At 39.4% G+C, this 61,412-nt stretch overlaps 2 protein-coding genes, 1 long non-coding RNA gene and 1 pseudogene across 5 annotated transcripts; 2 read left to right on the forward strand and 2 right to left on the reverse strand.

Annotated features, from left to right (window-relative positions):
* Positions 1–5,672: 5,672 nt before the first annotated feature.
* Positions 5,673–10,877, reverse strand: LOC147856316 (beta-glucuronosyltransferase GlcAT14B-like). Its single transcript, XM_087329028.1, has 4 exons — positions 9,860–10,877; positions 6,882–6,957; positions 6,687–6,802; positions 5,673–6,524 (listed from the first exon to the last, which is right to left on the reverse strand). The coding sequence occupies exons 1-4, from the start codon at positions 10,542–10,544 to the stop codon at positions 6,010–6,012; spliced, it is 1,392 nt and encodes a 463-aa protein (XP_087185154.1). The 5' UTR covers positions 10,545–10,877; the 3' UTR covers positions 5,673–6,009.
* A 4,793-nt stretch (positions 10,878–15,670) lies between these two features.
* Positions 15,671–25,315, forward strand: LOC147856317 (uncharacterized; annotated as a pseudogene). Its single transcript, XR_015530672.1, has 4 exons — positions 15,671–15,795; positions 15,879–18,386; positions 21,654–21,815; positions 21,899–25,315. The product of XR_015530672.1 is annotated as an uncharacterized LOC147856317 (transcript).
* On the forward strand, positions 19,345–20,497 carry LOC147856318 (uncharacterized). Its single transcript, XR_015530749.1, has 2 exons — positions 19,345–19,395; positions 20,126–20,497. It is a non-coding gene; the product is annotated as an uncharacterized LOC147856318 (long non-coding RNA).
* A 3,211-nt stretch (positions 25,316–28,526) lies between the features above and the next one.
* LOC147856319 (putative anion transporter 4, chloroplastic) lies at positions 28,527–32,278 on the reverse strand. Of its 2 annotated transcripts, XM_087329487.1 has the most exons (8): positions 32,001–32,273; positions 31,401–31,627; positions 30,369–30,756; positions 29,996–30,040; positions 29,758–29,904; positions 29,390–29,527; positions 28,945–28,978; positions 28,527–28,872 (listed from the first exon to the last, which is right to left on the reverse strand). In XM_087329487.1, exons 1-8 carry the CDS (start codon positions 32,097–32,099, stop codon positions 28,700–28,702), a joined length of 1,251 nt encoding a protein of 416 aa, XP_087185613.1. In that variant the 5' UTR covers positions 32,100–32,273; the 3' UTR covers positions 28,527–28,699. The 2 variants fall into 2 exon arrangements, with proteins under 2 accessions (XP_087185613.1, XP_087185614.1); XM_087329488.1 differs by lacking the exons at positions 28,527–28,872; positions 28,945–28,978 and adding an exon at positions 29,029–29,287 and having other exon boundaries at positions 29,350–29,527; positions 32,001–32,278.
* Between the last annotated feature and the right edge of the window lie 29,134 nt (positions 32,279–61,412).

Genomic DNA, 61,412 nt, shown 5'->3' on the forward strand with positions numbered 1-61,412 from the left:
ATATATCGCAAACCATTTCTACTTACAGATTCTCATGTTGATTGAGTGATGGCTCTGCTAATCAATTAATTCATTAGTAGAGTCATCATATAAATATTAACCATTCCAGCTCTGCTCTGCTGAATTGATGATGATTCCTCATAGATTGTGTCTGATTTTGGGTGGAATCCACTCAGGTGGTCTCTGATCGCCGGGAGGCTGCCGGGGAGAACAGACAATGAGATCAAGAATTACTGGAATACGCACCTCAAGAAGAAGCTGAAAAGCATGGGAATCGATCCATCCACACACCAGCCCTTGCTGCTAATGCAGCAACCTAACCCTAATCCTCTTCATGCTAACACTGCTCCTCCTAATAATAATCATCACACCCATAACACCAACATTAACATTAGCCAATCATCATCTCTGATACCTTCCCAACCAATTACTCTGAAACAGCTAGGATCTGTGCTCCATCGCCATCATCATCATAACCATAACCATAATCATAATCATAATCATAATCATCAACATGATAATAATATGAGCACAAATGTTGGCCATGACCTGCAATTAGATGCAGTGAATCGTAGCAGCCTCAATGAGTGTTGCGATGGCACCACTAATCATCATCATCATCATCAGGTCATTAGTAATCGCAAACAGACTCGGCCATATATGAATAACCCAAATACATCCACCTCATGCATTAATGTAGTCAATCAGGTAATCATGCCCAGCGCCTCTACTGTTAATGATCATCATACTCAGTATAATGATGGTAATAATAGTAATAACAATAATAACAATGCATATGCTAGCTGCAGTACTGGTATGCATTACAGTAGTAGCAGCAGCAGCAGCCATATGAATAACAGCCTCCTTGAGGCAGAGTATAATCATAGTTATGACCTAATGCAAGTGCTGGCAGATCAAACCTCTCACACCACTAACCCTAATTTAGACACCCAGAAGGCTGGCATTAACGGTCGCCATGGCGGAGCTGCTGCTGCTGCTGCTGCTGCAGGCAGTACAACACTGCTGGCTGCAGAAACTCGCGGGCAGCTCATAACCCACAGCTTCATAAAACCTAATAACGCTGGCAGCGCCAGGTTCTACAGTGGTAATGAGAGCATGCAGCCTGTGGAATCGCAGGCTAATGGGGGCGCAGATGATTATAAGGCGAGGCCCATCTTCTTCTTGGATTCCTCCACGCTCCAGCGCCTCAGATCCTTGCAGGCCGCAGGCGGCGGCGGTAGTAGGGAGCAGGTTATGGATGCGAAGAAGAATGCCGCCATGGATTGCTCTGCTCCTCTGCCTCCTCCTCCTCCTCCTCCTACTGCTACTGCTACTGCTACTGCTACGACGACAGGAATCGCCATGGATTACCGTACAAATACGGCAGGAATCGCCCTAGATTGCCGTACGAATAGTACGGCAGCCATGGGGCGTCCTTATACTCCTATAGTGCAGAGCAATGGTGATCATTCGAATAGTAATGGCCCCATCATATCCGTCGCTCAGTACTATACCTCCTCCTCCGCCTGCTCCTCCTCCTCCTCCTGCAGCAGCTCCATCTCAGCCTCCTCATCGCCCCTTATGTCGAGCAGTAGCCGTATGAAGACGAAGAATAATAGCAGCTGCTACATGGATATCATGGATCCTGACCTAATCGGGAGTGCCATAGCTCCTATGATCAGAAGCTATAATTGTAGTAAGGATACCACTAATGATAGCAGCCCTCATCAGCTCTATGGCAGCCCACACAATCATCACCATCATAATCCTAATCCTAATCCTAATCCTAATCATAATCATAATCATAATCATAATCATAACCATTATAGTAGTACTGCTACTAATGACAGTAGCCCAATATCTAGCATCACTACTAATCATGTGAATCCGCTGCTTGATCAGCAGCATGACACGGCAATTAGGCTTAATCTCAACCCACCGTCGACTGAGGAGGATCAAGATCAGGACCATCAGTCTGCAGTGGCCCCATTAGTCAATTGCTGTGATAGGAGAAGTAGCCATGATCCGGCGGGCGATTTGAAGGAGCAGAGCATAATCACGACGACGATCAGTAGTAGCTCCCTAGCGGAGCAGGAGCAGCATCGGTTGCTGAACATGATCCGCGAACAAGACGATGGCGAGCAGCCTGCAGAAGAAGAAGAAGAAGAAGAAGTTCATCATGCGATAAGCTCTGCAACCTCAGCTATGGCGATGGCGATGGCGTCCACCACCACGAGTGTGCTGAGCTTGTTAGAGAATGACCTAATGCTGTGGGATCATTTGGATGCCATGGCAGCAGGAACCATGCAGAACCATCATCATCATCATCAACAACAACAAAATCTTCACCATCACCATCACCATCTCCAATACTACAATCCATGTAGCAGCAGTAACCTAAATCATGCCGCAGAAGCAGCAGATTACGGCATGGATCATCAGCGCCAGGCTCATGAGGCCATGCCACCAGATCATCAGAATCACCATAACCATCATCATCATCATCAACACCATAACCATAACCATCATCAACAGTATCAGAACGCGCCGCCCATTCACCCTGCTACACAAGAGATGCTTCACACGCTCTGGGGGCCGCCGCCATCGCCGCCCCTTACAGCTACCGCTACTACTACAGCTGCTAACAACAGTACCAGTCCCAACACTAGTACTACCAGTCCTCTGAATATACTGTGGCACACGGCCGCCACCTCCTCCGCCCCCTCCTTGCCTCTCCTCGAGCCCAGCCTACTGTATTAATCCCATAAATCTCTCTTAAGTGCTACTCTACCCCCCAATTAATTAATTAATTAACACACACCAGCGCGCTAATTATATCCACTAATTATCTCAGTCATGCATTCCATGCTCAATCCTTCTACGATCATATACGCTCCCGATAATGAGGATTCACCCATACATACATATGCATGCTAAATTTGTACAGTAAACGGTGTTTACACGCATATACCGTATATATGAACTAATCAGATCTTGAGCTCTCCATATGATATTTATACCGTTGCATATGAACTAATCAGATCATGAGCTCTCCCCCATGATATTTACGATAATTAGCCTCCCATCAACTTTAACACAAAACTATAATGACATTCATTGGAATCTATTATAGACATAATACACAGGGTTTTCTTCTCTCTTTATATCTGTATGTATGTGTATAAACAGAGCTTTGTCTGTTTATATGTATGCATCAGATAGTCCATTGAATACCCTGGTCTAATCCTCATTATTCAATAACCAACAAGAAGTATAGTTACATAATAATGCCATCGCTCTATCAGCATTATTATATATTACCCATATACTGATCCCAATAACAAACCCCTAATTTGCAATAGCTTCTTGCTGATCATCCTTACCTAGCTAGGATCTCACCCCCCCCCCAAACCAACCAACCAAATTACTACCAGCACTAATTCATTCATTTCATTATTTTAATTACTTGCACCTCGATTATTATTATTCTTCATTATGATTACATTAATTGACCTCCATAGTGTACTGTCAATCAATCTATCTAAGTGTATGTCTATTAAGAAGTTCTTGCGGACTTATATATGGATCCGCTGACCAATCTATGGATCAATCAATTGATCAGGCACGATATGTAACCAGCTAATTCCACAATTTGGTTCTGATTAAATTATATATTCATCAAAGTATCCATTTTCCTCCCTATACATACATGCATATTACACTAATTTATAAAGACCTCCCCCCTCTCCAAATTCAAATTGCTACCAATAAGTTGTCATCATCCTCATCATGAATCATAAACATAGTTTGGCATCAAGCAATTCCATCATTCATATGTTTCAGCTAAATTTCTTTATATGGATTTTGAAGACGCTCCTTCAAGGAGAATTGGGTTCATGAATTAATAATATTGCAAGTTATGTATGTGGGTAATGTGCAAATGATGGATGGTCTCCTTCTAGATGGAGGAAGTTCGTCTTGACCCTAATGAAATTGGTTTATTCAAAAGTCCGTTTCCTGTCACCGTCTGCAAGAGAAGGGGGGGGGGGGGGGGGGGGTTGACTATGATCACAAGTAAATGATGATTAGACTAAATAGGAACTAGGAATCTTAAGTTGGCATGGCCTCCAAAATTATGAGTACAAGCAATTATAACACACAACTCCACACCAAATTGGCTCCTAATTAACAGAAATAAGGAAGTAATTACGCTAGCTAATATATATATATTAGCTTGACTACCTCCTCAGGTAAACCATCTAAGGAAATATTTGTTCCTTTCAAATAAACGCAACCTGCATATCAGTCCACGCATTCTAGGCTATCAACTAGTTGTATATACGACAATGTAATTTGCCACAATATGAGTACATGACAGAAGTAGACTTCATTATCGTTGTATGTCAATGGGCAAAAGGGAACTCGGAGCAGAACAGATTCTCATGGCAAGGTTATGGTGTAGTGTACCCCTGTAGAAAAGAGTCGCTATGAGGATTGGGGGAATACTTAACAATAAATACACCATGTAATGACCCGAATTCTGCAGGATTATATAGTCCATGGTGCATGCAACATTCGATAAATCTAATGAAGTCTAGATGGCCTGCATGATATATGCAATTCTGCTACTAGCATTCGCTGTTGTGCATTAAAAAATTTAACATTAAACATGGGCTCAACACACATCATTGTTTGGGATATCCACATAGCATAATCTGATGAAATCCTTTTCCTGATTGAAGCGAGATAATTGTGGTTTTCAGCCCCATATTCTGATGCTTGACAGAATAATATGCCATTCATGGCACCATTATGCATCGATATATCGTTGTTGTTCAGGCTTTGACAAAAGAGAAAAAGCTAGCAAAACCCTGAGCGGCATACCATGATGGGTATGGTATGGTTTCATCTCACTCAACTTCGATAGACTGCTCGGGATGGTGCTTGGGCTGGAATTCTCTGCGGACGCAGAAGAGGCAACGCTGCCTTCAGCATGGGCCCATATCCTCAATTTTTTATGGCAAGTATTGGAAGGATACTTATTAGCATTCTAGCAATTGAAAGAAATATTGTCCTCATTAATAATCAGAGCTCACAATGAGGTTCAACTTAAATTAATCTCCTTTTTGTCTATCCCCCAAAAACCCCAAGAAAAGGATTTACATTATAACACCCTTCTGATCACGAGAAACAAATTGCTGTTGGCATATGCTAGGTTTTTCCTTGATCAAGAGAAACACATAGCTGTTGGCATATGAGATGTTTCAATGAAAATCATAACTTGAGTTACCTAAAATGGGCTGGTCTGGCCAGCAAACACAAAATGTTTCTTTAAACACTAGGAATCACACCTCTAGCTGGGATCCTGGATAATGTTTTAACCTTTAGTATGCAGAAGATGCCAAAAGTAATGAATGCTCAACATGGATCATATCTTTCAATCTCTTAGCAATGTGCCAGAGTGTCCACTTCAAATCAAACGATTTTCCTAGAGACACATATTCCTTGATAAGTAGTTTGTCTTTCCTACAGAAACTTTGAGGAGCAATTACTTTCTTCAAAGTCACCAAACTTATCAACCTAACATATGTAACAGCTTGCAGATGGCCTTCCTGTAAAGTTCCACAACCGACTCCCAAGCATTGTTCTGATTACAAAATTGCTTTCCACAAACTTCTAATCTTTTACATTATTTCATTAAAACTGATACAAGATAACATGGCAAGAGCACTGTTTAAAGGTATTTTGCTAGTAATGACTGAAGCAGAATCCAACGGCATTCTAACATTAGTTCCCAACTTCACTCTTTCAAGCAGACTCCAGTTATTGATACACGACAGCGAAGAATATATATACTCCTTCAGTATTATGTATGGGAGGAAAATATTAGTTACGAAAATATCTTGATACAAATCCCACATGACTAGCTTCATACAATGTGCATGGCTAGCTAGACATATAATCTGATCACGGGTTGAAATGACATATCAAAGAATGTGTGTTGCCTACTCATTTGCATTGATTTGCACGGAAGTTGTCAGCCGATAGCAGATTCAAGATCAAATGCTCAAGCCTCTTTGCACCTGGTCCTGGTCTTAACAAAGATGTATCTCCTATTACAGAGCAGGGATCTGTTTCATTTTCAGCCTTGCCGATGCACCATCCACCAGGTGTGAATGAATCATCCTTCCGACCCAACAGTTCAGAATCTATTTTATTTAGTACTGGATCATTCTTCGCAAACTTCCTCGCAAAAGGTGCAGAACTCTTATTCATAGCTTGAAAATCATTCATAGAAAGCAAAAGAGGGTGTTGCTTCGGTGGATTGTCCCATTTAAGGAAATGCATATCAGAATTAACAGTTGTGTTACTAAATTCTTTGCTATTGCAGATGATGGTGTGAAAATAACCCTCCGGCGATGACACAAAGTTAGTGTAGTACATCAGTAAAATGCGGGGGAGGTTGTCCCAACCCCATATACAATACTCTACGAAAGGTCTAGTCAAAATCACCCAAGCAGAACCTACAAAAACATTGAAGGAAATGATCAATTCACGCCAGAGTTACTATTGATGAGATAGAATCAGTGCAACAAAGTTAACAAATAAGTTTACACTAGTATGACATCTTCGAAGTCTTTAAGGAAGCCATAGAGCATTCAACTTTGTCCATTGACAGCTCTTACCAGTGAACAATTTAAATGCATTTGGTACACCTCGTCTTTGGGTAACCCAGAAAATATCAGATTTCTTTGACATGTATAAACCAGGATCTATTATGATGGGCCTTGCTCGTTGGTACCTGCCCAAAATGTATGCAGTTTATAATCAAGTAGTATAGTGAGACAACCACATGAATTGATTGGGAAGTGAACCCTTACTCTTTCCAACCAAGTTTACTTGTATGGTCGAGAAAATTCAAATCTCTTGGCAAATAGGAAAGAACATGTAGCAAATCTGTAAAGAAAGAAATTCCGAACCACATGAGAGCCAGATTCTAATAAAGGGCATTACAGAGTCTATTCTCATCTTATGAATAAAAACCTTTTACGCCAGCAAGAAAATATATATATACTGTTACAAGACCATGCTAATCTGACAAAATGATAATAAATGGAATATAGCTAAGACAACATGTGTATTTTAGGTAAATCCAAACCTATATAACAGGCAGAATTTATCCCTCCAAGTACAGATAGCATCAACGACTTCACACATAGCATGCATGTATTTTTATTGCATCACTACTCTTACAATATACAAACCGAAGGTGCAACTTTTCACATGTCACCATTCAAATAAAAAAATGCAGTTTTCTTGAATGCTGGCACCAATTCACTGTCACTTCTCCATATAGTCATACACATTGTATAGACAATCATATATAATGGCACAGATACTTGAATTGAGCAACGCTTCAAATTGGGTTACACTGTCTAATGTATCCAATGGACTATGCAGCTTCTCATTGTTGCAAAAATTCTAATGATTTCATATAATCTAGAATGTCCAACACTTGTGCCACTCAATTCTATCCCTTAATTGGGATGGATTTATTTGCTAATGACATAATCAGGTGTTAAGGAAATGATATAAAGAGGGGCATACCAATAGAAAAGTATGATTTACATTTCAATCAAATGGTACTATAATGAAAGCACTCCTTATATAAGCTCAAGAAAAGGAGGTGTAACCTCATCAGTAATGTACTGTGGACATTGAATTCTCCAACTGCTTGTGTTTGATGCTTCTCATAATCCACTAGGATGGTGAGATTATTTGTAACTCCTTTACTATGTATAATTGGGATGTCTAGGGATATCTTACATAGTATACGCAAGTGTAAGCTGAAAATGTTAACAAGTGGAAGGCCGAAAACATTGCATATTCATCCAATTACATAAAGTATAAACAAGAAAAACAATGATCAAACAATCATCCGTCTTAATATACACTTTCTGAAATGTTACATTATTCATTTGCATAAAGTATTACAATAACGTGACGAATACATCCATCTAGTGTTGTTCATCTATTCATGAATTCTAAGAAAGTCCAAATCAAATGACATTTTCCATGACTCTATTAGACCATTAGTCTGTCTAATATGTGCATTGTGTCAGTGGTGATATGAACAAGTAATTGTGATTTAGATAAATGCATATGTGCCTCCAACTGATGCTTTTTACACAAGATTACTTGAAAGTGTCTAAGTGACACTGACAACATCTTATAACCTCTTTAAATTTTTTATGTCACAACAAAATCTTTGCAATGAAAACTTTATGATCAATATTAATGTCTCAAGCTTCTATAACCTCCTTAAATTTTTTATGTCACAACAAAATCTTTGCAATGAAAACTTTATGATCGATATTAATGTCTCAAGCTTCTATAACCTCCTTAAATTTTTTATGTCACAACAAAATCTTTGCAATGAAAACTTTATAATCGATATTAATGTCTCAACCACCATAGAGATTTTGTTCATACTCAATTCATCATGCTTCTATTCTAAAACTATCCCCATTGAACCAGTGGTTAAGCTCTAAGCACCTGTATGCCTGCTGGCCCAAACAATAAAAACCCTAAATAAATTCAATGACTGCACTCGCTCTAAAAGATTCTATCATGTTAAATCTCAGGACAGCTCACGCATGTCCTATGGGAAAGACAGAATTGTTTCCAGTGATGCCACCACCTTATTGTTTTACGAAGAATAGCTAATAGAGCTTAAATCTGTGGTACTGACCTATCACTATCAGACAGTGAAAGTAGAAAAGAAGAAACTGCTCATGTATCCATACCAAAAACACATGCATAAAAAATTAAATGAAAACTTATACAAATATGATAATGGAGATATATCCAAAAACACAATTATGAAGACAAGATTAATCCATGAGAGGGACTTGGAAAAATAAGTATAAAAAACAGACACGAAAAAGAAATGATTCCTTATACAGCAAGATGAGGATGAAGATCTACCAAAAACCTAGATGAGATGCGAACGGAAATAAACATATGCAGATATATAAATCGATGAAGACATAAAACACAGGCATGAAAAAGAAACAACATTTATGCTGAGATACACGGATGAAGATATACCAAACATGAAAAGAAAAGAAAATGTATGCAAGAATGAACAAGTACTATAAATGAAACATGAAAAAGATTAATGTAGATGGATGAGAACGAACATTGTAAATATCCACATAGAATACCTGAAAAAGAAATGGATTTTTACACAAAGAGACAGTGATGGCAACTTACCAAAATCATGAACGCATAAGAAAGAAAAAAAAAATATGCAAAGAGACGGAGACATAAGCCAAGAACGTATTATAAAGAAACGGAATTTTAAGCAGACATAATGAAACATGCCATAAACTCAGAAAGCGTGCAAAAGAAACGAATTTGTGTGAATAGAGACAAGCATGCAGGCATATACCAAAAACACAGAAGGAATGGAATAGAAACGAACTTGTAAAAAGAGAGGCAAGGATGACGATAAATAACCAAAACACAGAAGACATGTACAAAGAACACATGAGGATACATGAAAAAGAAACGAGAGCTTATTATGCCTAGAGGCGAGGATGAAGACATGTACAAAGAACACATGAGATGACATGCTAAAGAAAGGTTAGCTGTATGCAGAAGGCTGACGATGAAGACATATACCAAGAAGACGTGGGAGGGAGAGGATGAAGATGGATATGATCAAGAAATGAAAATTGTATGCAAAGAGAGACAATATGTCAGAGACAGTTCAGGGAAACATGAACAAGAAACGAGGTTTTTATGCACACACACTCACAGAGAGAGAGAGAGAGAGAGAGAGAAAATCACTAACCATCTTGAGTTACGAGAGGATAATCAGAGCTGCTCAGATTGATGAACCAGTCCCAGTCTTTGCTTTTCTTCAACAAGATTGCAGCAGCGTGAAGAGTGGAAGCCACCATAGTCGGGCCTTTGTAAGTAACAAGATTGGATTTTGCGATAACATGGACATTATCGAACTGAGAGAAGGTCGGATGAAGCTTCACGAACCTGATGAGATCTACACGTTCACGGGGAGAAGCTTCTCTGTCGAGATGAAGAACATACTGGTTCCTCGGATGGTAGAGTGCAAGAAGAGTTCTTCGAGCCTGCAAGCCATCGCCTTTGGAGCCTGAGATAACGTAGGCCAAACGAGGAGTAGAAGGGAAGGGAGAAACAGAAGAAGAAGAAGAAGAAGAAGAAGAAGAAGATGATGATGATGATGATGATGATGATGACAAAGACGAAGAAGAAGATGATGATGATAATGATGATGATGATGATGATGATGGTGCAACAGATGACGATGATGAAGGAGGAGAGATTTTAGACTCTACAAATAGATCATCTGGCTCTCTTATGAAAGCCAAGACTGAGGACATGAAAGCTTCGTGTGGAACATTGGACGTTGAAGAGCTGAAGGCTATGGTGAGGAGGAGGAGGAGGATGAAGGAAAGAGACGAGGTGAAGATGAGCGGAAGCAACCACTTTCTGTCCATGGATTAAAGATGGATTAAGATGGAGAAGAAGGGGAAGTTACTCAGCAAAAAAAGCCTTAGGTTTTCCTATACGTTGCGAGAGAAGTGCAGGCAAGGAGGAGGAGGAGGAGGAGGAGGGGGAGGGAGCATTCTGGAAGTAGCTTCTAAACCCTAGAGAGTCGAGCAGAAAAGATACGGCTGCAGAAGGCGATTCTCTGCTATGGTTCTTCCTACTTCAGCTGGACATGAATTCCTTCTTCTTCCGTCTTCTTCTGGCGATGGATGATTCTGCTTCTTCTTCTTCGTCTTCTTCTTCTTCTTCTTCTTCTTCTACTTCTACTTCTGCTTCTTCTTCGACTGTTTTTGTGTGTGTGTGTGTGTGTGTGTGTGTGTGTAAGAAAGAGCAGGCAACAAACAGCTTTGATAGAGAGAAGAAGCTCAACAACAAGAAAAGGGGGGGGGGGGGGGGGGGAGTGGGAGTGAAAAGAAAAGAGAAAAAGAGAAAAAGGGGAAAATAAATAAAAGGGAAGAGAAAGAATTACTACACAATTTTCTTGTCCGGCTAACAGAAGAAGAAGAAAATATTCACGAGTACCACTACCAACCAATACACTAAATACATACTTCTATAATAAGAAAAGAAGGAAGAAAAGAGAGTTTTGGGTTGGGTTGGGGGGGGGGGGTTGCCCTTCTTCTAAATAGTGGTGGTATTGTTAGTAGTACATAGTAGTGTGGTGGTAATAGTAGTAGACGAAGAAGAAGCACATCATTTGTACTATTCATACCACCCATGTTTTTCATCCGCGGCCATTCAACCGTGATTCGCCATCTATATCCCAAAGTCGCTTTCCAGTTTATGGCTTGTGTTTGTGGCAATAAGTCAGACATTAGTGTTTGTAGCAATAAGTCAGACGTTACGTTCATTCGGATTTGCTACAAACACATGTACGTACGTACATATATATATTGGCCATACAACGCGTTATATTTTTCGCATGTCCGGGAAAGTGGTTGTTCATTATATCATGTATACATTTGTAGCATCATCACCCCGCCCTTGCTCCTCGTATTATTAGTAGCATGTGCGTTGCTCTACCAATGCTTAGACCATTGGAGTCGAGCAATATCTCACGGATACGATCTTTGAATTAGTTCGGGAGCTCTTTTGGTTTAAGATTTTATGTGTGGACTTTGGTTTGGATTGATCTTTAGTAATTAACTACCCAATATTTTACTTTGACAAAAAAAAAATGTGTTCTTCAAGTAACACTTTGAAAACATATACATATATTCTTTAGCATGTACGATTTCCCACAAGAAGAAGTTAAAACTATATTATTCTAAGAATCATAAGATGTATGTCAAACTCTTGAGCAATTCAATGAATATATATATATATACAATTTATGCGAGAATCGCTACAATTTCTTGGTTTGGGAATTCCTGAATTGTCCCATCAATGCAAAACATTTGATGAATCGATTCAATTCACGGGCGATGCTCCATATGGGTTTTTGTGCTCATGGTCTAACCAAATGCTAACGTTCGACCTCTTTTCTCGCGGTGAAAGGCAAACAGAAATTAAATAACTTTTGCTTTTTCCTCTTAACTTTTGCATTACAATGCTCCCACCTCACAAACTACATATCAACGCTTTGTGTTAGAAAAGCCGGAAGTGGCGTGCAAGCATGATTTATCCATTATTATAAATGATGAGGTAATGTTGTCATGCCCACCATTGGGACGTGAAAAGTGAACTTTTTTAACCATTATTCATGAAATATTAACAATGAAGTGTTTGGGTACAGTACAATACCGCAAACTAAAAACATGAATGCTTTTTACTAACCGATGTAATGTTAAGACCCTCAGCTTTCGATTTACCCCACAACCTCCAACTCTTATTAAGCTTAAAATTATCTACTTTGTCATCATTTTTATATGTTTGGCTTATGAATGTTATTTGTTGTGAACATATAAAGGCAATGTGTTTTATCACGTGGCATCTTGTTCATATCATAACCATTACTTCCTACTTGTTTCCACATCATTCGCATGAGCACTCGCTCTCAATCGCTTGCTTTATGTTGATATTGTGAAATCCAAAGGCAAGACGATCGCAATGTGTCCTTTCAAATAACTCCACTATCACCTAACTAGGCTAATGGTTTGTATGGATCAATAGCATTTTGAGTGCGGGGTACATTTTGAGGTTTCAAAAGCACCCTTCTCTCTATTCACATTGTTAAGAATGATTATTGCAACTCATTCCTCTAAAGGGTTGGGGCACTATGGCGTGAGATATGTAAAGGGTAGGGATGTAGGAAGTAAGTGTGTGGGATCGTAAGTAGATGCATGAATGGCTATTCATGATTGACAACATGTAACTCGAGGAATCCGACCAATGAATCAAGGGAGCAATCCAATTGGTATGAGGAGCAAGAAAATCTCATTGAACCCTCATTGTAGTCATTAGTCATGAGAGGAAAATGCTTGAGGGCAAGCAAGGCAACAAGAATGAGAGCTGCAAATGAGAGGAAAGTACACATAGCCTTTATTGCTTATGGACGAGTAAAAAGTTGCAATTATTGAAGGGCTTAGTCCCCTTGCTCCATACATCACTCGTGCAATATAAGCTTGATGTAACGATATCAATCGTCTCTCTAGAGAAAGTGAGCGGATAGGAATGAAGGAGACAACCTATCACAACCTCATAGTAGTGGATGATTGTAAGATTATGAGACTTGTGAGATTGCATCATAACATCTTGATTGCGATGTAAATTGCCTCGAAAATTGTATGATTTTTAAGTCTCCAAATGTTGTATGCATAGCTCATGCAACATGCACCTGCAATGTCTAAAAGAGGATTCTATGTTGATCTGAAGGTGGTTAACATCAAACTTGGGACATCAAGTTAAACACTCATCGTATGTGCTCACACCCAATGCCTTTCTAATGGCATTGAAACAATTCTAAATGGACACGATACCTGAGGTAGAGAATAATACCTAACACTTAGAAACTAAGGGAGAATGGTTTTGTGTCTACCCAGTGTGTTTGCAATAAACTGTAAAAGTGCCTATTGGACACTTCTCAAAAGTGCTTCATTTTTTATGCTTCAACTAGACCTATCTTATAAGCACTTTTTGCTCAAGTCTTATATGTTGCTTAATTCGATGTTCTAATGTTATTTCTCTCGTCTTTCTTAAGCATTTTTACCCCGTAAATCATGAAGTTGTGTGTATTAAGTTTTCTTACAGGTGAGGGCATTCCTAGTGCATCAATCATATTTTGAGGTACGAGAGAGTTTGTTTAGGACTAACTTGATTACTTGGGGCTATGCTTGTGTTCCATTAACATAACTCAATATAACATTTGGAAATGGTAGGCCTATACTTGAAAAAAACATTTTCATTTGAATGACACTGACAACTAGTAATATAGAAATCGTTTACAAGCTATGTTGGAATAACATTTGTTTTCGTACACTTATTGTTTTCTCGCATTGACATAACCACATCTTTTTGTTTCTTCACAACTATTTTCAAAGATTTAACTTTATTGCAAAGATGCATATCATTTTCCTCATTAATGTACAACAATATGCCCCTTTGAAATCTTGTGAGGTATTGCGGTAGGTTGTAATTCATACAATCATGTATATGTGGTTCAAACTTGATTTGCTTTACCTCATAAACTTCACACATAATATAATAAACTTGGACATCATTGACAATTTGATCTAGCAAATCAATGTTTCTAAACACATGTGATTGCTTTGATGATTTTATTAATTTTTATCATACATTCACAATTATTGTAATGCGACATTGATGTTTACAACTTCAGGGGAGTGGCCTCAACATTTGGGGCTCTATGTTTGCTGTTGTATTGATTAATTTTGATTCGAGATCATGCAGACAAGCAATTATTTTATTGTTTCCCAACAAACAATCAATGTATAGATTTAGGGGCCGAAAATGATAGATTTGATTATAAAGGGCAATTGATCAAATAATATATGTGGAGGAGGTTCCAACCATTTCTTAAGGGCTCAACATGTTGAGAGTGATCATTTCGTTCATGACATAATGAAATGACCACGATTTTAGATCAAGGGGTAGCTATGCATGTATCCATAAACATGTAGTGTAAATGCATTCGTTTACGTACTTATAAAAAAATGAGCGTGAATTGAATGAATAAGACTTTGATATGAGCACCGAAATCGTAAGGCAAAGGTTGGGTCGATATGTCTAACAATCGACAACGGTTCGGTTCGGTTTGAGAGGGTCCAAACCAAACTGTTTTAAAATTTTGAAACCTGAACCAAACCATGAAACCGTTAAACCGAACTGTTAAACAAGTTTCAAACCGTTAAACCATTAAACTGTAAAAACCACGGTTTCGGTTTTTAGCATAGGTCAAAGTTTTAAATTTTTTTAAATTTATAATATTTCATTTTTAAAAATTTGAACTTTTTTAAAGAAGTTCCTAAAATGTGAGAATAAGGTCTAAAAATGAAAAGATTGTTTAGAAACAATTTTTAATTTAAAAAAAATAAAAAATAAAATAAAAAACCATTAAACCATTTAAACCGCGGTTTTTGGCTGTTAAAACCGAACCGTTGAAACCGTTAAGATACGATTTTGCGGTTTGGTTCGGTTCAAACCATGTCTTTAGGACCTATTGATCCGAACCGCATCTAAAGACTTATTGATTGTGAAGGGTTTTACAGACAATAAGTAACTATAGAGAAGAACAAAATTAGAGTTAGGAGTGACGAGTTGACAACATCTTGGCTCAAGCGGGAATCAAACCATGAAACCATTTTTAAATGGTTTGGGCGTTCGGTTTGGCTTAGATTATTAGGCGTGAGATTCCTTAACCGATTTGTGCTGAGTTCAGTTCGTCTAGAGCCTTGCCAAACCAGTTAAGCCTTAATGGGTTTAGGGATCGATCGGTTGGGTTCGGCCTTGTCAAAGACATACCCGGTTAAGCCTTCTTTACCCGTTTAGCTTGAACAAGACAAACCGGTTAAGCCGAAATCAAACCGTTGCCGATTGCTAAAATTTATACATATCTTCGAAGAAGCAAGAGCTTCTTTGTTCATGTGTATGTTTTTTTATCCTTTCGTAAAAGGTTTTTACGTGACCGGAAACTTCCTCTCAGAACTTCGTCGGACCTCTCTCTCTCCTATGTGCTCCCGAGGAACAGAGCTGCTATGGGACAAGCTCTTCTTCATCGATCCCTCCAATCACACTCCTAAGGTAACGCTTTAACAGTGTCCTGTGTATTTTCTCTGATTTTGAAACCCTGAACCTACTCAACCATATGCCGAATTCCATCACAGAAAAGTCCTGTATCCCGCTGCTTCAGAAATAAACAGAGAGGGAAGCCACTGTGTATAAACGGAAATTCCCCATCACCTTGCTTCAACCACAAGTTAAAAGACATCAACTTGTATCCGCCAACAGGTACATCATTTGATGATGACAATTGGTCCCAAGTGCAGTTTCGCGATCGATATACACTTTTGAATCTGATAAAATTGTGTGGGAAAGAGAAGAACTTATGGAAAGCTCGGAAATTACATGCCGGTGTTGTCAAGCAGAACTTGATTGCAAAGGATGTTTATATTGCCACTGCCCTGATTACAACATATGGCAAATGTGGTGCTTTGCATGAAGCAAATGAAGTATTTGAACAGATTCCAGTGCGTGATGTGGTGTCTTGGAGTGCCTTGATTGGTGGGTATGCCCAAAATGGGCTTGGTCACGAAGCTCTGGAATGCTTTCGAGATATGCAAAACGTGGGAGTATGTCCAAATCCGGTGACTTATGTTCACGTTTTGAAAGCTTGTGGTATCGTGCGTTCTCTAGAGATTGGGAAAGATATAGATGCCGAAGTAAGAAAGCAAGGGTTACTGGAGAAAGATGTTGTACTTGGCACTGCATTGGTTGGAATGTATTCCAAGTGTGGTGCAATGGCAAAAGCACGAGAAGTTTTTGAGCAGCTTCCAAATAGGAATGCTGTGTCTTGGAGTGGCCTTATTGCTGGATATGCGCAGAATGGACTTGGTGATGAAGCATTGAAATGCTACGAGCAAATGAAAGATGCAGGTGTATCCCCTGATGCAGTTACTTATATTTGTACTTTAAAAGCTTGTGCGATTGTTGGATCACTAGAGATTGGGGAGCATATAGATGCTGAGGTTAGAAAGCAAGGATTACTGCAGAAAGATGTCGTTCTTGGAAATGCGTTGGTGGACATGTATTCCAAATGTGGTGCATTGGAGAAAGCTCGGGCATTGTTTGAACAGCTTCCAAAGCGTAATGTTGTGACTTGGAATGCTCTTATCACGGGATATGCTCAAAACGGTCTCGGCGACGAAGCATTGAAATGCTTCAAACAGATGCGAAATGTGGGAGTTTGTCCAGATAAGGTAACTTACATCTGCATTTTGAAAGCTTGTGGCATTGTGGGGTCTCTACAGATTGGGGAAGACATAGATGCGGAAATCAGAAAACAAGGGTTATTGGAGAAGGATGTTATGCTCGGCACTGCACTGGTGGACATGTATTTCAAATGTGGGGCATTAGAGAAAGCACGTGAAGTGTTTGAGCATCTTCCAGAGAAGAATATTGTAACTTGGAGTGCCTTAATTGCTGGATATGTGCAAAATGGGCTCGGTGATGAAGCATTAGAGTGCTTTAGACTAATGCAAAATGAAAGAGTTCGTCCAAATGGGGTGACTTATATCTGCATTTTGAAAGCTTGTGGGATTTTGGGATCTCTAGAACTTGGAAAAGATATAGATGCCAAATTGAGAAAAGAAGGGTTATTGCAACAAGATATTGCTCTTGGAAATGCATTGCTAGATATGTATTCCAAGTGTGGTGTACTAGATAAAGCAAGCGAACTATTTGAGAAGCTTCCAGTGCGAAATGTTGTTTCTTGGAGTTCCCTGATTGCTGGGTATGGCCAGTTAGGCCAAGCTAATATGGCTTTAGATGTGTACAGCAGAATGAGGTCTGAAGATGTGCTACCAAATTCAGTTACCTTCATTGTTTTGCTGAATTCATGTAGTCATGCTGGTCTCTTGAAGGAGGGAGAAAAGGTGTTTGATGAAATGTGTGATGTATATTGTCTCACTCCAACACTAGAACACTACACGTGTATGATTGATCTATTTGGCCGCGCTGGACACTTTGACAAGTTGAAAGCCTTGCTTAACTTGATTCCTTACCCTGGCCATCTCCCATTCTTCAAAAACATATTAGGTTCTTGCAGAAAATGGAGAAATGTGAAGCTTGGGAGGTGGGCATTTGAGCAATCAATTCAGTTGGATATGAAATGTGGCGCGGCTTATGTCTGCATGAGAAATATATATGCAACAGCCGGAATGCAAGTGGAGGCAGATAGAATTGAAGCATTGAGAGTAAAGAATAAAGCATGGAAGATAGAGAAATGTTGTTGGTGGATTGATGCCAATAGAAACATGCATTCATTTGTTGTCTCTGATAATAGGCATCCTAAAATTCTACGTATATATGCAAAGCTGGAAGAGATACATTCAAAACTATTAAACGAAGGATATGCACCAGGTAAGCACTTGGTATCACATTCTTTTTCACATGATAAAAGTGAGGATGTGGTGTGTGGCCATAGCGAGAAACTGGCTATTGCATATGCTCTGATTGATACGCTTGAAGGTGTGCCTATACATGTTACCAAGAACATGTTGATGTGTGGAGATTGCCATTTGGCTACCTCCCTTTTGTCAAAAATAGAAAAACGTAGGATTCAGGTGAATGATGCGAACCGTGTTCATATTTTTGTTGATGGAAAGTGTATTTGTAATGATTAATATTGATGCTACATTTTCATGTGCAGTAAGAGGGAACCACCCTTTTTTATTGGTTGGGGATCCAAGGACCAAATAATGATTTTGGGTGGTGTATGTATGGATGACACTAAAGAAAGCCTATGAGGACCTTTGCTTGGATGGATGTCCTAACTTATGTTGTTGCCTGATTTCTAGCAAGAATCAACCTAATCTGATGTTCATTCTAGCCCATTGGTGGTCCCATCCACAAATATATTTTTTTGTACAGTGTCCTCGTTTGGACTATTATATGTTTCATCATGCACGTGAGGAGCTGAACACCCATGCATGTATGTGGGCGAACAATAAACCTATCTTCATGAGTCATTGCTGAAAATGGGTGATACATTTGCTTATGAATGTGACAACCTGGAATAATGTCTTTAATAATATTGCCCATCTTAGCAGCTTATGATTTACTTCATATTTACCAACTCTATCTGGAATACATACAAATGGCTGCATTTCAGAACAAGTGGATTGATGTTTGTTTCAACTAGCAATGGGCGCGGTTCGGTTTCTTGGCCTTGAAACCAAACCAAACCAAACTGTTTAAATTTTATGAAGCCATTTAAACCGAATTGTTTAGAGTCGAACCGTTTAAACCAAACCGTTTATGAAAAATTTAGAACCAAACCAAATTGGTTTATCATAAATCAAAACCAAACCAAATTGATAAACCTATAAACCTTTAAACCTTCAAAACTTTTAAACCTTTAAACCAAACCACATAAAGCCGAAACTGTTAAACTGCTAAACCGAGAAATTCAAAACCGAACCGAATTGAAATCGATAAACCGATAAGCCACTAAACCACTAAACCACTAAACCATGAAATTCAAAACCGAACTGAACTGAAACCAAACCAAACGGTTTACTTATCTTTAAACCAATAAAGGTTTGGTTTGAGCCGAAACCGTGCCCATTGCCAGTTTCAACTTTGGTTCAAAATGATATTTTTAGATTTTGCCATATTGGATTTGCCAACACACGAGGCGAATTACCACGTTCCAATGGTTATTAATACATAAGTCACTACCGGTGGGAGCATGGCAACGTGGGAACCTTAGCTCTCCTAATTGTGTAGAGTGTCCAAATGTAGTAGAATCAATACGACACGCTCTATGGGACTGCCCAACGTCCCATCGAATATGGCGAGGGGGGGGGGGGGGGGGGGTTGGCCGTTTGTTGCAATTATGCCAGGTGTAAGGCTCAATAAAGTGGGGAAAAATATGTTGGCTATCATGGCAGACCCCAGTTGGCAGATATGAGCATCAAGAGGAGGGGATGACTTTGGTGATAAAAGCACAAGAGGTTTTTTTTTCCACCATCGGCAATGTCCACTCAACTCCTCTTAATGACAAATCTCAAGTTGTGTTGGAATTGGTCAGCTCAATAACTCTTTGGATTCTATGGAAACAACAGTGTAGATGGGTCTTCTCCAACCAAACCGCACATCCCACAATGTTACTGCAAGAGATATGGAGTGAAATTGTAGCCACTCTAAAGAGCCAATATGATGGCCTCAAGGGCAGCTCCGATGGAGTTGAAAGACAACGAATAGCCTTCATCCAACAATGGTTGTCCTCTCCCTTTCTTGAGTCAGTGGGCATCCACATAAGATGGAACTATCGCGTCCCTACAGGGATTTGTACATAATCATCTTGTTTGTAAAATTTTATAACCAATGGAAGGAGTTTTTTTTGGAAAAGAAAAAGCAAACCAAATTTGGACATTTTTGACATGGTGACTGTTTTTTGCCAAATCATGACATTTGGCAAGACAATCCGTAATTCTTAAATATGGTCTTTGGCTCCATTGATGTTTGCAACAAAGCCAACTTGTTACAAAGTGAACATACCTTTTGGCAAAAAACACTATTCTAGAATAAGGATACTTGGGAATAAATGAAGCCTTCTTTAGCCCAAACTTCCGAAAGCTCCTTGTCTTCAGATAAGAGTTCCTTTTTACATTTTTGGAACATATATTTGGGTATGTACGACAAAAAGAAAAACGATTTTATTTGGTCGATGCATAAACTGAATGTTTGTGTTTCCTTGATTCATAATGGGGTTTCACTACTATATGAATTTTGGAAATGATTTCAAACATGCCACATGGGTATCGTGACTAATAAGAAGCCTCAAAGATATCATGAAATTATTGATATCAAGGAAGCTTTGGTAGATCATATGAAGTCCTCCATTAAGAATGAAGAAAATGAGGCTAAGCATATTGATGTATTACCTAATTGAGAAAATGCCATGATGGGGTCCTTGGAATTTGCCAATACAAACAATTGTTTAGGATTGCACACTTATGTTTACACCATAATCAAATTTCTATGAGGGATTAATTTTAATAAGTAAATTAGCTAAACTTCATCTATAGGAATAAATAGGATAAATGTTAAGACCTATAACACTTTTCCAAACAATTACCCCAAACGTAGGAACCAACACACCAAAGCTAGTGCTCATCCCATCAAGCTCACATGAACTACTAGCACGAACCATGTGTATCATGAAATCAAAATATTCTAAGACATAGCAACTGCCATAAGGATTTATGATGAAGGCTACTCAACACTATTAACTACCCAAGACTATTGGTTCCCACATTATTGATTAGGCTTATCTTTAGCTTTAGTGCATAATTATGGAATTGTAATAGACTTCCCTACTTGCCACATGTACATTCTTAATGAACGGAGAAATAAGAACGAGCAATCTCAAGATTGTACAATTACTAATTGTGTGTATCTCAAACACCTTAATTCGACTCCCAATGCATAATTAATGTGAAGTTATATCTTCTGCTCCTAGAAATTTTTATTGCAATTAAATTCTCATAGGATTGGAAAGGGCGATGGACATATTGAAGCTTTAGTAAATAGTTAGAAAGTGGGTAATATATGTATCTTCGTATGTATGTGCTTGTGAGCGCATGAATTGTGTGAACTATCGTTAGAATTCTATAAAATTATCCTCTAGAATGCCCCTTGAAAGAGCTGTTCATGAGTGAAATCATGATCTAAAATAATACCCTTGACGTCTTTCTTTCTTTCATTATATCCTAAAACATCATTGAAGGGGCCATTTGGGAGATCAAATTCTCTCCCATATAGTTTTAGTAAAGATATGTGAATCAGAAACTCTCCTAAATGGTGTTGAGATGGCCACACATACATACATAGGTTGGTGTTGCATTACAAATTTTTACAATTTACATATGTAACAGTATAGTATATATGTACATATATGTCAGTTGGGTTCATTTTTTCTTACCTGGCAGGGAACTCTGTTCAAAACAGAGCTCTTCTATGCCCTCCCAATGACAAAGCTGATGCTTGAAGGTCTCATCAGAGACCCCTCCAAGGTCTCTGTCAATCCACACTCTCAGGTATGCGTGAAACCTCATCCTCTCCATATATTTTTCGGATTTTGAAACCCTAACATTTTCAGACTTTGCTAACCTTTTGACAGAGAAGCCTCAAATCCCATGATGTCAGACAAAAACGGAGAGGAGAGTCATCGTGGATTGACATTAAAGAGGAATCACAAAAGCCGGGATCCTCTGGTAAGCTTTTGAATCTCATAAAGTCATGTCGAAAAGAAAAGAATCTATTGAAAGCTCGAAGCATACATGCTGATGTCCTTAACAAAGGTCTGATTGCGAAGGATGTTTGTATTGCCACTGCCCTTATTACAACATATGCCAAATGTGGCGCTTTGCGTGAAGCACGTGAATTATTTGAACAGCTTCCAGTGCGTGATGTTGTATCTTGGAGTGCCCTGATTGGTGGGTACGCCCAAAACGGGCTTGGTCGTGAAGCTTTGAAATGCTTTCAAGAGATGCAAGATATGGGAGTACGTCCCAATGCAGTGACCTATGTTTGCATTTTGAAAGCTTGTGGCATTGTGGGGTGTCTTGAGATTGGGGAAGAAATTGATGCAGAGGTCAGGAAGCAAAGGCTACTGGAGAAAGATTTCGTACTTGGGACTGCATTGGTGGACATGTATTCCAAGTGCGGTGCACTGGAGAAAGCACGAGAAGTGTTTGAGCATCTTCCAGTGCAGGATATTGTTTCTTGGAATGTGTTGATCACTGGATATGCCCAACATGGACTTGGTGATGTAGCATTGAAGTGCTTCAGTCAAATGAAAGATGCGGGAGTCTGTCCAGATGCGGTAACTTACATTTGCCTCTTGAAAGCTTGTGCAACTGTGGGATCTCTAAAGATTGGTGAAGATATAGATGCAGAAGTCAGGAAGCAAGGGTTATTACAGAAAGATATCGTGCTCGGCAATGCGTTGATAGACATGTACTCTAAGTGTGGTGCATTAGAAAAAGCACGAGAAGTGTTTGAAAATCTGCCAATGCGAGATACTGTGTCTTGGAATTCCCTGATTGCTGGATATGTTCGAAATGGTTTTGGTGATCAAGTTTTGAAATGCTTTGAATCGATGCAAATTAAAGGAATTTATCCTGATGCAGTGACTTATGTTTACATTTTGAAAGCTTGTGGAATGGTGGGGTGTTTGGAGATTGGGGAAAGTATAGAAGCCAAGGTTAGAAAGCAAGGGTTATTGCAAAATGATATTGTGCTTGGCAATGCAGTGGTGGATATGTATTGCAAGTGTGGATCCCTGGAGAAAGCACAAGAAACATTTGAGCAGCTTACAGAGCGGAACATTGTATCTTGGAATGCTCTAATTGCAGGATATGCCCAAAATGGGCATGGTGATGAAGCGTTGAAATATTTCAAAAGAATGCAAAATGAGGGAATTCGTCCAGACAACATTACTTATGTTTGCAGTTTGAAAGCTTGTGGACTTGTGGGATCTCTAGAAATTGGGAAAGATATAGAGGCTAGTGTACGGAAGCAAGGGTTACTAAATAAAGATGTTGTGATTGGCACTGCATTGGTGGATATGTATTTCAAATGTGGTTCATTTGAGAAAGGGCGAGAAATATTTGAGCAGCTTTCAGAGCGTAATGTTGTGTCTTGGAGTGCCATTATTGCTGGATATGCTGAAAATGGATTCGGTGATGAAGCATTGAAATGCTTTAGACAGATGCACGATGAGGGAGTCTGTCCAAATACAGTAACTTATATCTCTGTTTTGAAAGCTTGTGGAATTGTGGGGTGTCTAGAGATCGGGGAGGATATAGGCACTGAGGTAAGAAAGCAGGGATTGTTGTCAAAAGACGTTGCAATCGGCAACGCGTTAGTGGACATGTATTCCAAGTGTGGCGTGTTTGAAAAAGCAAAAGAAGTGCTTGAGGAACATCCAAAGCGGAATGTTGCGACTTGGAATGCGTTGATGGTCGGATATGCCCAAAATGGACTTGGTGATGAAGTATTGAAATGCTTCAGACAAATGCAAAATGAGGGGTTCTATCCAGACGTAGTTACTTATGTTTGTGGTTTGAAAGCTTGTGGAACTGTGGGGTCTCTAGAGATTGGGGAACATATAGATGCCGAGATCAGAAAGTGGAAGTTATTGGAGAAAGACGCTGTGCTTGGAACTGCACTGTTGGACATGTATTCCAAGTGTGGTGCACTGGGGAAAGCACAAGAAGTGTTTGAGCAGCTTCCAGAGCGGAATATTTTGTCTTGGAGTGCCCTGATTGCTGGATATGGCCAGTTAGGCCAAGCTAGTGTTGCTTTCAATGTGTATACTAGAATGAGGACCGAAAATGTTTTGCCAAATCTGGTTACCTTCATTGTTTTGCTGAGTGCATGTAGTCATGCAGGTCTACTGGAGGAAGGAGAGCGGCTGTTTGGTGAGATGTGCGTTATCTATTGTCTCACTCCTACACTAGAACACTATACCTGTATGGTCGATCTATTTGGCCGCGCAGGATGCTTTGACACAGTGAATACATTGCTTGACAAGGTTCCCCATTCTGGCCATCTTCCACTATTACAGAGTATATTGAGCTCTTGTAACAAATGGAGGAATGTGAAGCTTGGGAAATGGGCATTTGAGCAATTAGTTCAGCTGGATGAAAAATATGCCGCTGCATATGTCTGCATGGGAAATATATATGCAGGAGCTGGAATACAAAGGCAGGTGGAATATCGAGACATTGAGAGTGGATGATAATGCAAGGATGAGACGAGGGGTTTATTGGTGGAGTGATGCCATTAAAACTGTGCACTCACTTGCTGTGGCTGATCAAATCCATTTGCAGAGTACTCATATATGCATGTGCATGGTGGTAAACTATGGATACGAAATTTTCCCGATAAACCAATCACCATGAGACCTGCTGAAACACGCATGGGATCAGGCAAAGGATCTCCAGAGTATGAGAATGTCTTGTGAACTATGGAGTATAGGAAGTTGACTGTTGCACATTAAAAAGAAGTCATACCTAGTTAAGAAAGTAGAGGGAAGATAAAGAAGAATGATTCATAGACAAATTTTCAAAGGCTTAACCTGATTTTGAGCTAGGTTGCTTGGACTTGGTTGATTTAGCTAAGTTAAACTGCTGAGCATGTGAACATGGATATTATTGTCATAGAGGCACAAGGGTAAAAATCTTCAATGCATGGCCAGTCATTTGACGTTTTATTAGGTGCTTTCTTGAGAAAAAGAATATATGGTGCTTAACAACTAAAGGTCAATACATGAATGAAAGCAGAATCCCAAATAGATGTGCAAGTTGCAGCAAGGTTTTCCTACACCTTAATTCAATTGTCACGAGGATGTGAAATTGGATTAACATTTTTCAACCCTATCCCTCAGAAAATGTTTGGACAATATTGGTTAAGATAAGATGGATTATATTATGCCGTACTAACGTTTCCAATGTTACTTTAATCTTTGATGATGTTCACAATTTTGTGCTGTTCACATGCTCATATGATGAAATCACCTGGACGTTACACATATTTTTGCTAAATAGACACAAAATATCAAACACAGATATTTGTATTTATAATGCTATATATATATGTGTACGGTTATGAAGTATACCTTTTCTACCTACGGCAAGACTGAGATAATGAAGACTTGTGAAATCAGTAATTCAGAAAAGAGTGGTTATTATGTGATAATTTATTTATACATGATAGTAATGATTTGTTATTTTGTTTGAGTTACAAGGCTAGTATAAAACATGTGGTGTTTAATAATCTTTGTAGAAGAATCTATCATCTGTCAAATTTGTTCAATGCTGGCATCCAAAATCAATTAACATTAAACATTGGGTAATACTAACATCATCATGACGAAATCATTTCTCCTACATTAGCCAAATGTATAAACATGATTCATAGAATGGTCCTTGCATGCACAGCTAACTGGAAGTTCCATGCATCTCATGGAAACCTTGATTATCTCTCTCATACTGTGATATAAGTTGTTTAATCACACGGATTGATTGCTAACTGAACTCCAAAATGTGGACATTAGTTTGGCATTAGGCTCAGTATAAACCTTTCCTCACTAACCTTACAATCTAACAAATCTACTGTTTGTACACAATTTAGATTTTTTGGGCCTTGTTATTTTTATCTTCCTACATTTCCTTTATTCTCACTTAATTCTGAACCTGTGGTCCTTGGATTTCTTTCGGCATTTGTTTATTGCCATGTACATTTTTTTTGTTTACCCTATAGCAATTCAGATAAAGATAAATATTAAAAAACATTAGGAATGAAGCGATGTGAAAGTAGAAGATATATAAATCCCCAATGGGACAATTCTTTCTATGTTCACTTTTTTGTTTTATTTGCAGCCAAGGTATTGGGCAACTTTAATGTGCACATGAGAGCTTGATAAAATGTCAAGGACCTCCAAAAGACTACAAAACAATATGTGGAATTGAGGTCTTGTTCTTTAAGTTAAGAATAAAAAAGAGCTTGAGAGCTTCACATTTTAACGACTTTTTGCATGCATGCACATAATATATAATTAGGTCTATATTTTCAGCCCTTTGATATGGGGCATCCCCTATGCAAAGGGCACCTACATGAAACCAGTCTTTCTCTAAATGTCATATGCAATCAAGAAATCCCATGAAGTTGGGGGTTATTTAAATCTAAAAACTTGTCTAAATTTAAGATGCACTAATACTATATGCATCAATTTACATTTCCGGCATTCTTGTCGAACCCTAAGGAGACATCACATTTGGAAAACACTCATTTCTATAAAGAAGTCTCATGAAGTTGAAACTAATCAAACATCCTCCACGCTAAAAGAGTTTAATATTGGCATAATGTTTTGTGATAATAATAAAAACAAGGATACGCTTTTAGATTGACACATTTGAAATGTAAGTTGGACATGTAAAAATGTCATTACATGATAAAGAAAAAATTAATCAATTCATTATTCAATTATGTATTTACATGTCCAAGTGAATAGAGTATCATGTATATTAATAAACTCAAAAGAGGAATTGAAACTCCATTTGTTTACCCCTTGTCCATGATTCCATGATTTTAAGCTTGGAGATAGATAATGAGAATGATTTGAGATTGAGGGATTAGGAGAGTAAAAATGGACATGTAAAAATAATGATTATCTTACAACATTAATAATTTAACCTCCATTTATTTACATATATCCATGGGAGTGGTGTGTTTGAGATGGAAAGACAATGATTTGAAAATTGAGACCCGCAAGATTTGATATGTCGTTGGATATGTAAGACAATTATTAATTTCATAAAAATAGGTCAATTACTTGTACATATCAATGAGTATGGATGATATATAAAAAGAAATTTGTTTGAGATGACAAGGTCAAAACATTGTTTTGTGAGGATGGGTTCAATTGAATATGGTATCCATATTTATAAATTATAATATACACATATCCAATGGCATCCCATAATTGGAGATAAGTGAAGAAAGTTGGTGAAGCCAAGTATGTCCTTTGAATGTGTAAAATAATGCTCGTATTTTAAAGACTAATGGTCTATTAAGCGGAAAGATAATTAAGAAACTATCTCTATGTTTTATGCAAGAAATAAGCGCTCTCATAAAATATATGTGCTCAAAAGGCAAGGCAATTTCCAAGGAATCTTTTGTGCTGCTGATTGACAATTTTGTGAAGGCAAAAACCAAAGGCTAATATGCCAAATAATCGGTGCCCTCTCAACATCGCCAAAACCTTGCATAATGCTTAAATGCCCTATTGAATGTTCTCTTATCTCCCTCTCAACATCGCCAAAACCTTGCATAATGCTTAATGCCCTATTGAATGTTCTCTTGTCTCCTACCAATTAGTCAACACTTTGATTCATTTGTCTTTGTCTTTGTCTCTTTCTCTCTCTTAAAGATTATTTCTAATGTTAAGCATAAAATAAGGAAATAGATAGAAGATAGTGAAGAGAATGAGTGAGAATGAAGGGATTGAGACGGATTCGAGCCTTGAATGATGTCCCATACCACCACCATGGCATCAACTACTTGCCACAAGATCACAAGCTCGACGTAGTCGAATAATTTGTTAAATGAGGATAGATAAGCCTCATATTTATAGCTAAACCTAAGGCCCCCAAGCAAGTTCACACTTGGCCCTTAAGAGTTGTCCCAAACCCTTAAAGTAATCCTCCATTCTTTACACTCAATCAATCCTCACATATTTTTCCTCGTGTGTAGAACACTATGGTACAAACTAACACAAGAGGTCATCACTCTACTAGAACACTCTCTTTGGTCGAAAAGGTCATATTTGATTTTGCCACATAAGTCAATATCTATTTAATCCCATAAGAGGACATTTAACGACAAAAATAAAATCCATCTGCCCCAAGGAGGTTAATATAGCTTAGCTTTCTTTCTCTCTTTCTCTTTCTAAACAAAAGTTTGAATGGTCATCACTCTCCTAGAACAAATATTTCATCTTTGGCAACTTCGCAAGATAGGGTCTTGAAAGCATTTATATTATATACCTGAAAACAGCTTTGATGTCTTTAGTGCCCAAAATTTACAGACAAATTTTGTTAAATCTTCAAGATATAAGCTTTGAAGCTTATTTTATATACTTGAAGACAGCTTTAATGTGTGTAGTACTTTGGTAGACTTCATATACACATGTATACTGCATACAACCCTCATAGTTGGAATATTTAACAATTGCAAGATACTGCCTGGAAAGCTTATTTTATATATCTCAAAACAGCTTTAATGTCTGAAGTACATTGGTAGAGTATACATATATAGTACATACAGCTCTGGCAACTTGATTTCCGCGACCTCTGTTGGGGGTTCTCAAAAACAATTTGATGATAAAAATATAGTTATTTGGTTGCGAGACTCTTCACTCAATCACTCTTTCACCCGTGGCATATAAATTCCAAAACAAGGTGCTCAAGATATACATGATCGAAGTGAGAGTTAAAAATGCTTGAAAGGAACCCAACCATTGTATGAAATATCCTATTCCAATCGTGCTGATGATAGCACCCATGGTGCCAACAGTGTTGGCCATTCCTGTAAATAGACACACACAGTCAAACCAAGCAAAAAATCGGCAGGTAAAAATTTCTTGACTTCCTTGCTTACCGTGGAGTAATCCAGCATACCTAGGAGCAACTTCCTGCCAAATCCAACAAGCACGCTTAATAATGTGATAGAAACAAATTTCAAACCTTCCATGCCCTCTAAGACAAACATAGTTCGGGCGTTCTCAAGTCCCACCCACAGAAAACACAATAAAACTATTTTCAATCTGTTTGGAAACCTTTGGCTGTACTTTACAGCAAAGGTTTTTGATGGATAGATTTACCCAAATTTACAACAAATATCAAATTTTACTGGTTACATTTAACAATCCAAATGTTTACGAAAAGAGGAAAGATTAGCCAAAGTTTTTCTACACTTTTATGGTTAAATTCATCCACTGTATCTCTTCATGAGTCTTTCTTATGTTTTATATCCCAGCAAAAGAGACTGAAAACGTGGGAATACTTAATCAACAAGAAAAATAAATAGAAGAAGAAGCATATACTTGAAAATTGACAAGAAAGCCTGCTTGGCTGAAGGCACTTGCACCAACTGCAACAGTAAGCCATGCGGCTGCAACGCTAGCACTTTTGCAAAAATTTAATGCAATAAGGGCAATGGCTGGCACCACAAACCCAATTGACTGCAATAAAAAATTCCTTGAACTTTTAATCCACAGTTAAATTTACAGAAGCAACGTTTAAACCATAGTTGAAATCTAGTTAACTTCTCAGCTTTTGAACCATAAATGGATCGTTTTTTCGTTCTATCAGTCAAGTCTTATACAAATTGCTTCCCTACTTTTTGCTCTATTATTTTAATATGCTCATATTTTTTATAATGGAGATGGTGTGATCTTTTGGCATGCCTTACCTGCATTATCTTCCTCACCACAGTAATGCTTAATCCATATTCAATGAGAAAATCAGAGCATGTCCCTGCAAAACATCCTACGGCTGCCATCATTGTCCATGGCACAGCACTATACCATGATGCTTGTGTTAAGTTCACGCCATACACCTATATTCAACATTTTATTGAACTCATCAACAATGAATCAAGGTATGCAACCTTATCTACTTATAAATATAGTCCTGGCAGTATAACTTACCGAGCTAAAATAAATCGGCATCCATGATAAGAGGACAAAATATCCCTGCAGAATAACATAAATTATAATCTCAGGTCTTTGTATAATGACTCCATGATGTTAACTATTGTCATTATAATACATCTTTTTTGGTTTAGTTAGGTCAAAAACAATTTTCCGCCTATTGATATAGGACTCATGAGCATGGCTAGTTTCCAATATCAGAAGATGGATGGCTATCCAACATATCAGCCCTATCCACACATATATACACATCTTCCTAAATTATGTGATAGGGAGACATGATCATCATGAAGGTATTGAAATCAGTAAAATGATACCAACATTTCATTAGATTTACATTTTGCCAAAGAAACTAGTATCAATAACTTACCCAATTATTCATGAAATTGGCTACAATTATAGCCCATGATGGTAGTTTGCTGAGCAATAACCCAAAAGGTAGAGATAATTGATCTCGTTCAGCAGAAGTCGAAGTGGGAGAAGGAACAATATTGCTCTTGGAAACAGTCTTGTTTTTTTGCTGTATATATTGAAGCTCCAACTTGTCGATATTCGGATGGGTTTGTGGATTATTTGTAACAAACGAGAGCCAGAAGAAGAGCCATACAGCTCCAATAAGCCCGAATGTAAGAAAAGGCATATCTACACCAAAGGCAGAAATAAGAATTGGTGAAGCTAACAATCCCATTACAATGCCAAGGTGAAATCCTGCCATTGACATGCCCACCGCTCTGGCTCTTTCTGTGCGGGGAAACCAGCTGCAAAGAATGTTGAAAAACTTTGATCTTAGCATCATTGTATAAGCGAGGCTTGCATGAACCAAGAGCATTTACAATCTAATCAAACAAGAAATTTTCTAGCATTTATAACTTCCCGCATGATGTTTGATTTGATGTTATGAGCTTATATAAGCCAGATATCACCATGAGCCTACTTTTCACAATAAAGTTCCTGACATTTTCCAATTTGGGAAAGGGCCCATTTTCACTCATGTTTCACTTTCAGTGACCAGCATTATGAGAGTCTGTGAGCCAGAGCACAACTAGACCCAGGGCCACTTTAACAACAGAACTTCCTGATATATTGCCATTTGGCAAGAACCCCCTTTCCCTCATATTTGCCTAAAGTGTTCAACAGATCGTCTGGAGGCTATGGTCCACATAAACTAGTGAAGTACGCTCCACCTCACCTGCCGAAGTTCATAAATGCTAGGTCCAAATCCACAATGTGGCCAGAAACTTAGTGTGGAAAAACCATTAAGAACTTTTTGCATTGGTCTATCACACCACTTATAAGGCATTACCAAGAAACCAATTGACTTTTTTCATGGGAAACAACAGGGTTTCTAGCAAGACTTATCATTACTAATAAACAAAGTTGAGTTTTTAATTGGGAGATTTACCTAGTTAGCATGTTGTTCATGGCAGGCATGGCGACACCTTCAGCGACACCCAGGAGGACACGCATTGTGATAAGGGCAAGGATCGATTGCTGGGCAGCCCAAGGTGTGAGCACGGTTGCGAGAGACCACACGGACAATCCACAAGCCATCACATTCTTGCCTCCATAACGGTCCACTAGAGCCCCTCCAACAATAGGAGAGAGCACATAACCCCACAGGAAAGACGACTACGCATGACGAGGGGACGAAAATGTTAAACGTCTCAAACTCAACCCTTCTAGAAGATTTTCTAACACAAAATTTACCCAAAATGTTATGGTCTCAAGGTTTCCAGAGGTCTCTGGAAGTTGCTTCAAGTTTCTCGGAAGATGTATTCCAAAAGAGATTTTCTTAGAACACAAAAAAGTAAAGATCTAGATTGAAGAAAATTTTGGAAGTCTCTACAAGTTTTGAGAAGTTTCGCAAAATGTCTAGTTAACCTCTGGGAGCTTTAAGAAGCCTTCGGAAATCATCTCAAGTTTGTAGGAGCTTTCAGAAGTTTTGGCACCGGAAGTTTCAAACGAAAATATAAGTTTCAAGAAGATTGAATTACTCTATTACCTGGACAATTCCAGAGAAGCTTGTGCTCCAATTGTAGAGAGAGGAGAGGCGAACGATGGCAACTGACATGATCACCCTGTCGGCATTACAGAGGGCCATCGCAAACGCGACAAGGGCCAACACTTTGATTCGTTGCGAAGAGAGAAATGAGACCGAATTATGGTGCTGATGAAGGCGAAGAGATGCGGGGCCGAGATCTACAGGGACATCGTACAGGTCTGACACCAAGGTATCGGAAGGAGAAGAAGAAGAAGAAGAAGAAGAAGAAAAAGATGATGAAAATGACGAAGACGATGATGATGGAGAAGAGGAAGGGATTGGAAGGAGAGATGATCGAGGGGGGCGGTCCCAAGGAAGCGAAGCAGAGAAAGAAGAAGACAGCGGTGATGGCGAGGAGGGAGGGAGAGAAGAAGAGTAGGAAGTAGAGGTAGAGAGAGATGCTTCTGTTGCTGAGAGAGAGGAAGGAGAGAGAAGGGAGGTGTGGCGATGGCGATGGCGATGGCGATGGCGATGGCGAAGAAGTGGCGGAGCAGAGAGGAGAGAGAGCTGCGCCGTGGCTGCCATAGTTAGTTAGTTAAGGTGGAGGAACAGGGGATTGATTCTCTTCTTCTTATTCTTCTTCTTCTTCTTCTTCTTCTTCTTCTTCGTCTGTTTCTTCTGTTTATTTAGCAAGCAGCAGCCTTTTTCTTTGTTTCTTCCTGAGGAGAGACGAGTTCGTCTTCTTCCTCTCTTCTTAATACAATGTTATGTTTTATGTTTTATGTATGTTTTTTTTATATACATATTCAGATGTATCGATTGCTTTAAACGTTTTGGGGGGTTTTCCTGTCCACGAGTCTTCTGTTGAACGTTCGCTCCTCCTCCTTTTCTCCATTCGCCTTCCAATTTATTAATAAACTCTCCCTCTCTCTCTCTCTCTCTCTCTCTCTCTCTCTCTCTCTCTCTCTCTCTCCATCAATCAATGCCAACGCACGTGAATCTTCTCATTCTTCCCTTCCTTCCTCCCCCTTTCCACGTGTCCAAACCTCATATAGGACGAGACATGCCGGCCGAGCCTCCCGCCTCCACGTGTCGCAATCTCACAGGATGAGACGTGCTCGACAGTCCTCGCACGTGGCGAAGGAGAGCGAACATGCTTTGTTTGGATGATGGCGCTCCCGCAAGCCGGCGGCGGTTCACTGAAGGAAGTGATACACATCTCATGTGTGTGCGCATGTGTTCAGGAAGTCGACACGTGCAAACGGGGGGGGGGGGGATTGGGGGGCTCGATTGATCACATTCCGTAGTCTGAATCTCATGTATCATCATTCCCTTCCATGAGAGATGAATGAGTTTCCCTTTTTTCTCTCCAGAGGTAAGGTGAATATAAAGCTTGTATGTACATCTTGAAAATTTTGAGGGTCGCACGATGCTTCATTAGAAAGTTCACCAACAGATTCCCGTTAGTAATGAGCTATCAGGTGCCTTAGTCAGGACGATTGCATACGAAACTTTACAGGATCTTGACGGCCCCACGAATCCGTCTACAACACACATCCCCTCTCCTTTTCACATGAGAAGGAACCCAGGACCTGGGCTCGTGCTCGTGCTCGTGCACTCAACAACTCGATGTGCTTGTTTGTCATGATTTTGAATATTCCTAAGAGTTATATCCCCCTTTCTAGAGTTTGTTGACAACATATGTTATTGTTCATTGTAAGGTTATAGAACATTTTTTGTGTCACATGTGCAATTTTTTTCTCTAGTCCTTGTTCATGTCTTTGCATGGTGGTTTGATGACATTTGTGAATGTCTCGCAACAAACAATTATCAAGGACGGTTGTGAATCCAAGATTTGAAATGTCAAACCCCATAAAAAAATGTATGGGTGGTTTGCTTAAATAATCAATTGATCCCATCCATTTTTACTTTCATTATATTGATCCCAATACCTAGTCGGAAACATTTAATTTGATAATGCATGATTACTTATGTATTGATAATATAATATATCACGTGATGAATATGTTGCATGTCACATGTGATGTGAATATTACACGACAATCCTAATTGTAATCGCCACACACCATGTACCAAGAAACACAACTCGAATAATAGTCTACAAGCCTCATGCATAAAAAAATAAGTGTGACTCTATTACATTCTATTGAATTCATTTGAAATAACAAAATAACTATAAATTGGATTTTAATTGGAGTTGTATTGTGGTGTCCCTTTTATGTGCATTTCACAGTATGTATATCTCATTACATCATGCAAAATACATTCAAAATAACACAATTATTAGAAATAGAATACCATTAAAATTGTGTGTGTGTGTGTCTCTCCAAGCTACGGTCATTAACCATACACTTTATTAAGTAAGCCCATGTTTTTCTTGACAATGCGATTGTGGTAACTCTTGCCAACCGTGGCTACTTTAATCATCAATTGGGTTTAATTGTATTAGCATCAATACAATAGATGTAGTAATGGTAAGCCATGTTTTTACTATGCAATTGGGTTAAGTGTCACCAATCTTGTTACTTTAGTCATGCGCTTGGTAAGTATCACTAACCTAATTACTTTAACCATGCACTTGTTTTAAGTTTCAGTAACACCAATACTCTACTGGATTTAACTCTTGATATACCATTACTTTATTGGGTTGCTTTAACGATACCATTTACAATATGTATAGTAAGGTAAGTTGTGTTTTTATTAATCATGCACTTGTGATTTGAACCAACAAAATTAACAACCTATAAGCCAATGCAAATATAAGGATTGAATGCATGACTTGTTGGCATATGTTTCACAATCTCACCAATGGAGGTATAGTGAGGATGATAGATCAACATCCAAGCTTCAAGCCACCTATGCCTTAGAGGACGAGACTAGGGATCACATTTATGCACAAACCCAAACAAACATTGGGGGGAATGGGGGGAGGGAAGGATATTAAGCTAAAGAGACATGTGACCAAAATTTCCTTTATGTACTAATAATAGATTAACCACATACCAATTTTCAATTCCTCATATATAAGGTTGTACAAGCTTTCAAGAACTCCTAATGAGGACAGAACAGTCAACGATGACATTTGGCATGCTCTTTGCTTTGATCATCTATTTTAATAAATGATAGACTCATCGAAGGTCAAAGTAGTCTATTGTGAAACCACCTCACACTAGTTTTCCATTTGAACTATCATATTTTCTTTTGTATGAGTAGTCTCCAAGCAATAGAGCAACAATCTTAATTGTGGTGCAATTGACGCATTTCTCCTTTTTGTCTTACACATGAAACTTCCATAGGTGTTTTTACAATGATGGCCTCTTGAGGCAATCTCCACGTAATTGAGAAGAAAGTATAGCAAATATTGGATGCATGAATACATATGTTTCATGCATTGTGATGCACAATTTGACAAATCCACTCTTCACTCTATCATTTTTTAAACAATGGAAGTTAGGTATGAATGTGCTCATCCGTAATAAGATCAAATTTGTTCAAAAGGTGATGACAATAGACCTAAAAAAAACATAGCCAACACCATGTACAAAGATATGGCTCATAACAGTGATTCATCTGGCTCACTCCAAACACTCTAGGATACACGATCTTCACATAGAAAATACGATGGCTACATTAAAGGGCCCAAAATGTCATTGGCCAAAATTGAGAAATATTCCTCACAATGCACTACTAAGAATATTGTTGTAATGGGTTGTAATGGACAATGTTGAATACAAGGAGTCTTGCTTTGACTGACTTTAGGACCATGCTTTGATAGTCGGTGAGAGCATATTCCAAAATAGTTAGCATTATTGATTTACAACCCCATAATAACAAAACTTTCCAATGGGGTGGTGTTTTGGATTTAGTCTTAGATCCTTTCTTATGCTTAGATGCTCCAAACATTGGTCTTAGCCCTTTGTGTATAAGATTGATTGCTCATGTTCTCTATAAAGCTTTAGGACTCGGTACTCAAACTTCCTCTCTATATATGATGACTTAGTTTCTCCCTTATTTTCCCAAGCATATTTCTTGCTTTTTGTGAGGGACGATGAAGCAAAGATTCACATGTACTTTGAGAGGGACTAACAAGTATGGGTGCTTGTTATGCACACATAACGTAGGTGAGGGTGGGTCACTAATATTTATATAAATGAAGCTCGGTATGTTCACTAATGTTAGAAATGGACTAATGTGCTTGGATAGAATGAATGATAGGTGCACTACCATGATCTTCACAATCAATGAATGGAGAGTCTTTTAGAAAAGCACATCCATTCAAGGGGCCTAGCAAAAGGTATAAATATGAGGTCTAGCTACCCTCATAAAACACATTACGTTGTCGTGGGGAATTCTGGCTATGGGAAGAAGGGGAGCCGGAGAGTGCAGGAACGGGGGTGTGAATGGATGCACACAAAGCTTGTCTCTATGTACAATATGTGTAAATAACATAGGACTGGTAAGTACTAGGGGATAGGGTTTTGATGGGTACTTTAATGACCCACACGTATAGAGAAGAATAAGAGTGATTGATAAGAGGAAATCGAGGAGATGATCAAGGATAGAAAGTGGTTGTAGTAAAAGCTTGATGTAATAGTCTTCCTCTCTCCTTGCGCTATAAAAGGACGGGGAGAAGACTAAGAAAAGTATCCTCGCTTTAGGAGAACGAAGTGTTGCCGGACCGAGCTATGCAAACTTCCGTTTCTCTCTTTCTCAGTTTCAATTTCTAGTTGTGCTGCAAGGCCTCCATTTCACACGGGTAGCCCGTGTGCTCTTGATCGGAGGCTTGCTGTCGTCTATGTGGGTGAGTGTGCGTGGAGCTCAAAGCTCTTTATACCGGCTGCGACCGGCCATAACATACATGGTTTCTTTGTTAATCTATGGTTTGTTGTGTTTATTCTTGTATAACCGGGTCATTTGAAACAGGTAATATGTCGTATTCTCTTTTGGCATAGTTGGCTAGATGTAGAAAAGTACCCTATTTTAGCCTGATATCGAAAATATACGATGCATGCGTACCCCTTTTGCGACTTGATGGTTAAATATAGAACAAAAAAAACCTAGCAATTACTAAATTGTATATGTGTCCACATTCGTGTCAATTTGCATATCATGGAGCACAATTGAAGACTTGGTTCAATATAAAGTTCTAAAATTGGTATCCATATTCAAATTGTAGAGTAAAACTACATAAACCGTAATTATAAATATGTGGTTTTGGGTTTAGGAATAAAGTAGTACCCCACTTGTTGGACGGGTATATCGATAGTTTCATTGTATAATGTCATATAGTTCATGACAATGTAATTGGTAAGAGTAACAATTACGTACGACATTCATTTATACTATGTGGAACTAGTAGACTTGAACCGTAGGTAACTAAAAACCTCTTATTATCAAAAACATTCGCCTTTTCATATACAGTCATGCTAACGGAAATGAGAAATTACGATATCATGTTAATATCTCAAACTGAAGAAGAGCATGGTGACCAATTATATGTAAATACAAACTACGGTTCCAATAATGATTAAAAAGGGAAATTATGAACAGGTGAATTTAATTAAACGATAAACAATTACAGATGTTCTCATATACAAATATAATATGAAGTGATGGTGAACATTATGCCTCAAAATCCTCAATTTTTACATTACGCCATCTACATCAATCTATAAGCAAATCAGGCAGAGCAGGCTCCTCTGGCGCTGATTGTTCTAGACTGTTTTCATTCATGTCATCTCCAAGCTCTCCCGAATCTGATGTATGGTCAAACTGTGCTACATCTTCCAGGTCCACCAGCTCCCCTGCTTCTTCATCAATTGGTTCCATTGGTTCTCGTGAAGTCATCTGGAACATCTCTGTCTCGTTGATGTGTTTTGCTCCGACTTCTTGATCCTGATCTGGACAATCCCAGATTCCTGTGATCCTCATTTTGATGAAGTTAACTTGAGCAGGGTCCTTCTCCAATGCAACACAGTTTCTAAACATCTTCAATGCACAAGCTGTCGTTGTACCTAATGGTTGCATGAACACAAACAAGTATATATAAGAAGTAACGTCTTAAACTTGATCGACAAGATTGAAATTAAATATATATATATTATACCTATGCCAGAGAACAAGTCTAGGACCCAATCATCTGGATTCGAGAAGAGCTCTATGAGGCGGTTGATCAATCTTTGAGGTTTTTGATAAGGGTTCACCATACTTTTATCCCCTGACACATGTCTTAATTTTTTGGTTACAGCTGGGCACATGATGTAGTTAACCACGTTATGCTCATTGACATGTGCTCTAGCCTTCTTCTTTGTAATTGAATCATAGTAGCCCACACAAAAATGTTCGACCGCACTAACCATTCGATCGCCAGGGCTACGTGTAATATTTGTTTTGATCCTATAGAGAAAGAAAATCAAGTATTAGAGGTGTAAATGTGTACATATAATAAGAAGTACTGTAATGAGTAAAAGCGAACTATAACGCACCAATGCATGTGTTCAGTGGCATGACAACGGGACTTCAAAGCTGTTGTGACTGACAGTGATTGCCCCATGCTATGAAATATGACTATCCTCCACAAGGGGGCCAATGTCAGTTCTGCGAAATCCTTTACCATTTTCTCGATCTGAGGGTACTTGAAAGGCACATCATCATATGTTGATCCCGCAATACGGAAACCATATGGTATGTCAGCTATCAGCAAAGTGTAGTGAACACGTTCACGTTCACAAGTGGAAGGATCGCGCATAAATGGAAGGAGAAGGGAAATTTTAGGGGTTTTTCAATGATTTTACAAAACACATTGATACCAGTATCATACAAGTTCAAACATACTATGAAAAAGGTTAAAAATCCACTATTTTCGTGATTTAGAAGTAACTAAAAAAAGACGAATTTCAAAAACATACATTCTCAATTTATATCACAAACTTTACAACCAATGTTATTTTATAAGAAACGATTTTTGGGAAATCATAAGAATTCAAAACACATGATTTTATATTACTCGATTTGTTACAAGCGGAATGTAGTTACACTTAATAGCCAAATATACATTCATGATCACTCCTTTACGGAGAATCACTACTATAACTAATATACAATGACGATTCCTCCTCATCATCCTCGGATATACCAATCAGTGCATTATCTTCGTCATAAACCAAATGGTTTGACTCTAGATTATATGTAGCAGATCTCGTTTGCCTTTGACTCGAGCCACCTTGTAGACCTGGTAATTTTTCTTTTATTATATCTATTGTTGACTTCCTTAATCGTCCGGCTTTTGTAAGTGTGAAGTCGTACACGATGATATCCACATCAGAGATATCAAGGGTCGAGGTGTTACGAATGTTTCGCTTCCTCTTCCTACCTCCCCTTCTTGTTTGGCATTCAATCATCTCCAATGTATACTTACCTGTAAAAGCATTTGCACTTCTAGTGTTGTACCAATGAACATTTATAGACTTGATCGTGCTATCTATTTCATGCATTAGCACTTCTAGAATTTTACCAACCCAAAATTGGTGGCCATGTGAGTTCTCATCAGCCGGCGTTGCAATCAACATCCCCGCGGTGAGCTCTTGCAAATTTCCTTGCCATCTAGCTTCGGCTGCTTTGGTCATCCTTGGTCCCACATAAATGTCTCTTTGTTGTGGATGGACCAAGCTGTCATTAATCGCATTTACTAGTCGCTCCGGACTTCTATTTACGCGATCATGTTGCAGCGACCATGTGAATGGCGTTTCCAAATTCCAATTATCAACAGATACACAATTGTCTATAATTTCTTTCTGATCACTATAAAATACATCCCACCATGACGTGTCTTGTTGTGCGGCATATTTCTTGGCGGCCTCAATATGTTTTCTTTTTTCTTCTAAGGCTTGGAGCCATGACCGTTTTTGTTCTAATACCAAGTCGCTCTGCAACTGTCCTTTCTTCTCAATTGGCATTTGCTTAGCTCCATGGACAATTGTACTCGGCATACAAAGTAATAACTGGCAACCACCTTCAGGTTCCCATGTTGTAGAAGATGAATATTGTTTAGCATACAAAAGTGTAGAACCACTTATTCCATTTTTCTTTATCAAAAAAATGTGATTGAAACTTATATTGTTTAACTGAGCAAGCACTTTAACATTCCCACCACCCCCATCTAATATATATCTCTTAAAGTCATATACCTCCTTCAAGTGTAACACTTTTGGGCGTGGTGTATATGCATCACAAATGACATCAAATAGTTTAGGTAAAGTGAAAGCATCATGCCGAGACAACTGTCTGGAGAATGTGCTAAACATCTGATCTATATGGTCATGTGTGTGGCCAACCAAAAGGAAATTGACTTTCACTTTCCTAAACAATTCTAGGTTGACCAACATACTTAGATAGCCAAATACAGTTGAATTTTTGTTCTCTCTAGCAGTATTGTCCAATTGAATGTATAGAACAGGGGGGAAAGGTTGTCCCCAAGACATCAAAACTCGGTGAATCACTGTAACTGTTAGGTTAGGGTCATTGTGAACATTGGGGTAAGTAATGAAGACGTGAGGTCGAACAGACCTATTATAAGCCAAGCATCCCACCAAGTGCATTTGAACAAGGCACTCATCATTGACATCTTTGGGGAGCCTCCGCATATGCGGCAAGCATGTCTTCTTCTGGTCCATGCCATCTATCATTAAGCACATGTATTGTTCAGGCCTCTTCAAACACTTCTCTCTATGATGCATCGCCTTCCTTCGTTCTAAGGATTGTGCCTCACGATGCTCTTGTAGTAACTTCTTACTCGTATCCTTTTCCATTGATGTCTTTGCACCTTTAGCCAAACTTTTAAGATTTGCACAAATGGAGCAATAACCCATACGTACTTTACGAGGAATAATAACATTTGAAAACCGAGCTCTCCATAATCTTGTGAATTGGCTATAGGTGATAGACTTATTACGTGAGCCCAGCATTTCAGATCGATAGACATCATAAACTTCCCGACGGGTATAATTATCAGAAAGATGCATCCTACCTGTAGTGGGCATTACTTCACAATTTAACTGAAAGTAAGTTTTCATCCAGCCAATAGCTAGTCTTCCAATTGCACCTTTCATACTTGGAACCTCTTTACAATTGAGCATCTGATCCCCGCTAAGTAGACGTTGTTGTACTCTATGTAGCCGCATGTTACTAACACATAACACAAATTTGAATGCAACTCTACATATCTGTTGCGCATGGAAGATATAATACTCGAATGATACTTTGATCCCCGTACATTTGTCAGATACTAGTTGCATATGTGATCCGAGGTAAGTGTCTTGCTCATCACCGGTCATCGAAAAATAGTATCGCCTTAATTCTCGCAACTTTGATTTTCCAATCATAGACATACAACCACGGGCACAACATATTTTGTTGACATCAAATCCAATCTGTTTATCTGATGTCACCAAGCTAAATCTAGCCAGACGAATTCTTCGTGGGATTCTTCTAATATGCATAGGGCTCCCAGATTTCTCTTCCTGCATAGAGGTTGGTGTAACCTTGTTACAGTCTAATTCTCTGTTCTGACCATCGCCAATGTTATTCAATGTTTCCTGGGCACTTCCTTCATTCCCGGTATCTTTATTAATATCGTATTCTTCAATAGAGAACTCTTCACATGTGTCATTATTTGCATTCCCTGTAGATGAGCTCAGACAATATTCTTCGATAGAATATGGTGAGTCGGTCGAAAGACAATATTCTTCAATCGAATATGGTGACTCTGTTGATAAACAATACTCTTCAGTAGAAAACGATGGGTCTGATGACAAACAATATTCTTCAATCGAGAACGGTGAATCTTCACTCATGGCTTAAGGTCTAGATAGGGCTCTCTAAGTTATACTCCTCTCTAACCATATACTCCTCCCTAAACATAAACTTCTCTCTAAACAAAAGCCAAATCAATAGAATGTCTATATTATGTAATATTCTATTAAAATACAATACATCTAAAAATTATTTTTAATAAAGTAATTTAACTTAAATTATCAATCATTATATAAACTAGATCTAAATGATGTTAAATCAAGTAAAATATAAAACTAATCATTAACAAGCCTTGAATATGTTGGATTAATGTTAAAATCATTGGCTAATTAATGACACCCATTTTGATATAGAACGTCTCACTCATTGATTCTTTAATGCTCACCATTTTAAATATTAGACTTATCAATCATTAGTTAATTCATGCCCACATCTTTAATACATAACTATTGAGAGTCATAAAAATTTTTGCTTTTAGTAATCAATCATTGGTACATTCATGAACCTCTATCATTGTCTCCTTCATAACCTTTGAAGTGATTGTAGGTTGTTATGACTATAAAAGATTCATCAATATGTTAGTTTGACTTTGTAATCATTAATACAATCATAAGTTACTATAGTTAATGTGACTATGGTTACAAACTAACTATCCTCAAAGTTACCAACATTGGTTAAGATGACTATGGTTACTTTAACCATGGGTTCAATCCCTATAAATAGGAAGACCTCATCATATTTCACTCACCAGAGTGTACAGAGCGTACAGAGCACACAGAGCACACAGAGCACACAGAGCACTCAAGGCACAAAGCACGAAAGCGCGATCTCCGCCTCCACACAACACGATCAACCATGTCTTCCAAGAGAGTCGAGCGCGAGGAGTCCAGGTAGGCCTCTGACACTGTGGACATTTTTGTAAATATGTTTCGTTTCCCAAGAACTCGATACGGCGTATCGAGTTCATGTATACAATACAAATATTTATACACGAACTCGATACGGCGTATCGAGTTCGTGTGTAAATATTTGTATTGTATACATGAACTCGATACGCCGTATCGAGTTCGTGTTTAAAGTATAGGTTTTAAACATGAACTCGATACGGCGTATCGAGTTCCTGTTCATAGTGTAGGTTTTAAACACGAACTCGATACGCCGTATCGAGTTCGTGTTCACTTTAAACACGAACTCGATACGCCTTAAACACGAACTCGATACACTTTAAACACGAACTCGATACGGCGTATCGAGTTCGTGTTTAAAGTATAGGTTTTAAACACGAACTCGATACGGCGTATCGAGTTCGTGTTTAAAACCTACACTTTAAACACGAACTCGATACGGCGTATCGAGTTCGAGTTTAAAACCTATGTTTTAAACACGAACTCGATACGCCGTATCGAGTTCGTGTTTAAACTGTAGCCTTTGAGAGAGAAAAATCGTTTACGGGGTGGAAATGTTATCAAATTGTCTGTCAAAATCAGTCTTTTTATTTTGAGTTTACTTACTTCTAAACAAATACATGCTCTAATTATAGGTGTTTTTTGACCTACTTTAGCTTAAAATAGTAGAAAATGATCTACAAATTGCATTCACTATGACAAATTCTCATCAATATAGGTTTAGAATCTATATAAGTCATACCTACTATTTAAAAGAATATATAACCCGTTTTACTTATTACGATATATATTTTCTAGGTTGAATAGCCCTGCCTAGAATAGATTTTTGAATATGTTACTGCTCCTAGAAACTGTTCTTCATTATAATAACAACTTCAATCTACGTAACTGTCTAACTTATGTTTTTGCATATACTTTCTTAAATAGGTCGTTTGAGAATCTGTCAGACCGACCCGTGAAGAAAATTAAGCTTCGCATACAAGGTTCTCCAATTGAAGCCCAGACCAAGGTAACTCCGGAGACCATGAAGAGAGGAAAAAAGCTTCTCTTTAACGAAGAGACAAAATCTCAGCCCCATAGTGATGTAAGCCAAAAGAAAATTGTCGCCGCTACTGGAGGCGAAGACCTTCCAGACCGAGATCTAACGGACAAGGAATGGTGTATGCAATATGTCGACTCAAAGAAAAAAGTCATATTGTATACAGCAAAGAAGAAGGGTGAGGGGCAGCTAGGAAAAGAAACTCCATTTATGTATGGCCGAATTCTACGATTTGACTACGAAGATGCAGATTTGGCCAACATACTGGTAATGATAGAGTGCTCCAAGGGGGTACGCAGGGTGTTCCTTTCAGAAGATCTTTTAGTAAAGGAATCTTGTGGGTCTGAAGTGTTCAAAAAAGCACTTGATAACTCACAAAACCTGATTGTTACATTGAGGCCTTATATACAAGGCCATGTAACTCTACGAGATGAAGAGCCCTCCCACTTGAAGGCCACTAAAAAGGTATCCAAAGTCCAGTCAAGACCAGCCAAGAAGAAGACAACGAAAATGTCGGATACGGATTCGACAAGTGAAAATGAAGAAGAGGATAATAAGGGGACGCCAGGAGCCGAGCTGGCCTCGGGTGTTTTGTCATCCGAGCATAATAAAATAAGAAGAGAGTTAATGCAACGGAAGCTGGTCAGGAAAGGGCAAGTATTTAATTTGCCTATAACACACATCCATCGGCCCCCTATTGATGAAAAAACAGGTCGAAGACCACTTGAGATTAGAGAGCCTCATCGCATGCATGTTCAAAATCTCAAGAAAAAAATGAAAATTAATCCTCATGCCACAGTGGTGCCTTTTATTGTTATGGTGGATCCTGAAGAATGTGAAACCATTGAAGATTTTGATATCAGAAAGCATGATCAATATAATTATTTTGTCATTGGTGGATCGCATTCAGCAGAGGCACGTCGACAACTTGTAAGAGAACATCCAACCACTTTCTTCTTCAAGTATGCCGAGTGCAAAATATATGTTGGGCTCACAACCGAAGAGGCTAAGCTGTTGGCATGGGACCATAATAATGATAATGACTATAGGCAGAAAATGTCGTCTATTGAGCGTATCCGGTTCTTCCACCACGAGTATTTAGATGTGAAACAAAAGTTTGGTGTGAAGTTACATCCAGGCCTTCGACGTCAATGTCTGCATGAAGTCGGCATTGTGGTAGATGATAATGTTAGGTCCGATGGTCTTCGAAAGTATGAATCTTGGTTTCAATTGGCGTTTAGAGATGGAGAAGTATGGGACCTCCAAGATCAAATCTTCTCAATGTGGGAGAATAAGGAGGTAAAGGGTCAACGACAAAAGAAATGTAGGGTTGACCCTCAACTAGAATTAAAGTCACAAGCCGCCAAGAAAATTGACTTGACAATTGAAGAAGCGGCAGACGACATGAAGCTGTCTCTATGGAGAGCGATGCAAGGTATTAAGGATGAGCAGCTTCTTGTGTCCGTTTTGTCAAGGGTTGTGGCGAAAGATTTAAGCCTTGAAGAAATGGTCACCGAGTTCAATAAGTAAGTCTTTCAAATACTGAAATTGTAGTCTATCTGGTGTAATTCAAAGTTCTAATCTTGATTTCTAATTTTACAGTCATAAGGTGTACATGAAGATCCAAGAAGTAATGATGAAACAACTTGGATGTATAACTTGGGAACAAGTGACCGAGGATTATCCTCTAACGTCTTCGTATAAGGCGTTATCAGAGTATTTTATTGCATTCAAGGATTGGGTTAGTATTGATATTTTTTCATTACCCTTTCATCATATGTAGAGGTTGTATAATAATACCTGATGTCCTATTGCTTCTATTAGAAACCGTGTCGAGGCAAGAAACAAGGAGAAGTTAAGGATATACACGATTTCCCTACATCCTTCCTTGCACATCTCGAGCGAGCCAGAAAAGAAAAGGATCGTCGCTTAGTCAAGGCGTACGAAATGGAGGAAGATGGCTCGTTTAAAAAATTTAGCCACAAGAAAGATATTACGAGAGATCTTTACTACAATGTGGTTTGCGGTGATGTCATCGACTTGATCCAGAAGGTGCCAAAGAAGGAATATACGCTAATGATTGCGGATATTCCTTACGGATTTCGAATGGCTGGGTCATCATACGACGATGAACCGTTTAGGTTTAAACAATTGGAGAAGATGGTCAAGGATTTCGCTGAGCTAACGACCGCATCCTTGTGGCGAATAGTTGTCTTTCATAGTATGGACCAAGGGTACTCGGTAGCTCAAGCTTTGAGATCTTGTTGCCATGGCATCGAGAACCTTGCATTGTAAGGATTATTTATAGGTGTCTTTCATTATATTGCAATTCTTAAGGTTGTTGAATCTATTTTTAACTCGATGAATTATTTTTTATAGGATCAAGACCAATGTAAATAGAGGGCCAACTTTTCGGTTCGTTAATGCCATTGAATACATAACGGTTGGCTACTTCGATGAAATTAAAAAACAGAGAATCAAAGAGCATTCTAATGAAGTGGGAGGTTCAAATCTGTTGGTATATCCAGCAGTGACTCGGAAATTGCGACATGTCACCACGACAGAACGGGGACTTGTCAACCCATACCAAAAACCTCAACGACTTATGATGCGCTTGATCGAGATGTTTTCTGTCGAAGGAGACTGGATATTAGATCTCTTTTCTGGCACAGGTATTCCTCGAACTAGGGTAACGATCTTGAGATAACCAATCACTTTTTTCGTTTGACAACTAAATCTTCTTGTTACTTACATCATAGGAACTACGTCAGCATGTGCATTGAAGCTGTTTAGGAATACAGTTGCATTGGAGAAGGACGAGGACCAAGTTATATTTATTAATATGCGGATTAAGGCTTTGTGGGAGTGCCCAGACCAGGATGAGGAGGTCGGTGCAAAGAACCTCGCCAATACAGAAAGGTTTCAACCCGCTTCGCGAGAGCCTATTCCTCCGTTAGCCGGCGAACCGGGAGAGCTAATAGAGCTTGATGATGAGCTTATAGAAGATATTTCGTTGGCCCGGCTAACAGGGGAAACCAATGCACGTATAGCCGAAGACAGTTCTACACAAGATGATGAAGAAAATGACGTAGATGAATTGATTGCTATGTAATAGACTCTATAAAGAATATGACACTAACGATTTGTTAAGATTTCACATTATTAATACAAATTTTGGGTTTTACCTAGTGGATTCTATTCTTTATAATCATCTATATGTTTCAATTTTATTTTTATATACCTCATTAGTAGATTTATGATATTGGTTTCACCGCGTGCATAGCTGACTACTGTCATGAACAGTACTGAGACAGAGAAGGAATTAGTACTAAACGAAGGATTAGTACTATGAGAGGTGTGGAACTTCTTCGAGAGAAGGAAGAAGTGAGCAAGACAGAGAGAAAGAGAGAGAGAGAGAGAGAGAGAGAGAGAGAGAGAGAGAGAGAGAGAGAGAGAGAGAGAGTGATGATAAGAAAGATATTTATTATATGAAGAGAATATACAACGGTGGCTAAAAGGCTTAAGACTGGCGTTGAACCAATTTGGTTCAACATAATGCCTAGTGCCCTCTTTTATAGTGTTTTCAGGAGTAATCCTGAAGCTTCTAGAATGTTCCAGAGAAATCTGGAATATACACTAAAATGTAAATGAAAATAATATCCTACGTATTACAATAGATGGTCTAATGGTCAAGAGCTCGACCCATATAACCTAAGGTCATGGGTTCGAGTCTTGCCATATCATGACAACTACCAAACTTATGGAGAAACATGAACTAGCTTAAATGGAGGTTGATTTTGGTCCAAGCTAACCTTAACAGAACATGGCCCTATAATTATTGCCATGACTGTCCATGTTGTTATTATGGATCTTTGTCTTATATTGTTAAAACTATTATGTTTCTATTCCATTGCTGCTTAGATTGTGTAGTGTGTTGATAATGGTTCCAGTTGCGTTATCGTTCGGAGTTTGATCTTGTGTGAATCACCTAAGCAATAGAGTAGATCAATTTTAAATACAGGTATGAAAGCCTAATAGGTTTGTTATTTCCACGACATTATCCTAAAGTTCACTGCCTTACATTGTGCACAATTATATACACATATGGTTTGATCCCATATGAACAAACTGAGGAATAGATTAGATCAACTTTTAATATAAGTATTGAATACTTTAATAAGTTAGTTATTCCAATCACTTATCCTAATGTGCACTATCCTACATTTTCGACAATTACATACATGCACGTATGGGTCAAAGTATAAATTATATCTCATTTTATTAGTATGGATACAAGTACACCTCATAATTTTGTAAAACCTACCTAATTAATATAAGTCTTTAAGTTAGTGTTTCCCTTGTCGCACAATAGTGCCATATTGAGCCATAGTTGAACTTTATTTAGATACATTAACTTATCAACATGTCTAAACTTGCATGATTTCTAATGATCTCCACTCGTAGATCTATCATGTATTTTTATATTTGCAAATTCTTATCAAGTTGAGGAACATGTGATACTAGTGCATCCAATTATTGTAGAGAGGGTGTATTTGCTTCGTTTTAAGAAGATTCTACAAGTGGAATGCGCAATCCTTCCACTTGTGAACGCGAACGTGTTAGTGCCTTCTTGGTAACAGTTCGAGCATCTGGGATACTTCGCCATTGAAAACACTATAATGAAGCTGTTTGAAAGGATCAGACCTATGCAAAAAACTCTTTACAGTCTCCGAATCCTCGGGCAGTTCCATTTCCTTCCCTTTGGTCATTCTCTTCTCATATTTCGCACGTTCTAAGTGCGTGATGAAGGCCGCTGGAATACCGTCATTATTGTCGTTGTTCTTTTTCGATTTTGATGGTTTCTGCAAGTGTCATTGTTGTTAGCAGGGAACATTAATTTCTAACATATCAACATTCAAAAGACACATACCCATTCTCTAAATACAATAAAATATTCCTCCAATGCCTTGTAGGAAGAAGTTATCGGGCAGGCTTGTTCAACTTCTTCCCATGTCGGTAAACTCAGTTTTTGCATCATCAACTCCTGAATCTTCATGCATACCTTGTGACTGCACAATCAATATGAAATTAGAAATAAGATATTCAAAATAATTGAAGACTTTCATGAAAAGGTATACTATAAACACTTACTTTTGCAAGTCTGTTACCATCTTGTCCAAACTAAATTCCTTGGCGACCACTTGAGATAGCACGGATATTAACAATCTATCATCTTTGATACCTTGTAATGATCTCCAAGGTAAAAGTTTCATGTCCTCTGCTAACTCCTCGATTACCAAGTCGCTTTTTCCCTTGGTCTTTGATTTCATCTCAACTTGTGGATCAATTCTTCCCTTTTTTTATCTTTGCCCCTTGACTTCTTTCCGCTCCCACATAGAGAATATTTTGTCTTGGAGATCCCACACCTCTCCGGTCCGAAAAGCTAGTTGAAACCAAGAATCATATTTTCGGAGACCTTCGGATTTGGTACTCTCATCCACTGCAATCCCTACTTCCAATAAACACTGGCGTCGCAATCCAGGCCACAATCTTGGACCAAAACGATTCAAGGCATCCAAGTATTCATGATGAAAAAATCTTATCCTCTCTATACATGACATCTTTTGCCTATAATCGTTGTCATTGTTATGGTCCCATGCGAGCAGCTTCGTCTCCTCGTGAGTTAGTCCTGCATATACCTTACATTCGGCGTACTTGAAGAACGGCGTGAGAGGATATTCTTTGACAAGCTGTCGTCGAGCTTCGGCCGAATGTGATCCTCCGATTACATAGTATGTGTAATCGTCTGTAGAGCTATACTTGAAATCTGCTACTGTTGGGCATTGTTCTTGATCAACCATTACCAAAAATGGCACCACAGTAGCGTGAGGATTGATTTTCATTTTGCTTTTCAGGTTTTGCACATGGACGGAGTGCGGCTCCCTAATTTCCAAGGGCCGTCTTCCAGTCACGAGGTCAATGGGGGGCCTTTGGATAGAAGTAATGGGCAAATGAAATAGCTGGCCCCTGTGCACAAGTTTAGTCTTCACAATATTTTCTCTTATTTTATTTTGTTCTGATGTCAGGACACCAGAAGATAGTTGTCCGCCTGGAGCCACGACGTCGACTTGTTGGTCGTCTTCTTCTTCCACGAACTCTAATATTTCTTCTTCTTCTTCTTCGGGTCGTGGTCGTTTAGTATATTTCTTTTGAACAGGATTTGTCTTCCTAGACTTTTTCGGTGGAGTTTCTGCTTCACCGGTCATCATCTCTCCTGTCACGTACGGCCGAAGAGCTACCGACAAGTTATTTTTCGTTTGCAGGTCTTTACGCAAAGCCTTGGGATTGCAAGATTCGGGTACTAGGTTTCCCTCATCAAGTCGCAATCGCCTGTTGCCAACTGAGCTCGAGATGTCGATTAAAATACATGTAGAATCAATGTCTTCGTACTCTAGCTTGGTTACATGCCCGTAATTAAATGTTTTTCCAAGCTGAAGTTTCCCTTCCCCGTCCGATTTTGCCGTTATCAATAACAACACCCCATCCTCCTCGACATAAGAGAGACACCATTCAAGTTCGGGGTAATCCTTATATTTCACGTCAACCGTTTTCTCCTCTTGCGTACTACCTTTGTTGATTTTGGTAGTAGCCACAGATGACTTGGATCCTCCTTCCCCCGTTGAGTCAAATAAAATCTTTTTACTCATGTCCTTGATAAAGGAGCCAGATTCTCATTTTGTCGGAGATCGAATCTTCAATCTAAATGAAGGAACTTTTTGTCTGGTTTCACTGAAATTAAAAACGTTGGTGAAAACATAGAAACAACGTACAATTTTATCTAAATCACGCAAATTATCATTTAAATTACGTCAATTTTATGGTCCCATGCGATAGTTTTTTATCGCAAAAACAACATTGTTTTCAACCAAAATCCGATGCAGTGCATCAGATTTGCGTTGAAAGGCAGGACCTTCAACCAAAATCCAATGCACTGCATCGGATTTTGGTTGAAGGTCCTGCCTTTCAAAATTGCTTTCCAAGTTCATTGTACAAAATAAAATAAAATTTCTATGTGTTGAGGAAAGGAATCTTTAAGGAATCTTTAGGAATCTTAAAAAATGTAAAGAATATTACTAACCTGATGATTTTCTTTCCCTTGTTCATGGTTCGTGCCGGAGGTAGTGCTGTCGACGATGTGCTTCTGAGTGCTCGAAAATTGGCCTGTGCTCTGAGCTCGATGGATTCTTTCACGTGATAATGAAAATGAAATTTCTAACCTCCTTATATAGAAGACTTTAGCATTCCTTTTAAAATAAAAAATAATTTTTAATTATTTGTTTTTTAGGAAAATTTCGGAAAATAATATAGTTAATCTAAGTGTTCGGGTAGTTATATAGTTAGGCTTTAGCATTCCTTAATTTTCTCAAAAGAAGGTTTTAGAATACAGTTAGACTCCCTCAAATGTCTTCTTCTACAAGTAGAACATCTCTTTTTTCTATTGCCCCCTTTTCATTATCAGACAACTCGTATTTCTCAATAGAAGAGTACGACCACAAAAAACATTCGCGGCTTAAACAGAAAAGTGTGGCTCCTAGTACTTCGAATTCTCTGTTTTCAATTGATCTTGTTGATGGCTCTCTTCATGCAAGCTTACAAGCGGACAATTCTTCGTCGATAGATAATAATAGCATTACTAAACCTCTAGCATTTAAAAGAGTTCCTCGACAAGTTAGTGAAAAGAGATTTAATTTCTTATGTTCTAATCGTCAACTTCTATGCGACTTGAACAAATCGTGTTGTGTGAATCTCTGTCTATCAACTTATGGAAAGTCAAGGTTACGTGAAACACGACAAAAATACTTGTCGCTTAATGGGGAAGAGCAAGATACATTTCTTCTTGCGCATATGCAACTTAAATTGGATCACAAAGCAGGGCCTAATTCAACGCAAGTTGAATATTTCCTTGGACTAAATACCAAGTGTTGTCGAGCAGCTTTTAAAATCACTCATAACATTGGAAATATGCGGCTACAACGAGTTCAAGAGCGACTTCTGAAGGGCTCCTGGGTACAGTTCGATCAAAATGGTTCTGGATGTAAGGGTCAAATTGGGCAACAGGCAATTAGGTGGATGGAGGTATATTTTTCAAAACAGTGCGAAGTTATGCCAACGACAGGAAGACTTCATTTGTCAGATAACTTTACTCGAAGGGAAGTTTACCAATCGTACAAGGACGACATGTCTTCTGATGTTGAGCCTTACATACAGTACATGCATTTTAATCGACTATGGAGGTTACAATTTAATAACGTGGTTATCCCACGAAAGGTGCGAGTTTAAAAAGTATGGCCAAGGGTGGAAAATCAGATGTAGAGATCAAGAATTACAAGAACCTGTTAAAAGGACATTGTGAAAGTCAGGCATTGGAACGTACTAAGGCTATGCATCACCGACAAAAAGCGTTTCAATCTCCCGAAAAGTATATGTGCATGATTATTGATGGCATGGATCAAAAGAAAACTTGTTTACCGCATTTTCAAAGACTCCCCAAGGATATTGGAGATGAGTGTCTCGTGCAAATGCATCTAGTGGGTTGTTTGACATATTGTCAAACTATAAGATCGCAAGTGTTCTTAACTTATCCCAATATCCACAACGACCCTAATCTTACTGTCACTGTCATGCATAGGGTATTGCAATCATGGTCAGGTATACTCCCGCCAGTTCTATATGTGCAACTAGACAACACAGCAAGAGAGAATAAGAACTCAACTGTCTTCGGCTATCTAAGCATGCTAGTAGAGAGGGGCATATTTAAAAAGATAAAGGTTAACTTCTTGTTGGTTGGTCATACCCATGATCACATAAATCAAATGTTCAGTAGGTTCTCAAAGAAACTTGCTCGCTGCAATGCTTTCACACTTCCCACGCTATCCAAATTGATTAGTGAAGCATATACACCAAAGCCTGAAGTACAACACTTGGAAGAAGTATACGACTTTAAACGTTTCTGCATGGATAGTGACGGGACTAAAGGTAGGGTGCTTGCACCTCTTAATAATATAAGTTTCAACCATGTCTTCCTCATAAAACAAAGATCGGCCCACCTGAAGATGATGGTGTTGTTTGCGAAACAATACTCATCTAGTGCACAATGGGAGCCCCAAGAAGGTTGTAGGCTCCTTCTTCATATCCCAGATGAACCTCTACATGGTGCACAACAAATGCCATATGATGATCGTAAAAATGTAGCACCAAATAGTACTATTGATGAACAAAGGGCATATTGGTTGAGATGTCTAGCAGAGAAACAAAATAATATTGATCGGACTAAGAAGTATGCCGGTGATGAGGATGTTGAATGGTGGGAGATTTTCTTCACCAATCAACGCACCATTTTAGATAATTACATCGCCGGTTTATGGCCAATCCATATCCCATTCACATGGAACATTGGGATGACATCAACGATATCGCAGACTCATCACCAACAATCGAATAATATGGAGCTTCATGATTTAGTTCAGCCACTGCAAAGAGATATTTATGTGGGACCAAGAAAGTCACGTACTGTTGAGGCAAGATGGCAAGGTAATTTGCAAGAACTACAAGTGGGAATGTTGGTTGCAACATTAGCAGGGGACGATACCTTGGGCCATCCATTTTGGATTGCAAAAATTATTGAATTAGTAAGGGATGAAGAAAGTAGTCAGACAAAGTCAATAGTAGTCCACTGGTATCAGACAAATTCACCTGATGCATTTACAGGAAAGTATTCTTTAGAGATGGTTAAGGATGTCGGATGTTCAAGCAGAAAGAGAAGAAGAAAGAATATACCAAGCACGGCTACTCTCGCACTAGACCGTGTTGACATACTAGTATATGACTTCTCATTGACAAAATCAGGTCATCTAAGACAAGCAACTATCAAGATAATAAAGGAGAAAATCCCAAACATGGTGTCAAACGAAATACAGAGAATAACCAGAAGCAATTCTCATAACCACAAAGATGTTGGGTTGGAATTGGATGAGGATAATGCTTTGATTGCCACTGATGATGAGGATGAGACGTCAGAATGCTCTTCTAGTCCATCAGACATGTCTTAATATATTGGTTTGGTTCAAGCTGGGGATTGTTTTACTACATGATCGGAAACTTTGTAAATTTGTTTTGGATGTAAACTCACGAATATGTATAATTGTAACTGGTAGACATGTTGTACATTATTTTGTAATTTTGGTGATGTATTTTTGGAGGCATTTTACTTATGCCTCAAAGCGGTAGTCATGTTGAAATTCAATATATTTTGCCACCTTTTCTGAAAAGCTTTACGCATGCGTCGTGTCTTTTTGAAAACTGCGTGCTTTTGTGCCCTTTTTCGACGTAGTGTTCTCATAATGCGACATATTACCTGTTTCAAATGACCCGGTGTTTTGTGTCTATCATGTCCTGAGCCGTGTTCTCATCTCCGTTCTAATCTGGTTTTGTGTGTATCCATGCGTGTGGTCTCGTGAGCTCGTTGTTTGCGGCTATCGGTCCGGAGCAACATTTGTCTCTAAGCCGAGCACTCACCAAGAATCGATCCGGACCGGATACATGTCTGGGAACTGATTCGGATAACCTTCCCTCTATCGCCGGCTCCTTGGTCTGAGACCCCGGTGGTCCCGCCTCGATTCAACACATACCCGCGGAAGATCGCGACAATGTCAGAATGTTATCGTCTTAAGACATCAGCGTTGCAAGTTATTCTTTTGTCATGATGATCATATTGCCTCTTCTAAGGTACTAGTCATCCTGAGATATGTTGATATGGGATGTCAGTGGTAGGTTGACTGTGTCTTGATCATACCTTGTATTTCTTACTCCTTGTTAATATACGTTTGAGTCCTTTTATTTTCCTATCTATCTTGTGTCTCTTCTTTCCTCTTTCACATACACATAACACACATCTCTAATCTATTCCGCATAACATAATTACTCTAGCTAATTATTTACATGGTATTAGAGCACGTGGTTTAGCATATCCACTAAGCCCACCCAACTTATAGTGATTGTGTGTTCGATACACCGATGGCAAATCCGACTATCTGTTATCATAGTGCCACTACATAGCTCGTGTCTAAGGAAGACGAAGAAGAAGGAAATCTTTATTGACATAATGAATACTCAAATACGGAGCTCTCTCCCTAGCAAGAAGTTGGACCGAAACAACTTTACATCTTGGGAGTACAAGATGCACCAATACCTTGTCAACCAAGGTTATTGAAGCTACATCAAAGGAGCTCAAGAAAACAAACCCGACCCAACATGGGAGCAAGTGTCATAGACGTAGATGAGGGCAAGGACAAGTAGGCGAGCTCAATATTAACAAAGAGAGAAAGATAGATATATAGATAGAGAGGAGCATAGACAAGAGAACAAGAGAGAGAGAGGGTAGACAAAAGACCGAGAACTTAATTATGCTTCCGTAACTGGTGTTGTTCACCTTGATTGTAATCAAGGTGCACCAAAGTATTTATACAAGAATGTGGTGGTATGCATGTAAGCTAGGAAACATCTAGAGAATGCATGGAAACTTCTAGAGAGTGCATGTCTATGCATTCTCTAGAAGTTTCTTGAAAGTTCTAGTGATTAACTTACAATGTAATAAGTTGAAACTTATACAATACAATAATGCATAGATGGAATGTACCTCCATTGGTAAGATTTCCCAATAAGACCAAGAGGTCATGGGTATAATGTCGTGTCTATGACATTATCCTCCCTCTAAGGCCGCCTCCCGGGACTCGCGGCTGGCTTATGTGGGTATCGTTGATGAAAAGCGTGAATGGCCTCCGGAGCATTTTGTAAATGTGTAACTGGTGTCCAAAATGGGGTAACCTTTCCATAAGACCAAATATTGGAGCTATCGACGCCGATATCGAGAGTCGAGGATTTGGTCAACCTCATATTCTTCGCCGTCGACAATTCCACAGGTGGCGGTGGAGGAGGGTGTCGTCCTGGAATTCGAGAAGGATGGTAGAGTTCGAGGAGGAAAACGTGAAAAACATCGTGAATACTGAATGTTGGAGGAATTGCTAACCAGAAGGTGACTGGGTTGATCCGCTCGATGATACAAAAGGGGCCTAGTCTTTTGTAGTCCAATTTTGCACAAGGACGTGTGGTGGCAATGTGACGACGTAACAACCAAACCATGTCCCCGATTACAAACGTTGGTGTAGCTAAGTGATATCGGTCTACTTGATCTTTATAGTGGTCACCAACAACACAGTGCTCCAAGGAGAGGTCATAATGGACATCGTGTAAAGCGCGGACACGCGTCTTTGCCGAAGGATTGACCGAAGTTGCAGGTATGGAAATGCTGAAATGAGGGTGAAATGCATAGTTTGCAAAGAAGGGGGAAACCTTAGTCGAAGCATGGATACTATTATTGTAAGCAAATTCCACCATTGCAAGGAAGTTCACCCAATCCTCCTGTTGGTAGCTCACGGTAAACTGAAGGTATTGTTCGAGAATTTGGTTGACTCGCTCCGTTTGTCCATCAGTTTGAGGATGGTATGTTGAGGACAAGTTAACAAAAGTCCCGAATGTTTGTAGAAGTCGTCGCCAAAAGTGGGAAATGAACTGAGAACCTCGATCAGAGGTGATATCCTCGGGTAAGTCGTATAATCGAACAACATTTTAAAGAAAAAGATCAGTTGTCTTTTCCCCGGAAATGGTTTTGGAACATGGAACAAAGTGAGTCATCTTCGAAAACCAATCGACAATGTCATGTCCACCAACCAGAGAGAGGACGGTAATAAAGTCCATGGATAGAGAGACCCATGGTCGACGTGGAATGGGGAGCGGGTGGAGAAGACTGTTGAGAGATCAAGCTCAATTTAGTTTAGGTAGTTAGTCAACAATGTAACTTCGTAGTTACCTAGATAGACTCTAGTTAGAAGCGTTGACTATAACGCCTTAAATAGGATCTTGTACTTAAGTGGGATATTCTAGATCCTCCACTCCCAAGTACATTTAATATAGGACTTACACCTTTGTACCTATATTATCCTCACACGTGTGCACCCTTGCACATGAGATCTATATATACCTCATTGTAGGTATTTTTGTTTTTGATAATGTTGATGCTAATTTAATATATAGTTACTCATCCCCCATCTTGTATTGTTAATAAGTGTATCTCTCTCTCTCTCTCTCTCTCTCTCTCTCTTCCTCTCTCACACATACACACACATATCACATAATCTTCCGCACTTAACTCAATCACATAATTAGGTACTAATTAACTCATAATTACTTACCTAATTCTTAACATGGTTTCAGAGCATGTGGTTTAGAAAATCCACTAAGCCCACCCGACTCCGTGATTGTGTGTTCGAGATGCCGACGACAAAATCTAGCTATCCGCTACCGTAGTGCCGCTACGTAGCACGTATACATGATCAAAGGAAGAAAACCAAAAAGAGAAGACACTAATCAACATGAACACACAAATGGGTATCTCGCTCCCTAGTGAAGCGCTAGACCGGAGCAATTATTTATCTTGAGAGTACAAGATGACCCAATACCTCGTCGGACAAGGGTATTTGAGCTACATCAACGGTGCTCAAGAAAATCGACCCGACTTGAAAAATGCCAACTATCCAACATGGGAGCAAGCGGCGAGTCAAGCCATGTATTGCTTGGCAACATGTGTCCACGACCACATGCTTAGCCACATTCGAGATGCCAAGACACCCAAAGAGAGGTGGGAGAACTTAGAGAAAATGTTCGCCGCCAACACGACCGCTTGAAAGCTTCAACTCTGACAAGAGTTGAACAACATTCGGCAAAAAGACATGTCCGTGTCGGACTACACCGCCAAGATCAAAAGCATTTGCGACTCTCTTGGGTCCATCAAAATAAACGTCGACGAAGACGAGATGGTTCAAGTATGCTCGGGCGGCCTCGCACAACGGTTCGATCCATTACAGACGACAATCTTGGCGAGAGAAAACCCTCCATCATTCTTCAACCCCCACCAATCAATGCTATTGGTCAAAGAGAACCACGTCCGAACCAAAAGCAAGACGTTGGAAGGACAAATGTTCTTCTCGAATTCGGACAGTAGCCGAGGAGGAGGTCATGGTGGTAGAAGAGGTCAATTCGACCCATCACGCGAAGGGAACTCAAACCTTCACGGAAGCCATCGAGGAACCTTCGGAAGAAGGGGGAGCTTCCACGTCGAACATGGTCGGCAAATGAGACCCGCAACTTGCAATTATTGCGGCAAAATCGGTCACTACGAGGCGGAGTGTCGGAAAAAGAGAAGTGAGTCGGCTTCAACAAGTCGACACCTCACAAACTACGCATCGAACTCCGACCACGACAAACGTAGCGGAATGTTCACGAATTGCGCATCGAAATCCGCTTAGACGATCATAGTGAAATGTATAAAATTACGCCCCAAATTCCAACTACGGCAACCATGGCGGAATGTTCGTAATGAGGCATAGAGCGAACTCTATGATGGCCTCCAACTCCGCAAGCACCTCCAACTCGGAAGACGTGTGGTTCGTTGATTCTGGTGCCTCACATCACATAACATCTCACGAAGAGTGGTTTCGTGATTTATGAACGCTGGATCGACCCGACTTCATAGAGACGAGAGACGACACCACGCACCCCATTCGGCACATCGGCCATGTCCCATTCGAGAAAGAAGGCAAGCAAACTTGCATCAAGATTGTCTTGCACGTGCCCACAATAACGAAGAATTTGGTCTCGGTCGGCCAAATCGTGGAGGAAGGCATGTAAGTCCGCTTCAACAACGAAGGTTGTTTCATTGAGAAAGATGGCCGACTCATAGCTAAGGGGTGGAGAGACGGCCAAATGTTCATCCTCGATTCGAACGAGGTGAAATCAGTAATGTACGCCAAAGGTCTCAAAATCAAGACAAGTATCGAGTTGTAGCATAAGAGAATTGGCCACATAAACCTCCAACGGCTACGAGCAATGCAAACCAAGGGAGTCATCATCGGACTTCCGACATTCGAGTCGACCGAGTATGCGAAGCGTGTCAACTCGGCAAACAACATCGACTCCCATTCCCGAAGGAGAGCTCCGCAAGCAAAGGCCTCCTCGACGTCGTACACTTGGATGTATGGGGACCGGCTCAAACGCCAACGATCGGCGGATGCCGATACTACGTAACCTTCATCAACGACCACTCGCGCTATGCGTGGATCTACCTGATGAAGAAGAAGAGCGAAGTGTTCTCCCACTTCCAAAAGCTAAACGGGCAAGTCGAAAAAGAAACCGGTTGGCACATTCGATGCCTACGATCGGATGGAGGCAAGGAGTACTTCTCCGATAAATTCACCTCCTACCTCCAAAGTGAAGGCATTTGAAGAGAATTCTCGTGCCGACACGCACCCCAACAAAATGGAGTGGCCGAAAGGAAGAATCGACAAATACTCGAGGTAGCACACGCCATGATGCATGAGAAGCATATGCCGAACTTCTATTGGGCCGAAGCGGCATCCACGACCGTCTATCTCATGAACCGGTGCACCACCAATGGAGTCCATGAGCTAACTCCCTACGAGCTCCTCGTCGGAAGGAAGCCGATACTGTCGCACCTCAAGGTGTTCGGAAGCATTGCAAATGTACGCATCCCGAACGAACAACAATAGAAGCCCGACGCGAAGTTGGAGGAATGTATCCTCATAGGATACTCATCCGAGAAGAAAGCATACAAGTGCTACAACCCTTCTACCCGAGTGGTTTGGGTAAGTCGAGACGTAGTCTTCGACGAGTCTGCATCCTGGTATGCACCAGAGATAACTTCGACTCCGACTACGCTCAACCTGGAATTCGCCAAACAAGAGGTAGAAGATGGAGATAGCTTCAAACACATGTTCGAAGAAAGTCTGATTATGGCAAGGCCTAGTGGGCCACAAGAGCCCCCACGCGGCCCAAGAACGTTGTGGCCAAGTACGAACTTGGACAAAGGCAAAGGTAAGATGCCCGAATATGAAGTCGACCACCCCGACGACAATGATTCGGATGGATCGACTCTCTCACTAGACAGTGAGTTCGGTGTACCCATCATGCGTACACCCGAAGTAAAGAAGGCGCTCACATCGGCGAGCGAAAAACTTCGACGCTAATCTAGAGAGAAGAATTCCGTCACTCGGCTTGGCTACGAGTATATGGCCCATCATTACACATTCACGATGAAGGTAGCGGCCGAACAAGAGCCCAAGAGCTCCACCGAAGCGGCTCATAACCCACGATGGGTGGAAGTAGTTGATCTTCGCCCACACACTCCAAGCCTTCGTTACCGGCTTGAGGGGGAGGAACCGAGATTGCCACGACGAAGAAAGCCGAAGGCCGGTCGGAAGCACACAAAGCCGACGAAAGCCAAAGCGGATGTCAGACACCTCACACTTGAGCTTGAGGGGGCGTATTGAGAGATCAAGCTCAATTTTGTTTAGTTAGTTAGTCAACAATGTAACTTCGTAGTTACCTAGATAGAATCTAGTTAGAAGTGTTGACTATAACGCCTTAAATAGGATCTTGTACTTAAGTGGAATATTCTAGATCCTCCACTCCCAAGTACATTTAATATAGGACTTACACCTTTGTACCTATATTATCCTCACACATGTGCACCCTTGCACATGAGATCTATATATACTTCATTGTAGGTATTTTTGTTTTTGATGATGTTGATGCTAATTTAATATATAGTTACTCATCCCCCATCTTGTATTGTTAATAAGTGTATCTCTCTCTCTCTCTCTCTCTCTCTCTCTCTCTCTCTCTCACACACACACACACATACACACACATATCACATAATCTCCCGCACTTAACTTAATCACATAATTAGGTACTAATTAACTCTTAATTACTTACCTAATTCTTAACAAAGACCATATGGCTGATGGTGATGCGTTTTGGACTGAGCACATACATCACATGTCTTGATAAATTCCTTGACAAATTTCCAAGGTTGGGGCCACCAAAACCCTTGAGATAGCAATTCCAGGGTTTTCGTAACCCCAAAGTGGTTGGCAAGAGGATCATCATGACAGTTTTGTAGAACCCGTGTACGACATGATCCTTCAAGAACATACAAGAGATGATTACGATATAGTAACCCATCCTGGGTTGTAAATTGGTTGAGATATGAGCTTTTCGTGTCCGGAGATGGGTCATTAATGCGGCCCATGATTTCTTTGGTGAATGGGTCGGGTCTGACACGGTTGTCGTGGCGATCTCGTTGAGCAAAGAATCATCATGTAACATGCAGGTGGCGAACATCTGAAGTTGATCGGGCCGCAAGTTACAAACAATGGGATTGTTGTGAATATGCATCATGTCCTTGGTGCAATGCAAAATCAGGTCGCCGAGAGAGGGCAACTCTTGGCTGAAACAAGATCTCAAAGTCATAGTCGGCGAGAAAAGATGACCATCGACGACTGGTGGTGAAGTAAATTAGATTTTTGTTGTCGGTCAGCACCTGGATGCGATATTGGGCCCCAGCCAAATAGGGTCTCCATTCGGTGAAGGAAGATATGATAACTGCCAGCTCCTTGTCGTAGACCGGATAATTGATTTTCGGGCGGTAAACTTCCAAGACTAGAAGGCAACAAGACATAGTGT

Source organism: Azolla caroliniana, unplaced genomic scaffold, assembly GCF_043228905.1.
Source record: "Azolla caroliniana isolate FFs.n. ecotype wild unplaced genomic scaffold, voAzoCaro1.0.p SCAF_13, whole genome shotgun sequence".
Lineage (NCBI taxonomy): Eukaryota > Viridiplantae > Streptophyta > Polypodiopsida > Salviniales > Salviniaceae > Azolla > Azolla caroliniana.

Excerpts from the sequence above, each read along its gene's own strand:
- LOC147856319 (XM_087329487.1), bottom strand. The coding sequence starts at position 32,099 with ATGGCCCTCTGTAATGCCGACAGGGTGATCATGTCAGTTGCCATCGTT. Across the intron at positions 29,905-29,995 it reads TGCCGATTTATTTTAGCTCG|GTGTATGGCGTGAACTTAAC; the intron begins GTAAGTTATACT and ends TGTTGAATATAG. Across the intron at positions 28,873-28,944 it reads GTATGCTGGATTACTCCACG|GAATGGCCAACACTGTTGGC; the intron begins GTAAGCAAGGAA and ends GTCTATTTACAG.
- LOC147856316 (XM_087329028.1), bottom strand. The coding sequence starts at position 10,544 with ATGGACAGAAAGTGGTTGCTTCCGCTCATCTTCACCTCGTCTCTTTCC. Across the intron at positions 6,958-9,859 it reads TCCTCTCGTAACTCAAGATG|ATTTGCTACATGTTCTTTCC; the intron begins GTTAGTGATTTT and ends CTTTCTTTACAG. Across the intron at positions 6,803-6,881 it reads AGTAAACTTGGTTGGAAAGA|GTACCAACGAGCAAGGCCCA; the intron begins GTAAGGGTTCAC and ends CATTTTGGGCAG.